This window comes from Nycticebus coucang, chromosome 16, assembly GCF_027406575.1.
Source record: "Nycticebus coucang isolate mNycCou1 chromosome 16, mNycCou1.pri, whole genome shotgun sequence".
Taxonomy (NCBI): Eukaryota; Metazoa; Chordata; class Mammalia; order Primates; family Lorisidae; genus Nycticebus; species Nycticebus coucang.
In genome coordinates, this window is record NC_069795.1 from 3,791,024 (window position 1) to 3,861,283 (window position 70,260).

The following is a 70,260-nucleotide window of genomic DNA, read 5'->3' on the forward strand; positions in this document are numbered from 1 at the left end:
AAGACTGTCAGCAGCCCAGTAGAACTCGAGGGTCATTACCTGCCCTGGCTTTTTCCAGGGGCAGGACTCACCCCTGGAAAGTTGGACCCAGAGACATGTTACAGACCAGCTGAGTAAGTGGCCACTGTTCAAACTCCATTTGCTGAGTTTGTAAAGTTTTATTCATCACCATGACTACTAAGTGTGGCCCTGGCATGTCCCGGAAAGAACCCAGATGGAGGACGTCCACCTGCCTCACATCCAATGACGAGGAGGGACAAGCAGTGCAGGTGCCCAGAGGCAGCACCTCCACCAATCCCAGAGGGCCCCTTATCTTCTTATCAGCACCTGACGGGGCATAGCTGGGGTCCTGCCCTAGAGGTCTTGTCCTGTGGGTGGACACAGGCAGACCTTCGAATGGGTGGCACTCCTGCTCCCTGCTGCTGTGTCAGCTGCAGACTTGGTTAGGTTTGGGCACAGAAAGATTATGTCACTAGCAAGTTAACAGGGACGAGCAAATGTGTCTCTCTCCGTCGACAGCCTTAGACGGGCCCGGCGAGGAGGCTTCGTCAGGTGTGGCCCCTCACACATTCCGTGTGGCGGGTTCCGCATGACGTGTTTTGGATGTGGTATGTGTTGTGTTTGACGTGGGCTGGTTCTAGCTGGGCTCAGGGTGGTCCTCACTTCACTTGCCTTGGCTCGGTGGCCTTGCTGGGTGGCCATGGGCTGTCCCTGAGCTCTTCCCCATCTCAGGCTACAGCCTTGAGGCAGGCACTGGCTTGGGTGTTCGCGGCTTTGTTGTCCAATCCAAAGCTGCTCCTCTGGTCCCCTCTCTGCCCCTCCCCTGCTTCTTCCTCCTAGCCCCTCATCGCCGCCCTCTTTCCAAAGTGCCCATAATGGAGTTGGGTCTAATGTGGTGGCCCCTTTGTGTTCTGCTCCACGCTTGTGGGGGCGATGGCGGGGAGACTGGAGGAGCAGTGCAGGTCTGTCCCTCTCACCTCTGTGCCTGCTCTGTAAATGGCCAGTCACAGATCAACCGCATTCCCAAACCGCAACAGTGAAACGACATCTGAATTAGGACAGGGGTGGGAAAGGGGAAAGCTGGGCTGCTTTTCACCACACTCTGGAGGGATCTTGCTGCCTGCGCCAGGCATGGCCTGCGGGAACAGGTGCGACCGTGGGGTGGGGGTGGAGACACACGGGGGGGACCCCATCCCCTGCTGGATGGCCTTCGTAAAGTCAGAGCCACCACTGCGTTTACACACTCACAGGTGGACGTCGAGTTGCTGGTGGCTCTTTTTCTGGTTTTCTCATTTGCAGAGTCCCCTTTCCATTCATCTTAATCAGAAGTGAGAAAAAGGGATGCCACAAAAGACCGTCATGGGGTGTGTGTGTAAAACCCTTATGTCTGTGCCAGCGGCCCTTCTATGCTCGGAAGGGCAGGCCAAGGAATGACGCCAACAGGCGTCCACAGCCTAATCGTGGAAGCCTGTGAATGTGGGGCCTCACATGGCAGAAAGGACTTTGGGGTGCAGTGACAATGGAGCAGAGGTCACAGAGTTTTGGAGGATGTGCCCCTGCTGTCCTGGAGGACTGGGGTGGAGGCTTTAGATGAGGGACACAGGCGATCTCTGAAAACTAAAAAAGGTTAAGGAAGGGATGTAGCTTGCCATCAGACTCTGACCTCTGGTACTGCAGGATAGCACGTGTCACTCGCCACTAAGTATGTGGCCATTTATGGCAGTAATAGGAAACTAATACACGGGGTGCTGATGCCTACGAGAAGTTCCCAGTTTTGATCTGGCATGTGGCTTTCTTGTACCATTTTCTTGACTTTTTGGCCTGTGTGGACATAGCTACAGAGTGATTCAAATAGAAAAAGGCAAAACAGCTGGGAACCCAACCAGTAGGGGCGTGCACGACAAAGGGGCCACATCCTGTCTTTAATTAGTGTCCCAGCTTGTCATCTCCCTCCAAGCCCTGGCTCCACCCTCCTGTGTCAGTGTGGACACTCCCACCTGCTGGGGGGGGGTGAGGCCCCCCCAGCCTTCTGCCTGGTGCCCCCACAGCCCAGCAAACAGGTGCACGGCTTCCCCAATATAAAAGTGCATTTCGTGCTTCTATGAGTCATATAGGTGAGACTAAGACGCTAAGACACCTCTGGCATGACGCATGTCACAGGCTCTGCATAGCGTCCTCGCCTGTCCGCTGTACAGCCGTGCCTATGGCCAGTGTCTCTCAGTCGTTCAGGATCCAGTTCCTCCAGTTAAACGCCGCGTTCGACCCATGCGTCAGGGTCTTCACGGGCGGGTTCACCAGCTCCCATTTCCCTTCCTCTTTGTTTTCTTCACAAAAGCACATACCCAGAGAAGGGATCTGGAACAGAGTGTTAACTCAGTTACTAATGTTTTATAAAAAGTCTTTGATTTCAGACCAGCACTAAAGCCTACTGACCCAACACCTCTGCAGCAGCCAGGGCAGCGCCCACTCCCTCTGCATCTAACCCGCTCACTCCTTTCCCAGCTGTGGTTTGTGTTTGTTTTTTTTTTTTTTGTAGAGACAGAGTCTCACTTTATGGCCCTCGGTAGAGTGCTGTGGCCTCACACAGCTCACAGCAACCTCCAACTCCTGGGCTTAAGCGATTCTCTTGCCTCAGCCTCCCGAGTAGCTGGGACTACAGGCACCCGCCACAACGCCCGGCTACCAGCTGTGGTTTTATTGCTACAGCGGCAAGGAATTATAATGTGAGCTGACTTTTAACAATTCTTCATCTCATTCTTTGCATTGTATGGCAGTAAATGACCAGTGATGGGGACCAATGACCAGTAATGTCCGTCAGCTCCAGCCCAGGGCCCTTTGCATGAGAGCAGGTAGGCTCCTTTCTTGGAGCGTGCAAGTGCTGACAAGAGAGTGCACTAACCCTGTGTCTTTGGGATGCGTGACTTTGTGGCCCAAAGAGATAAAAGCAGGTGCATACCTTTCTCACTAACTGGGCAAAATCCCCAGAGTCCTGGGGCGGCAGCCCAAGAAGTGGCCGAGTGCAGGAGTCCAGTGCTGAGCCGTGGCTCACGACTAGGATGACGCCGGCTATAAAAAAGAATACCTCAAGGTCAGAGCAGACACACAGTGTCTGCTATTAGACTCTGGGTCCCCAAAGTTGTTGGGGTAGAGTTACCCTATAGAGCCCTAAAGCCCGAGGGACCTGGGGGCAGGGAGGAGGCATGGCAGGCAATAGCCAAGTGCAAGCAGCTGCCTGCCAGCCTCAGGGATGGGGTAAGAAGTGGCCTGAGCCATCAGCCTTTGTGGCTGGCTGCCTAGACACCATCAACCACACGTCAGGACTATGGCTAATCAGTGTGATGGCTACCCCCAGCCCTGACCCAAATTATTAGCTGGTGTCACAACGAGCCTACTGTGACCCACCTTAGATAAGAACTTCCCAAGAACTTCCAGAGTGCACAGGTTGAGTGTGGTGACACCTCATGCCCCAGCCAGCTTGGGGGAAGTGTGGGAAGGAGGGAAGACAGCACCTCTGTGTAGCTTCATCCACACAAAGTAAGAGCCGGGAAACCTCCTAGTGAGCCGGGGATGGCCTGGGCCAGGCCTGCCCACTCTGCCCAGAAGCTGGTCGCTCTGTCCCTGTCTGTAGTTACCTTCTTTGTTTCCTAGGAAACTGACTGGAGTCACATGGACACTAGTGGTTTGGGCTGGCCCTGAAGTCCTGGGTCCACCTGCACCCAGCCCTGCAGTGGGGTCCTGGGGTCTGACTCATGGTGAAGCATGAACTTACGCACCCAAATACTATGGTCACAGGCACCATATCACATTTCGTTGCTGAAGAAGGGAGGTAGGGGTGGTGGGGGCATTAACAGGTTCACAAAATCCACAAATTTCCATCCCAGGGGTGAGACTGTTATACCTGAGAATGGTGAGGACTTACTGTCCTGTGGGCAGGTGCTGATGATCCGGCCCACGCTCACGGTGCTCCTTTCCACGTACTCGGCATAGCTCTCTGCTGGCCTGAGGCGGCACAGGGGGACTGCAGGCCTGGAGGGGACAGAGGGGGAGGATGCTGTGCTGGGCAGATGGCAGGGGTTAGAATCACATGGCTGTGGCTAGTGGGGAAGAATGTTCTTCCAAGATGGCTCTGCCTCTAGGCAGGGCCCAGCGTCAACAGGGAGGCTCCAATTTTGTGTCCCAACGTGGCAAAGGCTGTGCACTTTCTTACCGCATGTCGGGAAGACTGTATGATGCAAAGGGAGACTCAGATGAGGCAATAATGGTTCTCTCCTCAACCAAAGTCTCTTCAGTCTCTGAGCCCTCCTCTTCACCAGGCCCTGCCCCGTGGGCTGCAGTGTCCATCCTTGCAGGGTCAGTTTCAGCCAGAATCCCCTACCCTCGATATCTGAGTGGGTTCCTCATGCTCTGCCACCCCCAGGTGATGTCTGATCGCCCTGGCCTCCCTTCAGCAAGATTCCTGGTGGGTCACTTAGCAAGAACTACCCTACCCTCTTCGTAATGGACCCCAATTGCAGGGGTCCCCTTGAATAAAGTCTTCCTTACCATCTTTAACAATGTCATGAAAAATCCTTCTCTGGCAAGGCCCAGATGAGACCCGCATCAGATAGCTGGGGAAGGGAGTGAGGGTCTACCTGTAGTCAGTGTCGACGTTGAAACTCGCCTCTTTCAGCTCTTCCAGGCTCATGAATGTCGGGATGGCTTTGCTGGCCTCCCATTTTGTCCATTCAAAGATTCCAGGTTCCACTCTTATCTTCATTTTTTTCTCCAGTTTGAGTTCTGGATTCAACAGAAAACAGGTGTTTATCACCTTTAACAACTGCTTTGCAAATTGCAAATAAGTTGCAACTGCAAATAAGTCCCCTCCTATGTCTTAGCATCTTACACCTGGATCCAAATGATGTCTTTCAAATTCTGTTACTTCTTTTCTTGGCAAACACTATTTTCTGACTAAGCACAGCCATGCTGTTTCTGAGACTGAAAGTGCCAGGCAGATGGAAGATATCAGAGCAGTGAGGACCCTATGTCTGACAGGAGGGGACAGAATCCCGGGATGGGGTCAGGCCCACCTGATCTAGGTGGACAGCCCACCACGGAGGTCATGGCCAATGATAGGGAATGTCAGCCTCAGGAAGGACATTCTGGAGAAACACACCAGACTGGATGGAAGAGAACCATCTTCTGGAACATTCTGGCTCCTCATGACTTACCCTTCCTGAACATTTTATAGCTTGACTAAAAGAAGACCTATGAAGCCAGGCCATCTCATTCAGAGCAAAAAAGACCATAATGTTTCATTTGGATGAAGAAAATGTTGTTAATCTTAAAATGCTGGACATAATGTATTTTGTCCCAAAATGTATTTTGAAAAGTCCAAGAGAAGAGCTCATTTGTCAAACATGTTTAGAAAAGAGTGGGTTAGATGGCGTTCATGTGGCTCCAGTTCCCCGCCGGCCTGCCTGCCTGCCTGCCGTGGGCCCATTGCCATTGTGAACACAGCAGAGGTGCGATGAGAGCCTCCTGTGGGTGTGGACTCTCTTTCTTTCCAGGACACCCTGAGGGCTGCTGTTCTGTGGCCTGGCTGTGGGAAGCGGCCCATCGGGACATTGGCTGATGCTGGATATCTAAGGTGCAGCGTGTCAGTACCTCCAGTGTCAGCCTGAAGGCAGGTGGACCGTGCCTGGGACCTTGTGAAGGGGCCTGGGGTCCTTGTTTCCTTGCATTATCCGAGGATTTACAACTGTGTGTCCCTTAAACAGGCGTAGTGATAATGTCTGCACACAGAGTCAAGCCAGCGTGAGCCTAGGTGAAAGACGCTGCCGTTGTTGCTGTCAGAGGACACGTCTGAGAACATTCTGTTTTATACGCAAGGGGTCTAAACAATAGAAGTCAGAAAAACATCCACAACACATTGGAATCATGAAAAGTGTTTTGGAAAGCTGGTCAAAAAGAATATCCTGAACTTCACTCCTGTTTATTATTCAAATGCTGTCGCTGTGATGAGAGGGCTTGTGCAGGGAAAGGAAGATGAAGGCTGTCGCTGGGGAAGAACCTCATGATTTGGGACAATGGAAGGCCCAGTGGGATGGTGGTTGCTGGCCTGGCGCGTTGAGGGGCAGCCAGCCACAGGTGGAGAGTGCAGTGGCTCTGGGGGCCAGGGGGAAGCAGCTGCACCTTACTTGGTTTAGGAGAAAAGATGCTGCTTGTCAAGTGGTGGGCATCAAAGGCTGGGGGTGGGGAGAGGATGGAGCCCAGGCACAAGCCTGTCACATTTTATCATATACAAACCTCTGTGAGTTGACCACCCCAGGGACAGTAACAAACTGGTCAACATACAGAGGTGGTCAATGTAAGGAACTAGGCCTGCTGCCCTGATACTTACCTGTGGTGCATGTCTGGTCTGTGAGAATGAGGTCAGCGTAGGGAGGTGGTCAGCTATGGAGGTTCTGTGTCTCTGCAGGTGTTTCGTGCTTTGGCCAAATCTTACTACTACCATTGTTGGATTTATTGTAAATATGTTGATCCTGAACAATCCAGGGGTAAAGTTCTTGTGTATTTGTTTTGCTTCCATTCACGGTTAGTAAGAACCATCCTCACACTGACAGGCGTGGAGCTAGCACAGCCGAGAGCATCACCCAGGTGCTAGGGAGCCCCCCTTCACCCTCCCGGCCCTGCCGCCCCTTCCCCGAGAGGGCAGTGCCGGAGCAGACACTCCCCATGGACACTCCCTCCTGCTTGGAGGAGGGTGTGGGGCTTTGCTGAGCCGAGTGGTCTGACCCCAGTACCTGGGCTGCAGCTGTGGCCCTAAGAAAGCATAGGGTCACATCTCCAATCTCTGTCCCCCACAACTGCAGTCTGTGACTGTGCACCTGAATGGAGCCCCAGGGCACCTGTGTGAATGTGGTGTGTGTATGTACATGTGTGTGCCTGGGTGGGGATAGGACGGGGTGTCAGGAAGCCACACCTTGTCCTCAGGGCCCAGCTACATCATGCTGCCCTGAAGACCTGGATTTCGAGACAATTAACATGGGAACTCCCAACACCAGGTGAAATAAGTGGGTATTCCTGTCTGGGCACCTGAGACGCTGCCCAGAGGCTGACCCCACAATTGTGTGGAAAATGACGGAGAGTGAGGGGACGGAGCAGGGCCGGTGGACAGAAACTGTCTTGGTGCTTTCAGCAGGGGAATGTGGATCGTGGCCCCTCTGTGCTGATTGAATTGACTTTTAGGCCTCACAAAAACTGGAGAAGGGACAAAAGAGGGAAAGTTCACGAGAACACAGGAAAGGGCGGGATGTGCCGAGTACTAGGTGAGTACTAGGTGCTGGGGCAGAGCCCCCCTGCTGGGGGCCTGGGGACCTGTGGGCAGGGAGCTGAGAGCCAGGGAAAATGTGTGGGGGCTGATCAGAGAGTTCCAGCAGCCCCACCTGCCAGCGGCCCACCTGGAGGGTTCCTCAGCTTCACCCCAGGCTCTCCTGCAGGGAGGCATAGCCCACCTGCCTGCCTCAGAGGAGGGCCCTTTCCCTTCACCCTGGGGCTTCATTCCAGCACTTGCAGACTCCCTGGTGCCCAGGCCCTGACCCGGCCCCCTCTCCACCCAGTGTCCCTGGCCTCTGCTCCTTCTCTCACCTCCTTTTCTTGTTGTTCACACCCCTGCCCCTTGCTGGAAATCCATGGCATGCTCTGCCTTCTGTGCCCCAGCGCCCCCTGCCCTCTCTTGGGGTTTTTTCTCACTTCAGACTCCCTCATACCCCCACTCAGATCCGTCCCCACCTGCTCCCTGCCTGCCCCAGGAGGAAGCCCCAGGCTCAGCCCACTCATCTGCACTTAAACTCCTGCTCACAGGGGGCTCACAGCACGCCCAGTCAGCACCTGCACTTCTCAGTCTGGGCTGTGCCGCCCACAGCCACCTCACACCCTCACACTCCCCACACTCCAACCTCTGCCTCCTTGCTTACTTCCCAGGTCTCCAAGAAAACAAGGAAATCCCTCTACACCCACTTTCTGCATCTGAGCTCTGCCCTCTCTGTCACAGCTTCTGGCTGGGAAACTAGATGGTCCCTCTCCCAATACAGGGGGAACAGAGCCCAGTCCTGGGGACAGGTGGCCTTCCTCCCTCCTCCTTCTCAGGCAGGAGCTTTCTCCTTCTCAGAGGTGGGAGCTGCAGAGGGTCTACCCGCAGTTTCCCGGCACCTGTCAGCCTGGATGGCATTGGACAGCCCCCGCAGCAGGTCCCACTGCCTGCAGAGGGTCATGCATTTGGATTTAGAAGAGCCCACAGCAGTCCCAGCTCTCTAGGCTTCTGAAGGGACCTTTCCAGATGTTTCTTTAAATGCTCAGTCAGAAAGGGGAGTTCCAAAGGGGAGCTGTGTGAGGACAGGCCTCTACTGGCGTCCCAGTCCCAGCATTCCAGAAACATTGTCAGGCTCTAGGTGCCTATGGCCGTCCTGCAGGATGGGCTTGTGCCTGCCTCAGGACAACGATGTGGCCACTCATTGCCAGTCACCCAGTTCCACCCGTTCCCTTCCTGTCCCCCCTGGGAGAATGGCCACAAAGTCAGGGCAGCGTGGGGTGCTCTTGACATTCTCACCGACCTTCCAGGAGGAGTTTGGCCGTCTGCACACAGCGGAGGGCTGGGGAGGTGAACACGGAGATGACACGGACGCCACTGTCCAGGAGTGCGGCCCCTGGAAAACAGCAAGTGGAAAATGGGCCTTTCTAGTTCCAGCCCTCCCTAGTGGACACATCCCGCATAAGCCCCGTTAGTAAACTGCGACCATGTTACATTATTATGGCAGGAGAGGGAAGGTCCCAGGTGGGCCTAAACAAGTCAGGTGGACCCATTGAAAGCAGAGATCTTCTCTAGACAGCCACAGAAAAGAAGTCAGAGAAATTTGAAGTGAGGGAGACTCAGCACACAAGACGTTTCCATTACTGGATTTGTAGATGGGGACCATGTCCTGAGGAATGAGGGAATACTCCAGGAGCTGAGAGTGGCCCCAGTGGACAGCAGGCTAGGAACGGACCTCAGTCCTCTAGCTGCAAGGATCTGAATTCTGTCAACAGTGTAAATGGGACTGAAGGGAGCCTGAGCTCCAGATGGAAGCTGAGCTAAGTGGAGACCTGGATTTCAGGCTTCGAGACCCCAAGCAGAGAGCCAGCCACCCCATGCTGGGTTTCTGATCTACGGAGCTGTAAGCCAACAAGTGGGCACTTCATTAAGTTTGTGGTAATTTGTTCTGTAGCAACAGAAAACTCCAGATCTGTGAGGCTCCCAGAAGGACAAGCCTACAAACCACATTTCCTCTTGTGACAGCAGAAGCCCTGCCCTGTGGGACAGAAGCCATGTCCACAGCATAAAAACTAGCCAGCAGCCAAGCCAGCGAGGCTCTGTGGAGGCCGTCATGGGAAGACTTATGTCCCTCTTCAAAAAATGATGCATTGGAGTTCTAACCCCTGTGATCTCAGAACATGGTTTCCTTTGGAAATAAGACTTTTCAGTCCTCAAGGTTAAGCTCAGGGTGGGGAGAGTCATGCTTTGAAGAAGAGCCAACATGACTGATGTCCTTATAAAAAGGGGATTTTGGATACAGAGACACACGGAAAGATGACAATGTGAAGACAAAGGGGAAGATGTCCATCCGTAGGCTGGGGAGAGAGGCCTGAGATGCCCAGAGGGACCTGCCACGGCCCTGACCACACCTCAATCCGGGACTTCCAGCCTCCAGAATTGGAGGTGAGAAGTGACTGTGTTTGAGCCACCCTGGGCTGTGGTGCTTTGTCACAGCAGCCCAGCAAACACACAGAGACCAGCAACTACCCACACAGACGCCATTCATGGTGCTGCCAGTGCACACACCGAGAGGGTGCAGGTGTCTACGTGAGGATTTGGGCATGAGGCACGGAGCTGCAGAGGTGTGTTACGGATGGTGCACAGGTACGTGTGCATGTATGCACACGTGCACACCCACACATACATTGCACACACATGCTCACACCACGCATGCACACACTGCACAAGCACACATGCACACTGGGCGTGCACACAGACTGCACACGCACGCACACGCCACACATTCACACTGGGCATGCACACAGACCGAACATGCACGCACATGCCACACATGCACACGGGGCGTGCGCACAGACCGCACATGCACGCACATGCCACACATGCAGACTGGGCGTGCACACAGACCGCACACGCCACACATGTACACGGGCTGTGCACACAGACCGCACACGCACACACACACACCCTGTACACATGCACATGCAGACTGCATATTCCCACACCACACATGTACACATACTGTGAGCACACACACACCGTGGTACACACACATACCAGGCATGCACGCACACTGTGCACACACCATGCGCTGAGCACAGTGCCAACAGCAGGAGGAGCCTGCTGCTGTGTGGGGTTGGCTCACACTGACTCCTGGGCGAACGGCTGTCATCTCCTCCTGACTGTGTCCAGTGACCCCACATTGGGAGCATGGAATCAGTGGTCATGTGAGTTCAGTATTTTCACCTCTATATCAGGGCTCCCCTGCCCTGCCCAGAGAGCCAGTGAGTAAATACCTCTGGTGGGCTTTAGGGTTGGGGTTCAAGTTCCTTCAGCAAACCAGCTGTGGGACTTCTTGAGATTTAATTTCTGGATTATAAAATGAAGAAGGACTCATGGTCTCTTCCATTCCAAAATATCTAGCCGTGTGGAACTAGAACTCCCAGACCTAAAATAAAAGCTCAAAGCAGAGGATTTTGATACAAAATTAACGAGGAGATGTGTTCTGTAATTTTTAAAATGCCCCCCTGTTGCACACAGAGGCTGTGAGATTTTCCTCCCTCTCCCTTTATTACCATGCCTTGTCTTTCATTCCTCCCGACTTCCCCAACCACCCATCCCCAGATCAGACCTCTTGGCGCATGGCCTTGGGAAGGTCACTTAACCTTTTTGAGCCGTCCACACCGCAGGGTCACGCTGATGCTGACCTCAGGGCAGGTAGCGAGGGCTCGACACAGACTGGCCACAGCCATCATTATGCTCACCGTCCCTTCCTGCCCAATGGCACACACGCACCTGCTGTCCTGGACTGGAAAACTCCACACGAGGATAACGGCGGGTCATTTTCAAAGTGTTTGATGCCGTTGCTTCGTCGGGGCAGACTGCAAGGAAAGTTTAGGTCTGGCCTGTAGTAGTTTCCTGAATTATAAATAACCATTAGACATTTAGTTTCATCAAGTTAGTGCAGATTTGTTCCATAACCCTCCCACCCCAAGACCAAGACCCACTCTACAAGCAAGGTTATCATTTAAATGACTGTCAACTGTGTTGCTTCCTGAATGTGCTTGGAGACATGGCTTCAATTGGAGGAGAAATTGCTGCTTGGACGGCTGTGCACGTAACATTTCCTCAATGCGGAAAACCCAGGTTTCAGCCCCAGGAAGGGTCCAGCCCTTTGTCCTCCCAGAAGCCCTCATGAAGACTCACTTATGAAATTTTCCTGATAAAGAACCAAGTGTCTCCATGACTGATTTTGCCTAAGGATGAATCTCAAGTTGGCACAATTAATCAGGTGAAATTTGACCCACCCCCACAGCTCTAAATGCATCACATTGCTCAGGGGTCACAACCCATGAGGCCGTGCACTTTGTGTACATCGTGTGGTTGGCAGCTTGAAGTCCAGGCCAGAAACCAGGTGGGCTCCCCGGGACTCTCCCGCACCCTGGCCCTGAGGCTGCACAGTGCCATGGCTCACTCCGAGTTTGACTTGTATTCTAAGATCCAACGGTCTGAGGGCAAATCCCAGCACACCAGTCACTCTGTGTGACCACAAACAAGTGGCTTGATCTCTCTCATCAGTAAAAAGGAAAATGACAGAGATGTTCTGACCAGTCAGCGCCATGATGCCCAGAGCCCAGCACCTGGTGCAGAGAGCGTGGTCACACGTGGCAGCTGGTCTCATCATCCAAGTGACAGATTGTCCGTGCAGGGGGCACCACACCCGCCCTCCACTGTACTCTGGTTTTCCTTCACAATTCCAACTGCTACCAGTAGGTCCTGACAGCCACCCTGACTTTCCTGAGATCCACTCTACAGCCCGAGGCACCCCCGCCCCAAGCCTTCCGCAGATGCAGGCGAAGGTGGCACTGGCTTTCCTGCCCCGATTTGGAGGTTCCATGCAGGACTCTTCTGAAAACTCCATGCCTGCAATTTCTGTTGGTGGAAACTCTTGTTTGAACTACAGGCTTTAAAGGCCTTTGTTAAATGCCAGCGTTTGCTGTGTTCATTGGAAAAGGTAGTTTTTAAATCTTTCTTTTTTTCTTCAGAGAAAGAGTCCCCTCAATTTTATTGCATTTTCTGGTTCAAAAAATGTTAACACACCCCACTCAGGACTTTTGCTGTCCCTGACGCTTTGTCTGTGGTCTTTCTGGGTAGCACTCCACTGCAACTATTAAACCATAAAATATACAAGATTCAGACCAATTAGATGCCATTATTCAGCTTATTGGGGGCTTCTCCTTAGAAATATTGTAAAATATTTCCAGACGTTTCTTTCAGCTGGAAAATTCTAATACCTTTAAAATATTTTCCCTCAGAGGTGACTTGATGGTTTGTCTAGATGATCAAATCTGTTTTCTTTTTATATGAAGTGCAATCACTATTTTTGGTGTTGATTGTTTTTGTCGGTCCTCCACGCCCAGCACCACACCTACAAGGACGTGATGTGTCACTTCAATGCACAGTTTTGATCTACAGTTGATTGCATGAAAGTCTCTTGTATGTTTTAATGTTGATCCATCCTCTTGTCCTCCCGCTCCATCCTCAGGTCCTCCTGCTCCATCCTTGGGTCCTCCTGCTCCATCCTCGGGTCCTCCACTTGTCTCATTGCTTCTTTCTTAGGCCTTCGTGTCTCCACTCCATCTTGTTTTGCAGAGACGACCGCATCATCAGCCCTGCATGTACTAGAGGCATGTTTGGCCATGTTATCTGCTCAGAGTGTTTCTGACGTGTGCTTATCACCCACCAGGGGTTTCCTCCCTTCTCTGCCCCTTTCTGGGGCTTGCTGGGCTCCTGGAGGGATCCCAGGAGGGTTCGGCAGATTCACATGGGTTTTGTCTGTGTGGTCAGTACCTAATTTATACAATGAGCCGTGGTCTAGAATTGTGACACCACAGGCCTTCTGTCACGAGATGTGCGTGGATGTTAACATGGACGTGAGTCGTTAGCACAGACTGGCTTGAGTGTCAGTCACTCATAAGCACTGCTCTAAGTTTTGGGCTTTTAATCAGGCAAAGTGGGGCGTGCAGAGACATGACCTCTGATGCACCCACCTGTCCAGCAGTGCAGCCAAGACCTGCGGCAGTCAGGGCTGGTCTGGAGAGATCCCGGGATGAGTCAGAGACACAGCACATGCCAGCGGCTCAGGGCGCCCTGCTCTAAGTCAGTGTGGCATCATTGCAGGGGTGCACTGGCAGGGTGACTTGTGATCCACAGCCATCCCCTTGCCTTCTGTGAAGTAGTTGCTTACAGACCCCCATGCTCTGGGGAGATGTAGCCAGTGCACATCCCACATATGCAAGCACTGCACAGACAACATACTGAGCAGTGCCCCGGGGCATCTGGAAATCGGGAGGGGGTCTCTTGTATCATTTGTGGGGCCTACGATGCTTCTGTCCCCAGACTGCTGGGGCTCCACCTACCGTCTGCAGTGGAGCACTGCTGTAGCCACAACCTCCCGAAGACTTGGTCCACTCTTTCTCCATGGCGCACCACCAGCACGCTCTTTCTCGCAACTGTGGCCTGAGGAAACAAGACGCGTGTGGTTAACATCCACGCACTAGACTCTCACCAGCAGCAGCCCTCCTTGTCCCCAACATCTAGCCTAGACAGGGAGCCGCCTCTGCGTTCCTTGTCCCCAACAACTAGCCTAGACAGGGAGCCGCCTCTGCAGGCACCACAGCTATGGCCTATTCTGTCAAAGTCAGTAAATGACAGAGGACGAGGAATTGGAAACTGGGACTTGGCTGTCAGCCTGGAGGGCACTGTTGGGCCCTGTGCTTACATCCCCAGCCCCTGAGAGGTGTGCCCAGCACCAGGCCCATGGTGCCTGGGGCTCTATGCTAGAGCAGGGGTACCCCCTCCAATCAACACAGTCCAGCGGTGCTGCCCACTGGCTCTGAGGGCCCGTGTCATCAGCACCCCGTGACATGGTGTTGTGCAAGGGTGCATGTCATTCGCTCAGTCTCAAAGCTGCTGTCCCCAGGGTCCCTCCTTCAGAGAGCTGCAGCTCTTCCTGGGCCGAGAGGCAAACATAGAAAGTCAAGTCACAGGCAGAGAGGGTGGGGGCGGAGGGATGGCGCCTGATGCAGTGGGCTGGGTGCATCTGGTGTCAGGTAGGACTTGGTCACATCCGTAGCCAAGGTGACCTGGATGGGACAGAGAGGACTGCTGGGCAGGAGGCAGTGCAGGGCCTTCCCTCTGCCGCACCCATCCTGACTGCACAGCTCTCTGGGTTGACACAGAAGCATGACTATGAGGCCACCCTGAAGTCCCAGCTCTGCGTCTTCCTGCCCCAGGTGGCCCCAGGCACTTGGGCCTGTGGCTGCATCACGGTGGTCTCTGCTTCTGCAGTCACACCACCTCCTCCTTTTCTCCCCTCTGGGTTTCTCCTGTGAGGACATTCATGATTGGGTTGAGGATCCACCTGGACGGCCCAGGTAAATCACCCTGTGTCAAGATCCTTAAGTCAATGCCATCTGCAAACTCTTTTTCTGTATAAGATCATATGCAAAGGTTCCAAGGCTTACGACCTCATGTCTCCAGGACTGTCATCCAGCCTCCCACAGGTGCGTTACACCAGACCTGTTGCCAGTTTCTTTTCTTACTGATGGGTGGGACAAAGTCAGACATAGTGTGGGGCCAGTGCACAGGGACACAGTCTTCTGTTTTCATCCACCCAGAGGGACAGCAAGTTTAGCCCCAGGCTTCTACTCCAGCATCCTCTGCGGCCTGGGCAGAGCCCTCCCGAGTCTGCTCTCTCTGGCTCCCACTCCAGCATCCTGGAAGGGAGCACGGCCTGGGCCTGCTTTCTCTGGAGCCTGGGTGCAAGGAGCTCTGTCTTTGTCTGTCCATGGTTGGTGGGTCTATGGCCCACCCCCTAGGCAAGAGCCCCATGACCCTGGGCCTCCCTCTCTGCAGGTGGTGAGGAGGGTCCTGCCAGCATCCAGAGCCCCATGCTCAGCTGCTATTTGGGCTGAGCTCATCCTAGCCAGCAGGCAGCCTCAGGGGGCAGAAGGGCACTCAGGCAGGGAGGAAGGGCATGGCCGTCAGCAGGGCTGTCTGAGGACTGCAGACAGACCCAGACTTTCTCCTAGCCCTGGGGTCAGGAAGTCTGAGGTCAGGGGCAGTGGACTGGGTCTCCTGGGAATTTATATAGCGCCTCCCCCCGTGTCTCCCAGGTAGTCCCTCTGTGTGTCTCGGTCCCCGTCTCTTCTTCTTACAAGGACACTGGTCAGACTGGATCAGGGACACGCTCGTGACCTTGTTTGAACCTAATCAACCCCTAATGACGTGGTGTGTAAGCAGAGTCACAGTCTGAGGCACTGGGGTGAGGATTGCAATAGAGGAATTTTGCTGGAGTGCAATTCACTCCGCAGCGGGGGGTGAGCTTTGGCCTCTGGGTGCTCGGTAACAAGTCCCCAAAGGCCCTTTTGTCCTGCTGCTATTTGTGAAGGGAGCTTCCCAGACCAGGCCCCAAGCCCTCCTCTGTAGACTCTGGAATGAGCCAGACCATGGCTCCCCACCCTACTCCTGGGCAGCAGCAGCCTCTGGGCACCAGGACCTGGCCTGTGGTAGACACAGGACATCCCATGTCACCTCAACAATCTGATGTGCCCGTAGGAGCCTGTGTGCTCCCCACTGAGATCCCAGCCCCACCTTTCAGATCCCTAAAGCAGGGAGGGCCTGGGAGGAGAGATGTTCACATAACACATATGTCTGTGGCAGGGCAGGAAGAGCCAGTTTGGAAACCACACGGGTCAGTGAGGCCTTTCCACTGCCCAGGGTCGGCTGCAGGTGCCTCTCCCTCCTGAGGAAAACCTCAGAGAACCAACCTTCCCACCACACAGATGGTGGCCAGGGGACATGGTATTGCTGTTTGCCTCCAGGGAGGGGCAGCCTGCACTCCTGATGTGCTCCTCAGGGGTGGCAGGGTTTGAGGTCACCCCATGCCCGCCCCTGGCCCCCAGGCTGCAGTGCATTTGGGTTATGGAGTACAGGCTGCTTCTCCTCACTTCGCCTGGTCCTGTGTCAAAGATGAGTAGCCAAGGCGCTGGGGAAGATGACGTCCTTGGGGTTGCTTGGCTCATTAATAAGGAAATTGGGCGGAACTTGGGATTTTGGGCCCCTGCCTCTTCCCTGCCCAGTGTTTAGTGTCATGATTGACACTGCCTTCAGGAGCACAGACAGGGCACTCAGCTGGGGGGGAGACTCCCCCTGACCAGGACAGATGGACCAGGGCGAGGCCCTCCCAGTCCCAGTTCTGGTGGGACCCATGTCTGGTCTGTGCTGCAAGGCAGCAGAGAGGATGTGTCTATGAAACAGAAGCTGCACCCAGGAGGCTTGTCCACCAGGACTTAAAGCAAAATGTGGCTTTGCTCAGTTTATTTATAAAAAAAAAGAATTCTATTACCTGCAAAGCCTGTATGCTGCTGAAACTCCTTGACGTCTGTGGAGGATGGAACTCCAAGTCGGGTCTGCTGCCGCCCTCACTGTCCTTTCTGGAGCTCAGGTCCATGGCCAGACTGAAGGTGTATGTCCTTTGGAGGAAGAAAATCAAAGCCGTGAGCAGAGAAGCCAACGAGAGGTTGTTGCCATAGGAACACAATATCTGGTCGTGTCCGTGTTTGAGAAAGTCCAGGGCAGACGAACCGTCAGAGAAGGTGACTGAGGAGGAAATGAAGCTGCGTGTGCAAAGTGCTCAGGACACAATAGATGTGCTGTGTGTGGTGTGTCCTTACTGCTCTCACTGTCCGTGTTGGTTGATACTTTGGGTGTCGAATTGGCTCAGCCACGGTGCGATTTGAGAGTTTCACTGTGAAGTTCACTGTTAGATAAACTTATGCTAGATAAGCAGATGATGCATTTGCCCAAAGGGCGGATGTTTGAAAACTGGAGAAATGTGGAGAAAACAACAGATTTAAAAATTTAAATTGGTAGACTTTGAGAAGACTAGTTGACCCTGAATGAGGGAGAGGTCTTGTCCCATCAGTGAAAGGTCCTTAAACACTGAGGCCCCCAGGGAGAGGAATTCTGCTTCCAACCACCTTTGCACTTGACGTATAATATCCATTTTTCCTGGCGTCTCCAACCTGCCGGCCTGCCCTGCAGATGGTCGACTTGCCAGGTCCACAACCTTGAGCCAATTCCTTCAAATAAATCTCTCTCTGTCTCTCTGTCTTTCTGTGTCTGTCCCTCTGTCTTTGGGGAGACCTCCTCTTAGAACAGGAAAGGGGTGAAGGTCCCCACAGTGAGTCGTCTGTAGGAAACAGATGGTGGCTCGTGGAAGACAGCGTGTGAAAAAGAGCATCAAAGGTCACACAACCCTCCTTGGAACAGCAAATGACTCCTTTGCCCAAGGGGCAGACGTTTGAAAACTGGAGAAATGTGGAGAAAACAACAGATTTAAAAAGAAGACAAATAAATACACAATTCCCAGCTCAGTCAACCACGGAATCTTCCCCTCTTTCCCTCATCCATCCACATGTGGAACTGTTTCCTTATGATCTTTTTGAATTTGAGCCACTTTTTCAGGAAAAGCAAATTGCATAGTTGCACAGAAGGTGAAAATACAAGTGGGGGTGACCAGGTGAGGGCAGCGGGGACAGATGGAGACCCTCAGGCGATGCAGGTGCCATTTGAAAAAGCCCAAGGGAGGCGGGTGACAGGGTGTGGTGTGCAGGGCAGCTGCCAGGCAGAGGAAACAGCAGGCCCAGCTCTCCTGGGGTGGGGGGATTAGGGAGCAGCAAAGAGGCCAGTGGGGCTGGAACAGAGCAGGTGTGTGAGGACAGGGGGCTCGTGCTCATGACTAGACAGGGGTCCTGGGCAGAGCAGGAGGCCCATGGCCACAACCCAGGTGACCAGGTGGGAGCCATGGGGAGTATGAAGAACGGTCAGATTTGGGTATGATTTGAACATGGAGCCAACTGTGTTTTCTAATGGATCAGATGAAGAGCCCAAGAAGTGGAGGGTCCTGGGAGCTCCCAGCTTTTGGCCCAAACAACTAGAAAGAGCCAATTGTCCTTGAATAAGATAAGGAGACCATGAGTGGAGCAGGATTTGGGACAAAGAGCTGGAATTCAACTCTGGACATGGTAAGTCTGTCCATCTGGAGCCTGAGTGGCCTGGGCTGCAGTAGGCTGGGGGAGGAAATTGGACACGGGGGAGGTGGAGCACTCAGAAGGGACGAGAGCTGCATGCTGGGGACAGAGCTCACAGCCGCGTCTAGGGGCCGAAGCAGGCTCTAACAGAAGGAGGTCAGAGAAGAGGGGAGGAGGCACCAGCCAGGAGAAGAGGCTGCAGGTGCTTGGGAGGCCAGGTAGGGGAGGAGGCCAGGCACCGGCCAGGAGGAGAGGCTGCAGGTGCTTGGGAGGCCCGGTATAAGGACGGGGTGGTCCCGTGCCTGACACTGCTGCCGAGGGTCAGGTAAGAGGGGACAGAGCCTGGGCACCAGACACACAGTGTGGAGGTGACTGGCCACCTGGACAAGGGAGTTTCAGTGAGGTGGTGGCAGAGGAAGCCTGACTGGGCAGGATTTTAGGAGAGAAGGAGAGGAGAGCCCTGAAGATACAGGGATTTCACTACAAATGAGAACTAAGAAATGAGCAGTAACTGGAGAGGGAAATGGATAAAGGAGGTTTTGTTTGATTTTGTTGTTTTTAAGATAATAGTGTGTTTGTCTGGTGGTGAGAGGGATCAGAGAGAAGACAGGGGACAGTAGATGATGCTGGTGTGATGTCCTTAGAGGGTGTGAGATGCCCAGGAGGGACGGGCTGAGAAGCACCGGCGAGCAGGGTGACCTTGCTAGGAGTGTGTAGGAGCCCTCGCTGGCTAAAGAGGAGAGAGCACATGGGCCCGGAGGCCTGGGTAGTGGCCTGGCAGACAGCATCGTGCACGCTCTCCTGGAGGCTTCACCTATCACAGCAGGGAAGGGAGGAAGTGGGAGAGGGCATGGATGAGGTAGAGGGGGATGCTGCGGGGAGGAGGAGGCCGCGTGGAGGTGGAGAGGGCGTGGATGGGGCAGAGGGGGACGCTGCGGGGAGGAGGAGGCCGCGTGGAGGTGGAGAGGGCGTGGATGGGGCAGAGGGGGATGCTGCGGGGAGGAGGAGGCCGCATGGAGGTGAAGAGGGCGTGGTTGAGGCAGAGGGGGATGTTGGGGGCAGGGCCTGCAGGTGAGACCCAGCAGTATGGGGCATTTCCCTGAAGCACTTTCTGCTGGATTAGGGCTTGGCCAGGTGAATCTGGGCAGCAGAATGGACAAGGAAGTTAGGGACATTCAAGGGAGTGAGCACAAGGGTTGGATGTGAAAGTTAAGTTGGCTGAGGAGGGAGGTAGAGCAGAGACCTATCTATGGAGGGGAGCAGGATGAGGGCGAGGGGCATGCATTTATTCTACATGGGTGTAAACCACAGTGTACACATGGTTACACACGCCAATGCCACTGGAACTAGTTGAAAACATTTTAATGACTGCATAATATTTAACATACATATGTGTTATAATTTGTATGACTATTTCTCTAATTGTCAGAGATGTAGGTTTTCAATATTTCAACTAGCAAATAATTCCTTTGTATACAAATCCCAATTTCTTCTTCCTTAGGGTGGGATCCAGAGGGGCTCCACTGGGCCGGACTGCTCCTAAGGTTCTCAGTTGTCGATTTGCTTTCTAGAAAGTTTTTACTTTCACTTGCTTTGAAGAAGTACACTCAAGTCATGTGCTCACTGGTGTTCATAGTGTTTTTATATCAAAAGCAGAAAACCTTTTCTAACCCAAGAGAGGGCAATGAGGCCCACTTCTGTGCGTTCCTTTATTACAGGTGAGCAGGGTCTGTCTGTTACATCCATTTCTCTCCTGTGTTCTTTGGCCACTTTTTCTCTCAGACCCTTTGCGTCTGCTTAGCAATTTTTGGCTGATGTCTCTGTGCATGAAGAGTATGGATGGCCTCTTGTCAGTGCAGGGTGGAAGTCGCACTCAGTCAGCTGGGGCCAGAGTGCCAGCCCCATGGTCAGCAATGGTGTCTAGGGACACATTGGGGGTGGGCAGGTAACGGGTTCCAGTTGGTGACTTTTAATGGGCCGTTGCTCTGATCTTGCTCTGTGGGTTGGGATGTTCTTTATGAATTTTAACAAACAGACATCCTAAATTTTAAGTACTTAATAATTGCTATTAAAGACAGATCTATGAAGTCTTGCTTTGAGGCAACTTCTATTTCTTCTGAGCTTCCAAAGCTCTCCCCAGGCCATAAATTAGAAATGCATCTCTTTAAACAGACATCTTATTTATTTATTTGTTTATTTATTTATTCATTTATTTACTTAGAGACCAAGTCTCACTCTGTCACCCTGGGTAGAGTGCCGTGGCATCATAGCTCATAGCAACCTCAAACTCTTGAGGGCAAGTAATCCTCTTATCTCAACCTCCAGAGTAGCTGGGACTACAGGTGCTCACAACAACGCCCAGCTAGTTTTTCTGTTTTTAGTAGAGACTGGTGTCTCACTCTGGCTCAGGCTGGTCTTAAACTCCTGAGTCAGGCAATTCACCCAGCTCAGCCTCCCGGTGCTAGGATTCCAAGTGTATCTGGCCTAGATATCTCTTAAAAACGATTTTCTTTTTCCATTTAATCCTTGAGTCTGCCATGAATCATTTTCAGAGCACAAGGTGAGGGGATGAAAAATACCATTTATTTTATACCCGTTTCTTCCCAGTGTCTGTGTGGCCTTCCAAGACGCAGGCCTGCCCTCTGATGTCTGTTTTGTCGCCCGATCTGCTTTCCCATTTCCCTCAAGCCAGGAGTGTAGTATTACAGAGTTAGAGCGTATTTTATCTGGTGAGCAGGGTAAGCATCTCCTTTCATTATTTTTATTTTTCAAAGTTTTCTTGGCTCTTCTCTCCTGTTGATTCTTCCAGACTCTTCCATGCATTTGGTGAAGTTCTCAGTAATGCTCTCATTGGGATTTTGCCTCAAATTTCATTAAACCTGGAAATGATCCTCAGAGAAAGGCTATATTCTCATGACTCATTTTTCTCAGCCGTGAAACGTGGCATTTTCTATGTATTCAGCCATGCGTCGATGTTTGCGTTTCTTTCCAGGCCCCCAGTCCTCATACAGCCACCAGTTGGTCCCTGCACCTGTCCCAAGGCCTGTCTCACGCCAGGAAGGGCAGCGTTTCTCCTGTCTCTTAGCTGCCTGCCCCGTCCTCCAGCCACACGCCAGGGCCACTCCTTGCCCACACGGTGTCTGAGTTGATTTAGTTCCTGTGTTCACAAGTTGTCCCTTCTCTTTTCATGCCACCGTGACCTGTCCCATGATCTGAAGACCCCTACTGTGTGGTCCAGGCCAAATAGCTGTACTTTGTCAGATCCTCCCAATAGGGTCAGATGTCAACAGGTAAGAAATGCAAACCTGAGCTGACCATTTGTGGGCTGAGAATATCAATGTTCGTATTTGAGCCACCTAGAGTTCTCTGTCCAAATTGCCCCGCTCAGAGCGGCAGGGGCCCAGGCTGCTGTCTGGAGTTAACACAGGAAACGTCGGTTGGTTTCCTCTTCCTGAGGCAAGGCGGGGCTGCCCACCCCGCTGCGGCTCCCCACGCAGACGGCACCACCCTGCTGTCAGTAAGTGACATCTGTGGGTTTACACAGAAAAAACCGATTTTTTTTTTTTTTGCTAGTTTTTCAGGTGAAATGCAGCCAAGATTACGATGGAAACACGGCGTTGGGAGAAGAGAAGGAGCTCAGCCTTTCCACATTTCTGCTTTTCTCTTTGACTTTAGGGAACTACTGACGGCTAACTCACACCACAGAAACAGACGTGTTCAGATTCTCCCTGGTTCTGAAAAGGACACAGCTGGCATCTGTACTTGCACGCACAGCAGGGTAGCCAGAGCGAAGTCTGTGCATTTGGCAGCTTAAACCACTGGACACGGATTCTCTCCCAGCCCCGGAGGAGAGAGGTCTGAGGCTAAGGGGCAGGGGGCTGGCTCCTCCGGGGCCTCTTCCCTTGCCTTGTAGACAGCGTCTGGGCTCTGGGTCTGCCCGGGGTCAGCCCTCATGTGTGCCTGTGTCCTCAGCGCCTCTTCTCACCAGTCATCCTGGGTCAGGACCCACCCTGATGACCTCATTTGAACTTAATTACCTCTTCAAAGGTCTCTGCAAATACGGTCCAACCTGAGGTTCTGGGGTTAGGACGCTGTACTGTGTTCCACAGTCAGGCTCCACCTGCTGTTCTGTGCGGGGGTGGGGTGTTGGAAACCTCTGTGGTTTAGGAATACACCCCCCCGCCCCCCAAATCTTCTCTCATCTCTAAAGTCACAGACAAACCTTGAGGTGTGAACCATCCAGAGCCGTCTGCAGAGAGGCTGGAGCAGATTCACTGCTGAAGGTGACTGGTGTATTAATTGCCAAGTAACAAGCATCCAGGCTGCAAACTCACACCAGAAATAAGCCTCTGTGGCAGGCAGGGGGTTCCTCAATGGTGTGTCTGTGGGCCTGTTCCTGGGCCATGCCTGGGCCCTGTGACACCGGCAGGCCTAGCTGCATGGGTTGCACCTGCTAAGTCTGGGTCCTGTGGCTGCAATGGCGGGAGGTATTTACCCACCATCTGAATGATCATTATCTGTCCATGGGGTGAGCCAGCCTTTGAGCAGTGCCATCTCACTACACTTCCCACTACTTAGCGCATTAGTGATGTGCCCGGATGTTCAAGGAGCACTTTCTGCTTTAAAAAACTTTAAATGTTTAATGAGGACTTTTAGCAGCTGTAAAAGATTGAGCCTGCACAACTGAGTCTGACAGTGCTCACCACCTGCTGCTCGGCCCGAGTCATGTTCACACTCTGTGAGGGGTGCTTCCATCAGAATAGCCAAAGCCATCCTGGGCACAAACAACAAGGCTGGAGGAATCAGGTTACGACTTCAAATTCCACTGCAGTTAGAGCACCCACAACAGCATGGCACTGGCATGAAAACAGACACACAGACTGTGGAACAGAGCAGAGAACCCAGAAATAAATCCACACGTTTATCATGAACTTAACTTTGATAAAGTTGCCAAGAACATTCAGTGGGGAAAACGTAGTTTCTTTAATAACTGGTGCTGGGAAAATTGGCTATCCATAGGCAGAAGAATGAAACTAGACCCTTATCACTCACCATGTACAAAAATCAAATTAAAATGGATTCAAGACTTAAATTTAAGACCCTGAAACTATGAAACCACTAAAAGAAAACATTGGAGAAACACTTTAGGACATTGGTCTGGGCAAGAAACTTCTTGAGTAATATCCACAAAGCATAGGCAACCAAAGCAAAATTGGACAAATAGGGTCACAGCAAGCTAAAAAGCTTCTGCACCGCAAAGGAAATAATCACAGTGGAGAGACGGCCCATAGATAGGAGAGAATATAGCGCAGTGGACCCTCCGCAAGGCGACTGCCCGAGGGCTGGAACAGATGGGCCAACGCAGAGACTAGGCCTCCATGTGGTGCAAGTCCTGTAAGTTGAAAATTAGGTCAACTTAAGGAGGTGGTTAATAGAAGGAGGGGGTTAACTATGGAGGCTCTCCTGTGTTTGCAAACAACCCATCTGACAAGGGATTAATAACTCAAATGAGTAAGGGGCTCTAACAACTTAATAGGAAAAAAATCAAACAATTCAAATAAAAATGAGCAGAGGATCCAAATAGACATTTTTCAAAAGAAGTCATAGAAATAGCCAGCAGTACATTAAAAAATGCTCAACAGCATGAGACATCAGAGAAACACAGATCGAAATTACAATGAGACACTGTTTCATCCCAGTTAAAGTGGTTTTTAGGAAAAGGCAGGCGATAATAAATACTGACAAGAATGTGGAAATAGGGGAAACTCGTCCACTGTTGGTAGGAGCATAAATCAGAGCAACCACTAGGAGAACAGTATGGGGGTTCCTCAAAACCCTAAAACTGGAGGTCCCATGTGACCCAGCAATCCCACCTGGGTGTATGTCTGAAGGAAGGGAATTCAGTACATCAAAAAGATGTCTGCACACCCATGTTTATTGCATTCCGTTCACAGCAGCCAAGATTTGGTATCAACACGAGTGCCTGACGATAGATTAATGGATAAAGAAAATGTGAACCGTGTACACAGTGGAATATCATATGGCCACAGAGAAGAATGAACACCTGCCCTCTGTAACAACATGGGTGGGACTGGAGAGCATAAGTGAAATGAGCCAAGCGCAGAAAGACAGGCGCAGCACATTCGCAGTCAGATGTGGGAGCTGGACATCAAAGCCATTGACCTCTGGAGACAGAGAGCAGGTGGCAGCTACCAGAGGCTGCAGAGGTCAGGGGTGGGGGATAAAGTGGGGTGGTCAATGGGCCCAAAAATATAGTTAGATAGTCAGACGGAATGAACGGTATTTGAGAGAACAGCAAAGTGACTGTCAATACATCAGGGTGTACGTTAAATAAAAAGAGGGGATTGGAATGTTCCTAACAAAGAAATGATCAAGTCCCGCGGTGATGAATGAATACTCCAATTACCTGATGTAATTAATTAACACTGTAGGGCTGTATCATAATAATCAACCATAAAAAAATTTAAAAGCATGTCACCTGTTTTTTTCTCGTTACTTACAGTGAAAATGGGAGAGTAGATGGATAAATTGAAGGAAGAACCATTAAACAAAAAGCAACCAGCACTTGATGACTCTGAAAATCCTTTGCCTTATCAGGTGACACTAAAGTCTCCAGCTGAGCATGAAGAAACACACCACCAGAAGTCCTGTCTTCAAGGAGATAAATGCTGCGGGACACAGCCATGTGAGCTCAGGGCAGCGCCCCGAGCCTCCGCCAGACTCCAGCCCAGGCCAGCACCGGAGAACCCCGTAGAGGGCCCTGTTAAACCATACTCTTTCTCCTGACCCATGAAAAAGATGAAGTAAAAAAATGAATGTATTTTTGTTTTAGCTGTTGTTTTGTGGCAATTTGTTACACAGCAATAGAAAATGAATAATTCACTTGGGGCTGTGCCTTTCATACACTGAGCAGAAGAATGAAGAAGTCCTTGGGACCTCTGAATACAGTGTAGCATGTTCACAGTAAGGATCGCTATCTCAGAAAAGTGGTACAGAATAATGCATGGTTTCTGAATATTACCAGCAGAAAAACCACAAGTCAACCAAGATATTTACTTTGCACCTGCAGGGTAATTTTGCCACCGTGGGGAATGCAATTTTAGCAATGATGAAGTGGCCTAGGGGCATGGAGACACTGTGACGGCACCAAGGCAGGGAGCCACGACAGGCTACAGCTGGCCGGAGCTCACCTGTGCTTCACCCAGGTGTCAGCCTCGCCGGCTCGGTCTGTGTAGTTTTCTGGCAGGAAGCCTCGGAGGCCGGTCCGCTGGGAGACCCCAATCACCCAGCCCTCACTGGCTTCTTCCTGCTGAGTGGGGTCCACAAAGACGTAGTCACCCGGACTTAGCATCAGCTCATCCACATTCTGGGGTTTGTACTGGAATATGGCCCTCAGGGTCTGGAAAAGAGGCAGGTGCTTTGTGTAAGGATTTGTGTCGGGAAGCAGCAGCCAGAGGCCTGTGACAGGCTGCCTCCTTCTTTCTGGCTCCCTTGATGTGTTCAGCGAGCCTGCGAGCCTTACCTAACACAATTCAGCACAGAGGTCTTTGGCTAGATTTAGAAATAGTATGGCCTGGCATCTGTCTAGTCCCTATCTGGCTATTTACTTATTTTGTATATGAAAGATCTTAAAGCATAACCAGGCATTCACCTTCACCTGCCTTGGTGTGAGGCTCTTTACAGCCTCTCTGAGGCCACAGGAAGTGCTGGATTCCTTCACACTTACTCCCTGGGTGTGCGAGGAGCGTCATGTACTGCCCTCTAACCTGGTGATTTTCAAATGTCTATTTGGATCCTTTTTTATCTCACAGCACCCTTGAAGTTTACAGTAAAACTTTTCCAGCACACTTAAATTATATTGATAAAAAAAAAAAAGGGTTAAAAAATGATCTTTGAAATTTTGGAAGCACACCTGTTGAAAATCACTGCTCTAAACCCGTCAATTCATGGGGAGAGAAGTCCTCAGATGAGGCTTCACTCAAATCATTGTGTGAAACGAATTAATAAGCAAAATGTATATTCACATATCTTCAGAATAGTCCTTTTCTAATATCAGAAATGCTTCTATTTTGTCTCAAAGTATATGTGCATCTTCACTCATATAAAATAATGCTAGTTCCAAATTATACCAGAAAGCAAACAGTTTTCTACTAAACACCTGCGCTGGAGGCCTCCTGGGGTAAGTGCTGTCTGCTGGGGGGCCATTCATGGGCTCAATTCTACAGAGAGGGTCCAGTCTGGCCCCCACAGTGTGTCCTCGGCTGAGGCCAGCTGGGTTTCTCACCTGGTAGTGTACAAAGCGCATGTCCCGGGAGTAGAGCGTGGCCGTCCACTGGCAGCTGTGGCCGGGGCGGATGGCTCTGGCCAGCTGCTCCAGTGTCCTCTGATGGTGGGGGTAGAACTTGTGGGCCAGGGTCAGATGGAGCTGCTTGGTGCAGGGCTTCACCGTGCAGTCTGCAGGGATAGGAAGACACAGGGACATGGTGGCACTTATACCTAAATGGCGCTACATGCCTGGCTGGGCAGCAGGGACACCCACACCCATGGTGCCCCCTTTCCCCTCTGCTCTGTGGCACCTCAGAGTTCACATTATGAGGTGGCTGGACACCCGCGCATTTCTGGAAGTAGGAAAGAGGTGGGCTTGGAGACAGGGCAGACTTTGGAGACTTTCATTTTGCAAGCTGGCTGCCCAAACAAGCGATTAAAATGTATGGAGTAAAGCCCTTCCCTGTTCCCTGGCGTGTGCACAGTTCTCAGCTGCCTGGACTCCCAGGCCCGAGCTCCAGGTCAATGGGTTTTTGTTCAATTATAGAGTCCATGAAAGCGGCAAACACACAGCACCTCTAAGGCCTGCCTTGCTTGGGTCAAGCAGGAATCCCTGGGAGTGGCTGAGCCCCAGGTCTTTTGGGGTGGTCTCTGCCCCTATGGCCCCTGCCCTCTCCTGCTCCCCCTTGCAGGAATCTCAGGTCAGGACGAGAGTGACAGTCGTCATGACAGCAGCCAGGGTCTGATTTCAGCTGGCCACACAGTGTTTTGTGTTCTGGGAAGATGGTCAGTGTCATGATGGAAACAGCACAGATAGACCTGGCTTTGGACCCCATTCTGCCCCTTCGCAGAGTGACATTGGCCGCGCATCTTGGCCTGACCTGGCTTTTATTTTGGCAGCATTGCCTGAGAACAGTGACAACTGCCTGCTGGGCTGTGATGGGAACTTAGTCCCCTGTGGCAGCTTCCTGCTGGAGACATCCTCCCCTGGTGCACATTGGTTCCCTGCCCCTCTTCATGGCAAGGCCATTCTCAGATAAGGAGGGTCTGTCCTCCCCTAAGACATACCAGGGACCATTCAGGCTCTTCTTGGGGAACTCGGGGCTGCCCCCCAGATGTTGCACCCCACCCTCTTGCCCTGGGGTGACACTTCAGTAGCAAAGCTCTATGGTCTCAAAGCCAGCCTGAGCTGAGCACCCAGTGTGGGAGTGTGTGGGTGGTGGGAAATTCCTTTTCTGAATTTTTTGGCAGTGGGGGAGGATAGTCTTGCCACATGAGTGAGCAAGACCTGGAAGAGACCCACTTCATGTCGTCATCTGAGTGGCATTGGAGTGAGTCACACCCTCTCAATGGGCCCTTGTCTTTGCTTGTCTCTGTGGCTCATGCCCTGGGGGCGTTTCATTGAAGAGGGCAGGTGAGGGCAGGACACCTTACATACTTGCCCTAAAAAGGACCCGGGACACTGTGACTGGTCACGCATCACTAAGGGGGACCCTCCTACTCCCCCAGAGTCAAGCCAAGGGCACAAGCCACAGAAGGGCAGAGCGGAACCTGGCCAGGGTCACGATGTTGATGTGAGGTTGAAGCTGCCCCATCAGGACAGGGGCATCTCTACCCACATGAAACCCTGCAGTGTGGAGCAAGAAGAAGCCGGATCTACTACAGTGGGTGGCGGACTGTGTGGGTTTTCTGGGACTGCGGAACAACCTCTACCCCCCCACCCCCCCACCCCCCGCCACGCTGATGGCTTAAAACAGCAGAAATGTATTTGCTGGAGTTCTAGAGCCAGAATTCCATTTAGGTATAAGTAGCGCCATTTAGATATAAGTGCCACCTAAAGTGTCTACAGGGCTCGCTCTCCCCAAAGGCTCCAGGGGAGGCCCTTTCCTGCCTCTCAGCTTATAGGGGCCCAGGAGCCCCTTGGCTCGAGCTGGCATCACTGTAGTCTCTGCCTCTGTGGCATGTGGCCTTCTCCTGTGTGTCTCTCGTCTTATGAAGACACCAGTCTGGCACTTAGGGCCTACTGTAATCCGGCGTGACCTCACTTACACAAATTACATCTGCAAAGACATTATTTCCAAATGAGGTCTCCCTCTGAGGCTCCTGGCGGACACTGCTCAGCCCAGCAGAGTGTAGTCCCTCACCCACTGTAGTAGACCTGGTTTCTTCTTGGCAGGCATCTTATACCCTTGGCTGCCTCAATCTCCTCATTTTTAAGGTGGGACCCACCTAAGAGTGACAGGAAGAGTGACACCCCTAGTCTGCCCTGAAGCAAGTGATTGGACAATCACATCAGGACACGAACCATTATTGATAAAGGAGACTGGTCCACAAGGACCTGGGTTACTTTACAATTATCTAGCAAATATTATTCCCAGCCTCCCAAGGCAGTGTCCAATGGAAACCCAGGAGTTACAGAGTTATTTAGGGGCCAGGACCTGCCCTCCAACACATGTGAGGATGGGGGCAGAGAACACTCCCTCCGGGAGAGGCAGGAGCAGTCCCCTCCCACCAAAGCTCTGTGGCCCCTTCAAGTCCAGGGTCAGCAAGTCACTGCAATATTGAGCTTCTTCTGTGCCCCAGGGGTTCTGTGGGAGGTTCCGCAGAAACGGGCAACTCAGGTGTGTGAAGTGTGAGAGCCCTGGCTGCCCTAGAGAGGAAGGAAAAAGGCACAGGGCTGAAGTGACTTGATTAGGTCACAGCACTGACCAGGGAGGCAGGAAAAATGTACATTTGATGTCAATTCTTTCCACTCTGCCTCCACAGAAGGCTTGGTCTCCAGACCTGGGCTGGTTTGGGAAAAAGAGAAATTATACTGATTCTCAAAGTGAGTCTAGAGACTCTTTCCCCTGAGAGGCCAAGGACAGAAGACTGAGGTCATACAGGAAAAGTGAAATGAGTCACGTAGGGCTCGCATTTCTCTAAGGCGAGGGGGAAGGAGGGGCAGGCCCTGACCCTGGGTGCTCGTTGTCACATGGCTATGCCCCCCTACCCTGCCTGGTGCTTGGGGCACCCTCTGAGCAGTGCCTAGGCCGCTGGCATAGAGTGAAGCATCCATGCAAACAAGGCCATTCCCCCTTAAAGAGAAGACCACTGTGGGCCCGAAGCTTTCCATGTGCCTACAGGACTCGGTGGCTCGGTAAGGTGGCCCTGGTTAAATGGTTCAGCCTCTGGTTAAGGCCACGTCACTGTGCCTGGCTGAAAATCAAGAAGTGGGGGATGGAGTGGCCTGAGCGAGGGCAGGTGCAGCCCCTGAGCCCAGGAGGACGTCCCACCAGATGTCTGAGTGTTACATCTGGACTCTAGGCCAGCCGTGAAGCCCGTGAGGCCTGGGGCTCAGGTGCTGTCAGTCTGGCCCTGTGTTTGCAGCTGGCGGGGGCTGCCTACCTGCCAAGACAGAAGCTTCTGTGGCAAATGTGACGGCAAATTCCCGGATGACGTCCGCGGGGCTGCCATTGAGGAAGAAGCCGAGGTAGCTGACGGACGAGTGGAGGACCAGGGGGATCACAGGGGGGAAGGAGTCCAGGGTCCTGTCTCCAGCCCTCTTCAGGGCCTCGTACAAGCTCTCCACCTTCTGGTCTTCACACTGAGGGGGAGAGGCAGAGAATGGGTTTCCTGGTCTCTGGTTGGGTTTTAATTAGAACAAACCACACAGCAATCCAAGTGTTATGACAATGTATCTGGTCTCTATATTTGAGGATATGGATTTGTTTACGCTGGACCTTGATGTTTTCAATATTACAAGTGGAATGTTTTTTGGAATGGAATCTTCTTTAAGTGCCTGGGTTGGAAATCCCCCTGTCCCCTTGGCTGCGTCCTCTGCCTCATGTCCTGTTGGCATAGCCTCACCTCGGCCCCTGAGCCCATACTTTTCTGCGTCCTGCTGCCCACAGATTTGCTCAGGGCTGCATGATTCGGCTTCTAGAGGTTTCCTGCAGGCTCTGAGTCAGCCACACAGGATAGCTGGGCACATGGGGACAGGAGCAGTCGCTGCTCCACCTGGGACTCCAGGAAGGTGGTCTTCTGCAAGTGCAGCACTGTGGGCGAGCCCTTGCCCCCTGCCCGCCTGCCCGCCCCCAGCTGGTTCCTTTCTTTCCCTCTTTTATCCCTCACAGGCCTCTTCCCAGTAAATCTCTTGCTCTTATCTTTGGGGTCTGCTCCTTGGAGGGCCTGACCTGACTCAGACTGAACCCTCTTCCCTGTCACCACTCCCAAAGTGTCAGTCACCACCTGTCACCTGGAGGGAGGGGACTCACTGCCCAGACTGACTCCCAGGTGTGACAGGCACAGACACCCCTCGTGCACCTCATCCCATTAAAATAAGTCAGTTTTGTCCTGTCATTGCCCAGTTGTGGTAGAGAAATGACGTCTGCCGTGATGCTTGGCATTAAAGGCGCCCTGGGGCCGACTCACCGTGAAGAAGTCACAGAGCGTCACGTGGGGGAAGACCTCGTGAGCTCTGTTCTTTGCACACTGACGCTTGCTCTCTCTCCAGAACTCCTCAAGTTTCTCCAGCAGGGGCCCCGTGGGGCAGAGGAAAAGAGCATACTCCTGGGGGATGGGGTCATCTAGGGAAGGGTCATTTCGATGACCATGCAGCCTGCAAGAAAGAAGAGGCCACTTCACCTGGTGTCACAACAGAAAGATATTTCTCCTGTTGATGACAGACGATAGCCATGACAGCAATGCAAAATCACATATGCGCCCTCATTATGTACAGTGGCCCTCCAGCTGGCCACAGCTCAGACGTGCCGGTAGCAGGGCTGTGTGTGCCCCGGACCTGGTCCGTGGCCACCCTGCTCTCAGACCCATGTTAGTCTGATTCCAAGCCAAAGATGGAGAAAATGAAAGAAAATTTACACGAAGACTCAAAACCTAGTCCTCAAATGATTTTGTGGTCCAAGCATCTCCTTGGTGTTGAAAAATTTTGCAGAAAAAACTCAAATGTTTGTGTTACCTCAAGTTTCAAATTGAATATAAAATATTGAAATTACCAAAAACTAGAAAAAAATTTAGACAGCTACTCTATTTTCTTTTGATTCAGTAAGTTATTTTAAATTGAACAAAAAATGATGCAGGACCCAACATGGGAGCTCATTCTCACTAATAATAAAACAAATGGAGGCCACCGGGATGTCATTTTTCTCAACTGTCAAATGAATGAAGATTTGTTTTAAGGATAAAAGTGATACTCAACTGTGTCAAAGGTGCAGCTGCAATTTCAGGATCAATTTATTGATACGTATTAAAAGCTTTAGAATATCCACAGCCTTTCAACTAATAATGCTACTTCTAGAAATTTTCGCCAAGGAAAGAGCAAAAATATTACATAACTAAAACTTCACATATGAAATATTTATTGTAGGATTATCTATAAAATGAAAGAAGAAAAACGAGATAGATGATAGTAAATCTATCACATAGTTGATAGAAATTATGGTTTTGAAAAATTCCTAGTGATTTGGGGAAGTGCTCGTGATGATAGGATTTTGTATTTGGAAGGCGGTATGTGGTCACCTGGGAAAACACTCATTATTATGAACACCTCCTTAATTCAACTTTAGTACAATAAAATAAAAATAGAGGAAGTACTCCCCTTAACGGCTCATTTTCCTTCTCCTCTCTTTCTGAAGAGTTAACCCCAACTATGGGTTTGCTTTGCTTTTTCCCAGAAATTGAAGTGACCAGTCTATAGAGAGTACTTGTTTTATATAAATCATAAGCTGTTGTTCAAATTATTGGGCAGTTTATGTTTTCACCCCCACGGTGTTTCTGTCACTTATCCCCAATAAAGTGGAGGCATCTATCTGTCAGTGTGAATCTTTGAAAGGCCACCTAATAGTCATAATATTGTACTTGTTTACTCCTACAATGATGGACATTTTAGTTTTCTTTTTTAAACATTTCATAACCCTGTAATCAAGATCTTTGTTCATGTCTTTTTTGGCCTTTTGTGTTTCTCCAATGTGCTTTGAGGCAGAAGCACAGGGTGGTCAGTCGTGCCCACTATCAAGGGTGGACAGACACCCCAGACTGCCTTCCTTGGGGGGGCCCTGAGTCTCCCCTCCGCTCCCCAACAACACTGGAGGCTAACTTTTCTGTTTCAGTGGTGTCCTGATTAGCACTTTGCCAATTACTAGTGAGAGTCTGCCTGCTCTTGGCTGAGTTTAGGGCACCCTGTTGTCTCTCCGTTTCCTGGAGGGTCTCCCAGTCCTACTGTTTGAGTTGTAACTGACTGCACCCTCACAGCTTGGTTTTTAATCCAAATTGGCAACAGGGCCAGGTATAGTGGGTCACGCTTGCAATCCCAGCACTTTGGGAGGCTGAGGCAGGAGGATCACTTGAGCCCAGGAGTTTGAGACTAACCTGGGCAACATAGTGAGACCTCATCTCTACAAAAATAAAGAAGAAAAATTAGCCAGGCATGCTGGCCAGGAGTTGGAGGCTGCAGTGAACTATGTTTTACGCCACTGCCCTCCAGCCTGGGTGACAGCAAAATACTATGTCTAAAAAACCCAAAAAACTTGGCAACTGGCTTTAAAGTGTTTCCCTTTGTACATGTGAAGGGGTACATAATTTGCTCTCAGCCTAGAGTTTCTGGAGGAGGAAGGGAGTTCCCCAAGGATACATTGGAGAAAACTCTGCTCAGTATTTGCTGCCCTGCTTTGGCGGGGGTGAGCCAGCCTGTGGGACCCATGTCTGTCTGATTTTCACTGGGGACAGAATGGTGGCATCATGGCACACCCAGGCCAGACAGGGCTTTAGAGAACAGGGGTTGCCCCTCAATCTCCAGAGTAGAAAACTGCTGCCCGTGGCAGCGGGTGGCTTGTGGCTGAGACCCTGCCCCAACCTCCTGCACCCTGGGGGGAGTCACGACCACTGGCGATTCTCCCCATCAGCCAGAGCTGAGAGCAGAGAGCAGCCTCTGCTTTATAGCAGCAGAAATAGAACCTCCATGTGTATTCAACAAACCACATACATTTTTTTTTTTCTTTGACAGTCAAATTTGGATTGGAATTTTTGAGTGAGAAAAGCTTTGTTCCAAGTTCTTTTTTTTTTTTCAACTTTGCATGAAGGCTAAGTAGGGTGGAGGTTATTTTGTTTCACTCTCACAGAGGTCCCCACCCTACCCGCAGGGTCCTGGGTACTTCCTAGCATCTGCCCTGGAGAGAAGGAGTCTCGGGCACGGGGCAGCTCCATGCAAAGTCCTCCAGGCCTGCAGAGCCAGCTGCACTCACCAGTCCCAGGCCTCCTCTGCCGTCTTCCTGCCAGTGGCCGCCAACGCCTTCAGCCTGGAGAGAAGCAGACAGAGGCACTCAGAACAGGCTCTGCATGCTTTGGAGAAAGGGCCAGAGAAGAAGCGTACAGTCTCATATATACTAGACCTTTGGGGTGAGCCCCCAACGGGGACCTGGCCATAGGACGTCCTGACTGGAGGTCTCACGCCCAGGTCCCCTGCTCTATGGAGCCGTCCCTGTGGCTTTGGACAATGCTGACCTGTCGGTCTCCAGGCTCACTTTCTTTTCCTGACTCTCCCTGACCTCTGTCCACTCCTGCACTAGAGTAAACCAGACCTTCCCATGGCTCTTGGAGGTGGCTGTAAAGGATCGTGTCCCTGGCTTGGACATATGCTTCCCTGGCAAATGCAGCCCAGCTCCAACATCCCTTGGCTAAATGGCACCGATTCTTTAGACTCAGCCCAACATGCCCCCTCCTCTGGGACACACCCCTCCCTAGACAGCCCAGGCAGGCGGGTCTGCTGCCCTCTCTGCTGTGCAGCGCCCACCACAGTGCACCTGTACCACGTGTCTCCCCGCTAGACCTCGAGGTCCCTGATCGCTGGCTGGGGTTTCATTCATCAGGGGCAACCCAGGGTGTGTGCTCATCAAAAGGAATTTAGCTGAACTGGACTAAATGGGAAGAGGACAGACATAGCTGTGATGGTTTATCAGGAGTGCAGGCTGCAAATAGCGAGTGCCCAGGAAGGGCCCACAGGTGCTACCGGTGCTGCTATTTTGATGGGTACTGGTGGGGTGGTGGCTTTTGACTGGGTGGCTTTGGCGTGGAGCCTTACTTGGAGATGCTTCAGAATAAGTGAGAAATTTAAAACACCCCAAACATGTGTTTAATGTTTAAACTGGAGGGAATTTTGGGCATGAGTCCACTCTATAGCTTGAGCCGTAAAGTACAGTGGGGCTCCTTTAGAGACCCCCGGGGCCATGTGCCAGCTCCCTCCGGCCCAGTGTCCTGCCTGCAGCTGGGAGGTGAGTAATTCACAGGGGTGCAGGTGTGAGTGACCTCACTCAGCTCCATTTCACAGCCCTGATTTGGGAGGAGAGGAAAGGGGCCTGGCTGCAAAGTACTATCATCCAATTTGGTTGAGGATTTGTTCTGGCGCTGAAAGAGAGTTCCACTTTCTCCCAAATTTGAGGTTACTCACAGCGTGTTTCTGATACATTTTTCCATGTGAACAAACACCCCCAAAGGACCCCGCCTAAGAAACTCGGCGTCTGTGTGGTGGGTGGGATGGCACTGCCACCGTCTCAGAGCTTCTTAACCACTTTGCTCCATTGTGGAGCATTCAAGAGATTCTGCCTAAGGACGGACAGGTTTAGAGACACAGCCCGGCTGCCCATTCTCCCAACAGGCCTCAGTGTCGGAGACTCTTTGACAGGTTGCAGGTCTCTCCCATCAGGGCTGGAAGCACGTTGCTGTGTCACCTTCAGAGTCCCCGAGGTACACACTGAGAGGTTATAACCAGACCCCCACCTCCTTCAAACTCCAGGAAAGGGGCGACTTAATGGCACATGGCTTCTAATTTCTACACATTTCAAGGGCCCCATCAGCCAGCAGCATTCATCTTCCAAAGGTCAAGGTCATCTCTTTTACAAAAAGCAGAGGAGGCCTCTGTTGAGACTGCCTATCACCGCAAGGCACTCCTGAACAGGAAGCAGCCCCCGTAGCTTGTGGCAGGGGCCGCGGGAGGGCTGGGCTGGGGGTCTCGGGCGGTACTCACGCGGTATGCGCCGGGAAGCCCATGGCCAGGAGGGGGTCCAGGAGCGAGGGGGTGCTGCGGCCCTTGAGCTTGTTGGAGACCTTGGCGTAGAGATGCGTCTGCCCTGCTGCCATCTCTTCCTGCCGAGGCTCGAGGGGTAGGAAGAGGCGCCTCTGCACGCCGCAGGGAGCAGGTGAGGCGAGGGCAGAGTGGCAAGGCTGAGGCTGTGAGGAGAAACCTCAAGGCCTTTTTGATCTTTCTGACAAAGCTAATATCCTGTTTGCATGAGATGTTGGTTTTCGGAACTCTCTTTGCCGGGTGCTGGGTACGTTGCCCCCCAACCTGTTTCCTTGACAGGGTCCAACCGAGCCCCTGAGTGGGAGCAGCGTCTACACAGAGATAGAGCGCCTGACAGTGTAGGGGAGAAAGTGGGCGCAGAAGTCAGGGCTCCCTACAGGGTCCGCTGGGCAGCTGCGCAGAGCAAACCTGAATGTTAGTTTCTTCGCTCCCAGTGAGATGTGGAGCCACCTGTCTACTGTCCCCCTGTGCTTGAAAACTTTCTGGCTCTTTTAGTTGATTATTTTTTAATCTTAAAAACTTTTAAAGTTTAGTATGTGTACAGAAAAGTTGAATCCTAAGTGTACAGCTCAAAAAATTTCCATAAAGCCTCAGTGATCAGGGCACTGGCCACATGCACTGGAGCTGGTGGGTTCAAACCCGGCCCAGGCCTGCTAAACAACAATGACAACAATAACAACAACAAAAAATAGCCAGGCGTTGTGGCAGGAGCCTGTAATCCCAGCTACCTGGGAGGCCAAGGCAAAAGAATCGCTTAAGCCTAAGCGATTGAGGTTGCTGTGAGCTGTGACAGCACAGAACTCTAACGAGGGCCTCATAGTGAGACTCTGTCTCAAAAAAAAAAAAAAAAAAGTTCCATAAAGGGAGCACACAGCCTGAACTTCCCCCCGCCAGCAATGAAACAATGGTCTGCAGCCAGGGGATTTGGCACCTCCTCCACCCAGGGGACCGTTGACCGTGTCTGGAGACACTTTTGGTTCTCACAACTGTGATGGAGGTGGGGGCATTGTGCTCCTGGCACCGAGTGGACAGAGGCCAGGAAAGCCACAGTGCCCCAGCCAGCATCCACAAGACGCAGCCATGTGGCCCCGAGTGCACAAAGTCTGCTCTAGAACATTCTGAGAACCTCAGAGGCACTTGGCCCCACGCCCCTCCCTGCCACGCTCGCTGCTGGGTGCCTGTTTTTGAGCCTCATATAAACAGGACTGTACAACACGCGCTCTATCACGTCTGGTTTCTTTTGCCCCAAATTATGTCTGTGACATTTCTCCATGTCATCGCTTGTGCTCTGTCAGTTCACTGTCATGACTGTGCAGTGTTCTCCTGGGCATCACACGGGTGCAGTCTTTCATCCACCCGTTTCTCCCTTGGCGTGCACGTGGGAGGTTTTCGACTGCTTTCGTGGGAGGAGGGGCTGCTGGGGTGCAGGGCACGTGCAGGCTAGAAACTGCCAAGCAGTTTTACAAAGCAGATGTGCCAACCTGCCTCCTCGCCAGCTGCGGAAGGGAGTTCTGGTTGCCCTATGTACTGCCTGAACTTAATATTACCAGTGTCTTTAATTTTAGCCATTCTGGTGGGTGTGCAGTGGTACCTTACTGTGGTTCTAATTTGCGTTTCCCTGAAGGGCAGTGATACCGAGCACCATTTCTCAGGCTTATTTGCCACTTGAGTTTCTTCTTTGGGGAAGTTCCTGTTCCCCAAAGGGAAAAAAAAAAGCCGATATTCAGCTGGGCAAATAAGCACATAGGCGAAGGAACAAGTTTTCGTAGCAAGTGGGTTAGGAAATATTGTTGAACGCTTTCCATCTGTTCTTTTTTTCACTGGGTTGTTTGCTTTCCTTATCTATTTGTGAGAACTGTGGTTTGAGTTTTCTGCATCCTGTTCAAGAGATTGTTGTTAATCCAACACTGGTTAAGATAGTCACCTGTGTTTTGCTCTAGAAGTTTTTTTTAACCTTTACAGTTCATATTTAGTTCTGTGATACACTTGAATTAATTTTATGTATGGTATGAGATAGGAGTAAGATTCCATTTACTTTCTTATTGAAAGGAATATCGTTTTTGGCAGAACATTTATTTATTTATTTATTTGAGACAGAGTCTCACTATGTTGCCCTCTGTAGAGTGCTGTAACGTCACAGCTCACAGCAACCTCCAACTCTTGGGCTTAAGCGATTCTCTTGCCTCAGCCTCCCAAGTGGCTGGGACTACAGGTGCCTGCCACAACGCCCGGCTATTTTTTTTTTTTTTTTTTTTGGTTGCGGTTGTCATTGTTGTTTGGCAAGCCCAGGCTGCATTCAAATCCGCCAGCTTTGGTGTATGTGGCTGGTGCCCTAGCTGCTGCGGTACAGGCACCAAGACTCAGTAGAACATTTATTGTAGGTTAGGTGACTGTCCATGTATTAATCTTTCCCTGACTCTGTTATCTTCTCTATTTTGATTTGTAGTGCCCAGCCTACACTGGTTCAAGTCCTCTAATTTTGTCTTCCTCAAGATTACCCTGGCTCTTCTAAACACCTTGCTTTTTCATATAAATTTAAAGATCAGAGGAGTGAGGGTAGAGGAGGGGACAGGCAAACGGGTACAAGGAACACTATTTGGGTGATGGGCACACTTCCAGCCCTGACTTAAGCATTACAAATGTGATTCATGTAATGAAAAACATTTGTACCTCAGTAATATTTTGAAGTAAAAAAAATCAGGTTGCCATAATGTGCCATGGGAGAGTACAGAAAGATCCACAGGGATGGTCAATTGAGTTTCAACAAAATTGCCAACGTGAGTCAATGGAGGGAAGGATAATGCTTCAATAAATGGTGCTGAGGAAACTGCATATTGGTATGGGAGAAAAAGTGAGCCACAATCCTCGCCTCACATTATGCATAACAATTAACTCAAAATGTAAAAGCTAAAACTATCAAATTTCTTTAAAAACCTAGGAGAAAAATCTTTGCTATCTTAGAGCTTGCAAAAGTTTCATAGGACATAAAATGCATACCTCATAAAAGAAAAAAATCGATCAATTGGACCTTTCAAAATTGAAAACTTTTGTTCTTTGAAAGATACCATAAGGAAAAAAAAAAAGGCCAGACACAGACTGGGATATAGTATCACCAGTCTTAAACCTGACACACTGCCTGTGTGTAGAATGCACAGAATATTTTTATTTTACAGATTCTTATAATCAATAATAAGGAGACCCACACCTAGGTTAAGGATGGGCACAATGTCTAAATGGATACTGGACTGGGCCTGCGAAGGTGCTCAGCCTTAGTCATGCAGGAATGCAAGTTAAGACCACGGTGTGACACACAGTGCATGGGGCGCTCGGAGGGCTGAAACCCCAGAGACTGACAGTGCCAAGCCGACACGGCTGCGGGGACTGGCCCGGCTAAACAGAATCAGTAGGACCCATCTGTGTCTTTATTCATCTATATCCACACATACACACACACAGGTAGTTATTTACTATGAATTCATTTATAAACGTTGAACGGATGTGGTAATAGGGCACTTTCTCAGGGTAGTCTCCATCTCAAAGGAAAAGGTATCAATTATTTCTCTAATAAATGTTAGCTGATGGTTTTTTTTTTTATAAAATCCTTTTTTCTTTTTATTGTGTATATTTAAGGAGACATTCTGATATACATAGTGAAATGGTTACTACAGTCAAGCAAATGAACACATCCATCCTCTCACACAATTAGCTTTTTAAAAATCGTAACTGCGGCACCTACTGTCTGCTCTCAGCAGATTTTGGGTATTCGACACAATATTATAACCACAGTTCTTGTCGTATCTTGGATCTCTAGACGTACCCGTCCTCTGTTCTCTGACCAACTTCTCCCCTGACTCTTCCTCCTGCCCCGGCCCCATCCTTGAACTCGTTTCATTGTCTACGTATTCAACCATTCTTTCAATTTCAAATGTAAGTGAGACCGTGCAGCGTCTGTCCTGTCTGTCTGACGTATCTCACTGAGCATAATGTTATTCAGTTTTATTATCCTTTTTCTTTGAGGAATGCAAAAAATGAAATAATTTCATCATCAAATGCTTTTACTTGAATTTGAAAATCTGGAAATAGACAAAACTTGTTACCCAGAGGGAAACAAGTAGACCTGAGTGTCGAATACGTATAGCCTCTGCTCGTGGGTGTTTTCTTCCTCTAAATAACAAACTCCTTTCTGAGCAACTGTGAGTGTTTATAACATATGAAAATATAAAGTGTTTCCACTCATGTCCCCTAAAGAAAACACAATCTTATCTGTGTAAGCTAAGAAAATGCCCCATCTAGCTTAACCCTTTCTTCATAACTTGAAGTGTTCTCGTCCATGCCGGGCAGTGAAAGGACCAGATCTTCTGGCCGACAGTGTCTTGCTCACTAACCGGCGAGAACGTGCTGGGCCTGAAACTCGAGATGTGTACAAATTGCCACCAAAATTCACCCCACTCCTCGGACACCATCAGACTAGGGTGCCGCTCTGTCCTCTATGCCACATCCTCAGAGGGCTCAGTTCACGTCACACACAGGCCCCCAGGATACACTGTGTCCACCCAACTCTGCCCTCCCACATGCCCAGCCCCCTACACAAATTAGACCCTTTCCCACACCCACTTCGGGTTTTAGAGTTGACAGTCCCCTTTTGTTTCACAGGACTCACTATACCCAAGCCCAGGGTCCCAGGTGAAATGTCACTTCTCCCTAGAGGCTGCCCCTCACCACTCTGCCTCTCTCAACCCTCCTGGCCTAATCTCCTCCTAGCTCACCATCACTTGAGGCCATACGTGGGGCTTTGCCCCCTGCCGTTGCTGTTTTAACGCCTGGCTTAGATGCTTGCTAAGTATCTGCAGAACAAACCTGTGACTGTGTGATTTCCCACCCAGCCCCGCCCCACTGTCACCTGGCCACTCAAAGATGCTTAGTACCCTCCCCACAGCAGTAAGGAGCCACCCGCTCCTGGTAAAACACGGAGAAAAGGGACTGGGTGCAGAGGCCTCCTGGGTCGCAGATGCCCCTGTGGGATGGAACACCTGTCCCAGGGTCTCGTGATGAACTCCTTCAGGTTCTCTGTCTTTTGTCTGTAGGGAAGCAGGGGGCTCAGTCCTGGGAAGGGCAGAAAACCCCACCAGGGACTCTGCCTGGCCTCTTGCTGGTGGCTTGCTCCCCGCTGGGAAGGGCCCACTTTCCTGCTCTTTTAACAGAAAGGAACCCCTATGCTCCAAGGACCCTCAGATACAAGGTTTCTGAAAAGGCTTACTTACTTTACTTACTAATTAAAGGGAAGCCACGTTTTTCCCCTAGCTGGTCTCTGGAGTCATACCACCTGGCTACCTGATAGTCACATGCAGATTGGGTTACGCAGCCCCGGTAATGCCATTGCAGCGATGATTGAGTCGACAAGGCTGAGCGACTTGGGGAAAATATTTTCCGATTGGACTAACCCGTTGGCGGCCTGCTCACCATCACACTTGTTTTTATGATGAAAAAGGAAATTATTTCTGCTTTTAATGATGGCAGCTCCAGACATGGTGAGTAAAGTGGGTGTGGGGAGTGGAGACACATCTGAGAGGTGCCTCTCAACGCCGCTGTGAGGCCTGCCAGCCGAGCCTGTGTGGCAGGGACGTCCTCAGCCAGACCCCATCTTTCAGAAAGTGTTTTTCTGTTTATTCTTGTTCTTTTTATAGAGATAATCTGCATAATTTGCCACATGCTGGTGGTAAACGCAAGTATTAGCAAGAAACCCAGCTTGAAAGGGCACAGTGTGGTCCTGCTGGCTCCCTAAGATGCTCTTCGAAACTATTCTTCTTGTTCAAATGAAATCAGCATTTTTAGGACAAAACCCTTGCTTAGATTTTACTACGACTTTGTGTGAAACAAAGTTTATTTTATGCAGCTTGGTTGTTTCCTTGGGAATTCCAAACATTACAACAGGTAGCTGTAAAGGAAATAGAAGTGGGTGATCTAAGTTACCTGTGTGTGCTGGTCAGAGCCTCGGGAGATCTCAGCACCGGGGAGAGCAGGAGAGAACCCAGGCCTGATGCCTGGGACTTACTAGGGAACATTCTGCCATTTCCTTGCTCCCTTTGTCCCCTCAGAATTACAAGTAGTAACTTCGAAAGGCCTCTGGCCTGTTTGGCAATGGACAGGTGGAATGCCCTCGTAAGAAACAGCCCAGTGTCGCTCTGCTACAGCCCGAGGTCCCTGGCCACTCCTTACGTCTCTGTGTCAGGGGAGGACTGGGCACCTGGACCTCCCAGATACTTTCATCCTTAATTAGGTCACACTCAAGTGAGCCAGGAAAGGGCTGTGTTTACGGGAAGCCACTCATACCGTGTCTGATTGTCCCTTTCCTGGTGCTGGCCACATTCTTGGGACTCGGACCTTATGTGAGTATTGATACTAGTTATGCTTATGGTAGCTGTACCCTGGGTGTAGACAAAGAATTGAGTTTATGTGGGACAGTTAGAAACAACTGCAAAAAGGAGGTGGAAATTGTTTTGAAAGTCACTTTATCTTCTGAAGAATAATGGCACAGTAACTTCTAAGTGGTAAAAGAGCGTCCGTTCGGTTGGGTTGATTGAACGAAGGGAAAGTCATTGTCTGGGTGGGATTAGTTGATGATTTTTCGCTAACTCTAGAAGCTTTTCTGTTATCTGCCCTGGTTCAGACAAAAATGCATTCTTGCCAGACGTGAGTTTTTGGTTAATCGGCACTGAATGCACGATGGGTGAATTGTCGATTGGCAAAGATTTAAAATATGACAATGATGCATCTGAGGCTGCAACTATAAAAGCAAAACAAATGCCTCCTGCTCTTCCTGGGCCAGGATCTGGAGGTGGAGCCGAATGTCAGAGGTCCTGAGATCGTCACCATGGGGGAGAACGACCCTCCTGCCGCCGAAGCCCCCTTCTCCTTCCGATCGCTTTTTGGCCTTGATGATTTGAAAATAAGCTCGGTTACACCAGGTAGGTGGAGCCAGGAGGGACCCCATGACCTCTGCCCCACCCCCATCTAGATGAGGACTGTGGCTCAGTGTCTCTGCTGGGGAACTATGGCTCCAATGCCCGTATCCCACAGGCCAGGCACCCACTTCCTTAGATATGCAGACTCAGGGGGAGAAGGCGTGGGGGTGAAGGGATTGCTCTGTTCAGCCCCTTGCTTGCCTCCCTGAAGACAGTTGTTTTATTTTCTGGTTGGAGATTTTCAGAGCGTGGGGCTCCACAACTTCCCTGGTGAGTCCCAGAGGAGGTCAGATCCTGGTCAGGAATTCTCTGAGTCTTTCAGGAAGTCCTGGGACGCAGTGGCCACCAGCCCTCTCAGGAAATTAAAAATAAACTGGCTATCACCAAAGGTATCTGATGCCTAGATTAAAATCCAATGGCCGATGACAGAGTTGTTCCCAGCAACTAACAGAGGGAAAGTTGGTTTTGTAAACAAGCCACAGGGCCTGGTAAAAGCAGTAAACTCCACAGCAACCAGTACATGCGGGTCTTTCTGGCTGGATCTACCAGGACTGGTCAGAGTGAGCTGTGGGCTTGCAGAAACCAGGGGCTTGGATGCAGTGGGGCACTGACCCCCTGGCCGGGGAAGGAGCACGGTGGCAGCTGCGCCCTACTGAGGTGGGGCCACCTTAACGATTCCTTTTAAACCACCTGGCAAATGACATGGAGGAGGTTTGGAAAGGCTGGGAAGTGGGAAAGAGGTTTCAAGTAAGTAAAAAGATACACAGTTTTAAAATATGACTCAAAACTAGCATACATTTCAATGAAAGAACAAACAATCCAGCAATCACCTGACTCTCCGAACTTACCTGGTTGTGTGTCCTTGTTTGTTCCTTCCCATCTCTCCCTAGCTGAGCGTAGTTTCCTGCACGGTGCAGCAATAGACCAGCCTTGTCCTGTGTGCTGTTTGCTTTTTATGAATATCTTTTTCTTTGGTGTCACAAACATTCCATCAAGTGAATGTGTCATTTGATCATCATTTGGCCTATAATTGTTTCTATTATTTTATGATATAAATAACATGAATATAAATAGTGCTGTGATACACCTTTCTCTTAATTTCTTTTATTGTTTCTATAAATTTAATTCCTGGTAGTGGGAAGGACCAAGACTTTAAAAAACTATTTTTTTTTTTTTTTATAAATAAAGCAATGTGGTGTTCCTTAGAAAAATCTAGAAAATGCGGTTAATTAAAGGATTTTTAATTACCCACAATGGCACCCTTCCTCAGACATAGCCTTCCCAGCACTTTATTCTTTGATTTCTTGCCTTTTTCTGTGTATCTGTATTTTCCTTTGGAAGCAGCATATGCAAATTTGCACTATTTTGAAGCTTTTTAAAAGATCTAACAATATGGTTCTCAATTTTCCATGGCCTTAAATAATTGGATGTTTTTTACACGTTGATGCACTGTGGCCCATGGGTCAAGTCTGGCTCACTGCTGCTGTTGCAAATCAGTTTTATTGGAGCACAGACACCTATCTGTTCACACGCTGTCCACACCTGCTTTCAGGCCGTTAACAGCGGAGCTGGGTAGTTGGGACAGACATATGGGCCCAGATTTAAAGTTTAAGTTGAGCACTCCTAATCTAAAGATCTGAAATTTGAAATACTCCAACATCTGAAACTTTCTGAGCGCTGGCCTGACTCTAAGGAAACGCTCGCTGGGGCATTGCAGATTTCGGATGGCCCCAAGCGTCTCCAATAAAGGGTACTTGGCCTGTGTCCACTCTCCCCTCTACAGAAGGGGGTTGCATGGGCCCCGTACGCATCTGCCGTTGGTTCCTCACTCCTCTTTTTCTGGTCACTTTTATAAATGTTATAAATGCCACCATTTCAAGTGTCCTCACAGGTAGGAATTTGTGCACGTCTGTGTTGACATTTTAGGATAGATTCCTAGAAATGGATTTGGCAGGTCAAAAATTTCATTGGTTTCTGAGCTTTCTGGTACATATTTCCAAGTTTACACAATTTATAGCCCTGTGGACTGTGGGTGGAACGGCTGTTTCCTTTCACTTTGGACGAGCCGCTGTGAAGCTGGTATATAGTGTTTCTAATGCACGTGTTTCTCGTTTCCAGAGAGGTAGCGTTCTCCAGCTGTGCTGGTTTGTCACTTGCCTTCCTTCTTGGAGAGACGCCGTGCATTTCACCTCCTATGCCAGGCGAGCCCCCAGGACAGGGCAGAGGAGGGGTGGGCCCTGCTGCACCCCAGGGAAACCAGGCAGAGGAGCAGGGCACAGAAGGAAACTGATAACAGAATTTCCAATGAAGCGCCCATCTTTGATTCTATAACCTGGGGTCATTTCCTAAATCTAACTTAGATACAGAGCAGCTGAGAAAAGGTCATTTTTAGGGATCCTTTTGAGTTTTAGGAGTGAAATGGAGGTGGCCGTGTCCTTGGAAAAGAATGTGGGGTTGACACAGGTCCTGCCAGGGTAGGCTGTGGCATGCAGGTGGGGAAGGGATGCCTCTCTCCTGGCTCCAGACCACGGATGGGCTGTCCTGAGAGGACTCAGCCTCTGACCCTGAGTTGAAACAACCTTCTTTATCACGGTGTCATTCATTCATATAACACATTTTTGTCAGGGGTACTGTGTGCCCTGTGCTGTCCCGGGCACTGAGAAACACAGCCTGGACAGACCACGTGAGCCATGAGTCCTAAGACAGAGACGTGGCCCCCCTTCTCGCTCTGTACCCTCCGGCCTCTGCATCCCGGTGGGCACCTCCGCATCTCCCTTCCCTTCCTCCACCTCCCCCGGCCTTCCCTTGCTGTCTTTCTCCTCCCGTGCCACTTCTTACTGCTTTTGTCCTCAGATTCTCTTTTCTTTCGGCAGCCTCACGTGACACTGATCATTTCACAGTTGCATTCTTTATTGCCAGAGAGGGAAGTGGTAGGGTCCAAAGATAGCTGTGGGAAGATCATCCTCCGGCCAGCACAGCTTGCCCCGGGCTGGGAGGAGAGGGAAAGTGCAAGCCCCCAGGCTGGGCCACTTGTCTCCCCTTTCTGGATCCCACCCATCCTAATTTTTAATGAAGACAATCTAGGTATAGATGTATTTTAGGATTGATTAGATAATTTATGTGAAGTGGTCTGTTATTCCTGAGAGGAAAGATACCAGTGCAAGTCCCCTGGCTGCCCCGAGAGGCTTATTCTTCTGGTCATCTTAATATTCCTTACGTATTGTTTTCTACCCAAATCTGCCTGGTTGTGAAGGCAAGAACTGGGAAGGGTCTGAGATGCTACCCTACTTGCAAGCATAAAGTTGGTCTGTCACGGTTTCATGGAGACTAGGAGAAGATGCGAGACTCCTGGGTCAGAGACACGGTACAGCAGGTGATGTCAGTGTCCCGTCTGTGCCCGTTGTCCTTGTGTCCCACCCTCCAGAGGCCTGTGGGGCAGCCCGCGTGTGCGTTGTGCACGCAGGCGGTTGGTATCACAGCGGAGTAACACAGGATGGAGGGAACCTTCACCTTTACAGTGGGGCCGCAGGCAGACTTTGTGGACTCTGCTGTGGAGGAAGACCTTCCATTTGTTAAACTGGACAGTAAATAAACCTGCCTCTTGCTTCGGAGAGAGAAACTATTTGTCTTCGAAGGCCGTTTGCTGTACACACATTCTTGGCACGATGATCTAGTTTCTCTGTGCACAGATCTGTAGAGAATGGTCTGCCAACTTGCTGTCCCTGTGACCTCTCTGGGAGACCCCAGCACCCCTCTGCCGGCACCCTCTTCTTGGAAAGGTCCTTTCTTGGTAGCTGGAGTCCCCTCTTCACCTCTCTTTATTGATGGCCTAGGGCTGCTGAAACAAAGTCCCCAAAACTGGGTGACTTAAAACAGCAGAAGTTTATTCTCATTGGGTTCTGGAGGCCAGGTGTATGGAATCCAAGGTGCCAACAGGGCCACAGTCCCCCAACACCCAAGGGGTCCTTCCTTCCACTCCTGGCTCTGGCGTTTTGCTAATTATCTTGGGCGTGTGGGCGCATCGCCCGGATCCCTGCCGCCGTCCTCACACAGCTGTCTTCTCCCTGCATATCTCCCCGTTACCTTCCCTCTCTGCATATGTGTCTCCCTGCACAAAGTTCCATTTTTTATAAGTGACCCAGTCCCGTGGGATTGGAGACCACCCTAACAGCCTCATCATAACTTGCTTACCGTGTAAGGACCCTCAACCCAGCTCCACGGATGATGGCAGAGTGAGGTACTAGGAGTTAGGAGATCAATATATCTTTCAGGGGGACACCCTTCAGCCCATAGCACCACCCCTAACCCAGGATGGGCAGAACTGGGTCAGAGGTGCAGAAAGTGACCAGAGTTTCCAGAGCATGTGCCTTTTGGTGGAGGCGACTTCTTTCTGGCTGGGCCTGTCTGCCCAGAGGGGCGAGAAGGTGCACAGTGGGGAGTAAGGGTCATGCTACTCAAGTTGAGTGGCTTTCTGGTCTCCCCCTCTTTGGTGTTCAGATGCAGATGAAGTCGCTGCCCAGATCCTGTCGCTGCTGCCACTGAAGTTCTTCCCCATCATTGTCATGGGGATCATCGCGCTGATATTAGCACTGGCCATTGGTCTGGGCAGTGAGTACAATTCATTATTTAGTAGGGTCTCAAATACCGATTGAAGTGATTAAACTTTCACGAGCGTGCCCTCAGCCCAGCATTTCGCTATGGCCCAGCCTTAATTACTGGAGGCAAACATCCTTTGGTTTGCTGACTTTGAGTTTTATTTGCCAGTGTGAATGCACAGCCAGCCTGGGACAAACAGAGGCTGTTGGCTGTGTTTGGAGCTTAGTCACCGAGGAGCCTGCCTGGTTAGAAGTATCCAAAGGCAGCTGATGAAATAGGATCTGAGGGTGGGAAGTAGGGTACCGGCCTGGGGAGGAGACAAAGAGGCCCATTCATGTGGCGCCAGGCACCCCGGCTATTGTTACGATAAGGTGTGTGTGGCTTTAGAGAAAGTGGGTCATTTGATGGAGGGTCTCTCATAGAGAACAATTTCTCTTTCAAATAACTGGACCACAGATCAACTTCATTTGCCAGCTGCGTGGGCCACAATTCACTCACTTCCTGCCCAGGCTGAGAGAAAACAGGTGGCCCAGCCATGCCCGGTCAGGACTCCCTGCCATGAAGTTTCTCCCTCGACCTTAAGCCCTCCAGAGTCTAAACTCACCTTGAATTGTGGCTCCCCAGCCAGGCCACTTACTAAGATGAACTGGGGCACAGCGGCCCCACCCCTTGGAATTCAGAACAGAAACTTGGCTGGAGGAAATAGGCAGCTGGCAGGTTGCGATTTTAATACAGGCTTCATTATTGATGGCCGTACTCACTGCATGCAGCAGGTGGACAGTTGCTCGTGTTGTGCACTGAGACGTTCCCCAACATCCCCGCCTTCCTCCCTTTTCTCAGTCCACTTTGATTGCTCTGGGAAGTACAGGTGCCGCTCGTCCTTTAAGTGTATTGAACTGACAGCTCGATGTGATGGAGTCTCGGACTGCAAAGATGGAGAGGATGAATACCGCTGTGGTAAGGTCCTCGGTGTGGGGGCCGGGAGGAGGCAGCAGGGCCCAGACCTGGCCCTCCCGCCTGTGGAATGGGTCCTAGTTGCCGTCACCATATCCTCTCCTCCCCTGGGATTCAGTGACCACTCACCCCAAGAGATGTTGGGCTGGGCGTTCAGAGAGGGCCCTGACATGGAGCTCAGTTCACGTGGGGGGATGACGTGGGCAATAAGCTGAGAGCACCGCAAAGTCCAGCAGGGGTGCAGGCAGTAAGAGCTCTCCTGCCTGGGGCCTGGCCGCTGTGAGGGGAGTGGATCGGCTCCGCAGAGGAGGGTTAGAGCTGGCCTGTGGCTCAGGGCTCCTCTGGCCACTCATGGGACTTTCTCCCTGGGCACTGGGCAGTCCGGGTGAGCGGTCAGCGCGCCGTGCTGCAGGTGTTCACAGCTGCTTCGTGGAGGACCATGTGCTCTGATGACTGGAAGGGTCACTACGCAAAAGTCGCCTGCGCCCAGCTGGGTTTTCCAAGGTAAGCTGAAGGACATTTCCATCCCAGGGTGAAATGCCAGAGGGACGGTGAGAAAGGATAGCTGCCACTTAGCAGGTACTGCTGGGGGCCTCGACACATCTCCACATCCCATCCTTGTGGCCACCCTGTGGCGCTCAACATCCTCCTCATGTCACAGATGAGCAAACCAAGGCCCAGACAGGCTAAGGGACACGCTCAAGCCCACGGGAGAGATGGCATGGGTGGGGGTCCTCACGGCAGGCAGGACCCTGGGTGTGGACACGCAATAAAGCACTTCAAAGTTGCTTCTCACTGCAGCTTACCAAGCAGCTTCCCGGACACCGTCCGCACGGTCCTGGTGGTCACTTCAATGACCCTGCAACCTCCCCAGGAGCCCCACAGGCCAGTTGTTAGAAGTCAGAAATGTAGTGAAAACACAGTCATTCAAAACAGCTGCTCAGCAGCATGTGGGAGATAGAACCATTGTGTGGGCATCGCACTTTCCAGTATTTGGTGTGGCTTGTGTGAGTTTTTGCACTGAAGTGGCACATTTTTGCCCAGATCCAGTGCTTTTCCTTTCCTGGCTCCTTGCTCTGACCTTCTCACGACACAGTCCTGCTGCCCTTTGCTTGTGATCTGGGAGCTCAGGACACTGGCTCTGCACCCTGCTCTGTGCCCACGGAAATGGGGTCATGAAAGCCGCACTGCTCTGACTCCTATGGGGTCTCAGCACTCGAACGTAATGCGTCACATTCTCAGCTGTCTTCCCCCAAAGCTGGTGAAATCACCCCCACACCCCAAAATCCCCGAGACCTGCGTCCCTCTCACTCCATGCCAACCTGGGCTCAGACATCAGCTGTGTTCAAGTTCAACGAGGACAGCAAACCACTCACACCAGCACCTTCAAGACTTATGTAGGCTTGACTCCTCAGAGCAAAGAGAGGTTTACTCACATCCACACAGATGCACACACGACTCACACAGATGCACACATGTCTCACACAGATACATACATGTCTCACACAGATGCACACACGTCTCACATAGATGCACACACGACTCACACAGATGCACACACGACTCACACAGATACACACACAACTCACACAGATACACACACGTCTCACACAGATGCACACACACAACTCACAGATACACACACGTCTACACAGATGTACACACGACTCACACAGATACACACACACGACTCACACAGATACACACACGTCTCACACAGATGCACACACGACTCACACAGATGCACACACGTCTCACACAGATACACACAAATCTCACACAGATGCACACACGTCTCACACAGATACACACACGACTCACACACATGCACACACGACTCACACAGATACACACATGACTCACACAGATACACGTCTCACACAGATACACACACGACTCACACAGATGCACACACATCTCACACAGATACACACAAATCTCACACAGATGTACACACGACACACAGATACACACACAACTCACACAGATACACACACGTCTCACACAGATGCACACACAAATCTCACACAGATGCACACACGACTCACACAGATACACACAAATCTCACACAGATACACACAAATCTCCCACAGATGCACACAAGACTCACACAGATACAAACGTCTCACACAGATGCACACACAACTCACACAGATACACACACATCTCACACAGATGCACACACACGACTCACACAGATATACACACGTCTCACACAGATGCACACGCGACTCACACAGATACACACACGTCTCACACAGATGCACACACGACTCACACAGATACACACCAACAGGCACACACAGGCACTCAGACACACCCAGTTGCATATAGCCAAGAGCTTTCTCGTTGGGCACCTCTGTTCCCTGCCCAGCTTGTCACTGGGGCCTGTGGGGAGGGCCCTTGTCCCTCCTCCTTCCCAGCTGTGCCCGGGAGCACGGCCCACCCCCAGGCAGCACAGGCCCCGAGGACACTCCGCTGTGCTGTCAGAGCAGCTCAGCCAGCCTCTCTGCCCCAACCCCAGCAGGCCAACTCAGGATTGGGGGTCCACCTAGTGGTGGGGGCCACTCCCAGATGCTCCTGCACCAAGCCCAGACCCCAGGGTGCTCCTTCCAGAGAGCCCAGAGAGCCGTCCGCCAGCCCCCACCCCTGCCTGCTTTCTCATGGGGGCCGATTCACTCCCTCCTACCTGAGGCCTCAGTCTCTAAGACTAACTTCTCTCTAGTTTGCTTATTCTCCCTTAAATTCTTCTTTAATCTCCTCTGCTCTAGTACATCCTATGTCAGACATCAGTGCCTTAGAAACACAAGGACCAAAGCACTGCCATGCCCGGGACCTAGGTTTAAACCCTGGTGTAGGCTCCACCACGTTAGGCACTGTGCTCCTGTTTGCTCCCTCAAGAAGAGGGTGACGTGGGGCAGCTTCAGAGGCTCCTGAGGTCAACTGACCCTGTGCGCGGGGACGAGCCGGCGCCTGGGAGCACACTGTGTGGTGTGGCTGTGGTTGTGGTTATAGTGACCCACAATGAGACCTGGACAGCTTCTGGGCTCCAGCTGTCGCACTTGACCTGCCACCCTCACCAGGGCCAGCTGCCCAGAGGTGGGCATGGGTGGCTCTTTCTCTCAGTCACCTGCATGTCAGTGAGTCGAGCAGTCCCCTGCCAGTCATGCTGCGGCCTCTATCATGGTCCCCTCAACAATCCAAGGTGGTTGAACGTTTATTCCTCACACTCCCTGTCCCCTGTGCGCAGTGTGTCCTGGTGAAATCCTGCTAATAGGCTGCATGTCGGCTGGTGGAACAGCAGCTGTGGTACGCTGTGTTCATTCCACAAAGAAAGGGGAAAATGCTGCTGACTCACCACCTTCCATCTCTCGACTCCCCCAAAATTATTTGATGTTTTAAAAATGTCACAGCTCCTTCCCTCCTGCCCTCCAGAAGACCCACTTCCTAACGCGTCACACACCTGCAGGGCACTGGCGCTCCCTGAAGTGCTTCCTGGTGGGTTCATCACCCCCGTGGGGGAGCTCGAGCAGCCCTGCAGACCAGGAGAGCCCTTGTCCCCCAACCCGTACTGGGGGTGTGCACATCCCTGCTTTGTGCCCGGCTGACAGCACCACACCTAGTTCTTTGGCCAGCTCTCCTGGGACTTGCTTCAGGCCCCTCGAAGGCTGTTTGAGCCAATGTGTTAGGGCAGGAGCCCATCCCATGGTCTCAGGAAGTGGTCCCCCTGCTGTGTGGCTGTGACATGGGGGGAGGGGGCCAGGCTGAGCCATGGTGCGGGGGCCAGAAGGTGGAACATTCCAGACAGCACCAGGTGGGGGTGCCCAGCTGAGGCGAGGGAACTTCATTCTATTGGCAAAAGGGAGACTTTGATAGTTTGGCAGGAACAGTGTGACATCCCCCAAGTGTGACCCCCATGCTTCAAAGAGCAGATTTAACACGTCAGGTCTGCGCTTCTAATGTGCTCACAGCTACGTCAGTTCCGATAGCCTCAGAGTGAGGTCCCTGGAGGAGCAATTCCAGGAGGACTTTGTCTCCATCAACCACCTTTTGCCAGATGACAAGGTGACTGCCTTACATCACTCCGTGTATGTGAGGTAAGTCCTCGGGTGATGCTGTGACTGGTATTGGTCACCTGCTGGACTTGGGAGGCTGGAGGGACACAACCTGGCCACAAGAGGCCCTGGAGAGCCTGCCACACTGTCCCTTGGGCACTCGGTGTCCCCAGGGACCAGGATGTGAAGAATCTTGGGGTGAATCCACATACAAATGACACCATGTGTGTTTCTATTACAGGTCTCTTTCATCTTTTATTGTTAGCTACATGAAGTTTAGGAATACTAAACAGCCCATCACACACACCACTTCTCTCTGACTTGCGTGTTTTGCAATGATTGCGTGACCTCACTTTCATGATTTGCTTTTTTTTTTCAAAAAATACAGACCAAAACTCTAATCAATATTCAAGAGTGAGAAGAATAGAGTTTATTTATTTATTTTTTTACTCCAAGATTAAGTAAAAAAGGAACGTTGTTCCATAGGCCTCAGATTTTGTTCAGACAGCCTACTTTTTTCCCTCTTTAGGGAGGAGTGCGCCTCCGGTCACGTGGTTACCTTGAAGTGCACAGGTGAGAGTTTGAGAGACAGAAATCAAATCAAATGGAAGCGAGGGCGTGCCCAGATGTCTGCCCCCCACCTGCAGCTCCTGCCAAGGACTGCTCTGAGTCCCTTCCTCCCAGGCTCTGGGTGGGAACGCGGTGCACCCATCTGACTGGGAGGGGGGAGTGTCAGCCTCACCTAACGGGCAAGGGAGACAGCGGCCAGGGCCAAGGTCCCAACACCCTATGTCTCCTTCACTTTCTCCTTAAGCGCGCCCAGGCCGGGGCCTCTGGATACTGCCCCTGTTCCCAGTGGAGGGAGGGCAGAGTTCACGAGGAGGGGCTCAGGTCTGCAGAAGTCAGGGAGGCGCCGTCAGCACCTGTGGTGATGTGGAGCTGGCTGACACTCTGGGTGTTGTCATCATCAGGGGCGGGCATGGGTGCTGTCAGCACCAGGCACTGTGGCCCGCTCAGCCTGCTCTTTGCTCTGATGGCCTCTTCCCACCATACCCTCTGCCATGCCCTGAGTTCCCCCTTGGGTCTGTGCCACCGCTGCCCCAGAGTGCCCCATTGCAGTGCTCACCTTAGGCTGCCAAGAGCTCTGGGCAGGTGGCAGTGACACGGGGGAGAGAGAAGCCTGTGGGGGCCACCTGCGAGCCCTTGTTCTTCTTCTGCAGTCTGTGGTCTGAGAAGAGGCTACAGCTCACGCATCATCGGTGGGAATGAGTCCCTGCTGTCACAGTGGCCCTGGCAGGTCAGTCTTCAGTTCCAGGGGTACCACCTGTGCGGAGGCTCCGTCATTACCCCACTGTGGATTGTCACCGCTGCACACTGTGTCTATGAGTGAGTGCCCCTGAACTCGACCTCGCAGGCACAGCTCCTGCACTGTGGGTGGGCACGGCAGGTCTGTCACCACCAAGTGACATCTGGGGGAAGAGGCTGCCCCTCTCCCTCAGGCCTGTCATATCAGCTTGTAGTGACTGGTGACCCTGAACTCTTTTTAAGGATTTTAGATGCATAGCTCATACAGAAAAGTGTGAACTAAGAGAAAAACTGAGCTTTTAAAGAATTAAAGTTGGTTTTATTCAGAATCTTACTGAAAACTACAGCCTGGGCAGGGCCTGCAGAGCAATGAGGTCAGACTGGCTGGCTCCGTGTGCCATCCCAGCTCACACGTGGGCTGCGTAGGCCCCAATGTGCAGGTCATGTCTGTAAATGTGCCTGGTTATAAGGCAGATGAGGTACATCCGTGGTCAACCCCAGGTGCACAGTCACCAGCCCCATCAGACATTACCTCACATATAGGAAAAGGTGAGGCTGGGCCACCTTCAAAGCCTGCAGGGATTCCAGCAGGAGATGGGGGGCCGTGCCGTGTCCCATTTTGTCTCCAGAGCATTTTCCCAGATTGCTGCACCTGCTCAGGGTCAGGGCTTTTGTGAGATTATGTAGGCCGGCAGAGTGAGCAGACGTGGATCTTAGACTCACAGGAGGTAGGAGAGGAGGAAGGAGGCTCTCAGGCAGGGGTCCATCAGATAAGAGGACCCGTCCTTCCTGCAGTTAGTTACAGCAGGCTGGGCCGTGGCTGAGACAGGGTGAGGTGGTGCAGGGTGGGCTGGCAGGGGCCTCTTCTTATGCCCTCGGGAGCTTAGAGTGTAGGAAAACACAGCGAGGACCTCCACTCACGACAGCTCACCCTGTTACTTTTACCTCTTTCTGTGTTGGTTGCTGTTTGATGGGGATGAGCCCCCACAAGCCCCCCCTGCAGTTCTCAAATGTCGAGAAGACCTCGGAGGGGGGAGAGTGATATCCGTCCAAGAGACACATGGGTGTGGGTCTGTGTTTCTGAGGGCACGGGAGCCAGGGTCTGATATCCAGCATGGACAGGCAAGGTGATGGGGCCATCTTCCCACACTCCCAGGATGCCTGGGGTCAGTGGCTGATGGCTGAGTTCCCAGCACTTGCCCCTTGCCTATCTCATTTCAGCCTATACCTCCCCAAGTCATGGACCATCCAGGTGGGCCTCGTGTCCTTGCTGGACAGCCCAGCCCCTTCCCACTTGGTGGAGAAAATCATCTACCACAGCAAGTACAAGCCAAAGAGGCTGGGCAATGACATTGCCCTCATGAAGCTGGCCGGGCCACTCATGTTCAATGGTATGCCTGGGTTTCCACATGGTTCTGCTGCTTTTCATTTGTTTTAAGAGAGTTGGTGATTACTTGTTGAAGCATTTTTATAATGGCTGCTTTATAATCCTTGCCAGACAATTCTAACATCTGGCCCTTGTTGGTCTTGGCATCCATTCAATATCTTTTCTCACTGAAGTTGTCATTTTCCTGGTCTTATATGATAAGTAATTTTCAACTGTATCCTGGAAAATGTGGGTGTTATGTTAGCAGATACTGAGTCCTATATAAAAGTTCAGTGTCAGCAGATGTTTTAAGTAATTAATTAATTTATTTATTTTTGGACAGAGTCTCATTTTGTCACCCTGGATAGAGTGCCGTGACATCATAGCTCACAGCAACCTAAACTCTTGGGCTTGAGCAATCCTCTTGCCTCAGCCTCCTGAGTAGCAGGGCTAAAGGCATGCACCACTATGCCTGCCTAGTTTTTCTGTTTTTAGTAGAGACATGGTCTCCCTCTTGCTCAGTCTGGTTTGAACTTCTGAGCTCAAGCAATCTACCTGCCTTGTGGCCTCCTAAAGTGCTGGGATTACAGGTGTGAGCCACCACATTAGCCTACCTTGCTTAGAGTCAGTTCATAGATCCTGGCTTAGTTTTATTGGCCGTGCTTCCAATGAGAATTTAATTTTAGCCTTCAGCGTTCTGTTTTGGTCCTGTGCCACCTTCTTCCTGCTGTTGCCCCCTGGGGGCTTCCTCAGGCCAGACTTCCTGGTGCCTCCAGGTTCTGGAAGAGAGTCACTGGCCTTGAGGGGGAAGAGTGTCCCTGCCCAGTGCATGCTGTTGTGGGGTTCCTCTGCCAACGCCACCCACCTGCCTGGTGTCTCCATGTGGCAGGGTGGGCAGAGTCTCGGTCATGGCTGGGAAACAGCGGCCAGGCTAGCAGCTGGCAGCGGCTGTAAATTGCCAGCAGCCCTGGCTCCCTGGAGGTTCTAGGAAAGTTCTCTCCCTACCAGCCTCTGTGTTCAGCAGGCTCAAAATGGCCTTATTTCTAGAAACAGCCAAGTCCTGTTCTCTAGATGTTACAAAACCACCAGAAAAGCCACACCTCATAGCACCTTCAAACATTTTGTAGATGCAGACAAAGCACTCTGAGCCTCCTCTTAAATAAATTAGGAAGACAGGCAGCTTGGAGAACAAGAGGGCACAATAAATGTGGAGAATTCTCGTCTTATTGGAGCAGAATCCTGGCACGAGACTGGCCACAGGCTCAGTCTGGCAGAGTCATCAGAGGTTTATCACATGGCACACGTAACATTTCCAGAGGAACAGAGCACTCGCCGCGGCAGGCGAGTTTGCGAGCTGTTATTAATGATGTTTGGTTATAGGAAAGGAGGTGCCAGCTCTTGCACTTTGACGAAAACTAAAATGAGTCCTTTTATTCCTTCTCCACCTCTCAATCACTGTCCTACCAGAATAGCTTAGCACTGCAGGAAGGGCCTTTGGCACTTGCATGATGCTCTGCCTTTGGGGGAGGCGCAAGGGACCCAGCCCCCTGCACAGGCAAACCTGCCACCCGTAGGTGTGGCCAGCAGCGACAGGAACACTCACGGAGCCACGTTCTGTAAAGCAACACAAAGACCCGCGGTCTAGACCACACTGGCCGAGTCTGACCCGTGGCCCGTCCGGGCAAACACAGTTTTGCTGGGATTTGTGCACCTGTCACCTGGGCTGCTTCCTACTCTGATGGCAGAGCTGAGTGGCAGCTGCAGAAGCCACGAGGCCTGCGAGGCCCTTTCCAAGACACTCGCGTCCATCTAGACTCCCTCTCCTTGAGGGCCGAGGGCTGCTCTGCAGTTTCCAGGGTTCGGAAGGCAGGGCGAGGGCCCTGCTATGCACTCACTGCCTTCAAACCAGGGCTGGCCTTTCCTTGGGAGGTAGTTTGTAGTCCTCAGAGACACAAACACTGATAATCACCTCGGGCTCCTACTTCAGTTGAATTGAGAGTTATTTCCCCTTTAAACAGAGGTGATCCAGCCCATCTGCCTGCCCAACTCGGAGGAGAGCTTCCCTGATGGGAAAGTGTGCTGGACGTCAGGATGGGGGGCCACCGAGGATGGAGGTCAGTGTCCTGAGCCTGGGAGCCCAGACCCCAAAGGAAGGGCCTCCTATGTCCCAATGTGAGGTGCCCTTGGGAAGCCCAGGCTTCCCAGCCAGGGTGCGTGTCAACTGTTCACGCACTGCCCTGTGTTTGTGGGTCATGCACTGTGGCTCCATTGTCCCAGGACAGTGTGAAATTGCAGTTAGGCCATCACCAACATGCCTGGGGCTTCTCTGTCCGCCCTGCCCTGCTGGCTGCCTGCCCAAGCTCTCTTCAGAAGGCAAGGTTCGTGACTATGAAAGATTTTTTCCTTTCGGGACTTTGGAAGATGTGTCCCATGAAAATCAAGTAGGAAACGCAACCAACGGGATGCTGCTGCTGTGACCATAACAGAAGTTGTGATGTTAACAAAAGCAGGTGCACACGGGGCCTGCACTGTCCCTTCATCAGTGTGGGCACAGATGCCAGGATGCTGGGGTTTTTGTGTCAGTGGGAGAGTGTTAGTCCCTGTGGCTCCTTTAACAAGTTATCGTGCCTCAAAACCATGGAGATTTATTCTCTCATGTTCCAGAGGCCAAAAGTCTGAGGCCAAGGTTTCTGCAGGGGTGGCTCCTTCCAGATGCTCTCGGGGAGAATCCACTGTGCTCCAGGTCCAGTCCTGGTGGCTCCAGTGGTCTTTGGCAGGCAGATGTGTCATTCCAGTCTCGATCTCCATCTTCATGTGGCTTTCTCCCTTCTCTCTGTGTCTTATAAAGACAGTAGTCATTGGATTTAGGGCCCACCCTCAGGGCAGGGTGATGTTATCTTGAGGTCCCTACCTTAACTGCACAGCAGGGCCGATTATACTCGACAGTGGTGCATAGGCCCATCTGGGAGACCCACAGTTCAACCCAGTGTAGGAAGTGCAGTAATTTTCTCCTGAGACACATTAATTGAGCCTTCTCCCTCCTGAACACCCTTGGGGGCTCAGCCAGATGCTCGGGGCTGTGGGGGCCAGCTTGCCCCACTCTCGCCAACACCCACGCGGTGCCCACCCTGGCTCGGGGGACACATAGCTTTCTATAGTTTGAAGCTCACACACTCAGCCAAGGCCAGTTCTGTGCCACTGCGCTGGCCCAGGGTTTGTGGTGGGAAGGAGAGAGTGACCTGCTTTCCCTATCCCCTCATGATGAGTTCGCACAGGTTCTTGTCAGAGACCACCCCGCCCACCAGTCATCCTAACTACCCTGGACTTGGGTTGGGGTTTGGTCCTTTCTCCTGGGAGGTTTGGATCCCTCTGCAGGTCTCTCCTCTTCTCTCTGGTGTCTGCTCTACCCACCACGGAGGGTCCCACAGCCCCTCTGCCACTGTGGAGTCTGTCCTCATGACTGCACTCCTTCCAGCAGCTCAGGGCAGAGTCTGCGCCTGCCTTTCCAGCTCCTGGGCCGCGGCCCTCTGACCTGTCGGCCAGCAGCACAGTGTCCTCCCATCTCCTCCGACTCTGGTCTCTGCTCTGTTATCTCATCTCCATCTTTGGCTCTTCAGGGAGCCCTGTGGTCTCCTGGGGTCCACTCACACAGCTGTGTCCTCCATCACTCCTGCAAGTGTGAGGAAACATTGCCACAGGTCCCGGGACTGGGATGGGGATGTCTTTGTCAGGACACTTTTCTTCTGGCCACCCCCAGGCTCTCTGAGATGCTGAGTATGTGGCCTTCATGAGCCTCAGTTTCCCTTCTGTCACCAGGGTTGTTTTGACAGCTGAATGCACTGGTGTAGGTCAGGCCTCTAGCCTCACGATCCTCTCCACTGGCACCTTAGGAAAGCCAGTGGCAGAGTGGCCCACACAGCTGCTACGAGGGACAGAGTGCCAGGGTTTGCCATGCTGTGGACAGCCCTGGCCTGCATGTCCTGGGCAGGGCCTGGCCAATCCCACCCTTGTGTCATGTAGGGTGGCACTCTGCTGATCCCCTCGCCCCTGGTCCTCAGAGCTGGGCACCCTCCTCACTGCACATTCCCACCCTTGCTTCCAAGCAGGTGACGCCTCCCCTGTCCTGAACCACGCGGCTGTGCCTCTGATTTCCAACAAGATCTGCAACCACAGGGACGTGTATGGTGGCATCATCTCCCCATCCATGCTCTGTGCAGGCTACCTGAAGGGTGGTGTGGACAGCTGCCAGGTAAGGGGCCCCCGGGGACCTCTGGGACTTGTGGGGTGGGTGAGGCTGTGGCATGTTGACTGGCCCTTAGGACAGGCCATTGCCAGTATGTCCCTGTGACTGGACGAAAAGTAAATTTACAGGGTGTGGGGAAGAAATTTGCTCAAGATATCACTCCCTTTCCTGCCCAGCTGAGGCCAGAGTTTACCCAGCATCCCTCCTCTGGGGTGCAGCACAGGGGCGGGGTCCTGCATGCTCCGCTCCTGGCCTGATGCTCAGAGTTTTCAGGGGGGTCTGCCAGGGTGCAGAGGGGAGCCGTGCATCTGGGCCTCTGGGAGCCACAGTGGGAAGGGCTCCATCACCACCCAACACTAGAGCTTCTTGCATCCCCAGGCAGCCAGCCCCCCTCGACCCCCAGGGGCTCAGCGTTTAGAATCTGGTAGGAGACACAGCTGGAGGGACAAGCCCAGAGGGGCCGGGGGAACCCCACGTCTGGAAATGCCAGCATCTGGAAGGCTGGTGGACATAAAAACAAAGCCATCCTTGAGCCCCAATTTCCCTCCCGTAACCTGGGTCGTTCACTGTGACATTGTTGAGGGAGGTCCTGCTGCACCAACTAGCAGCCCTATGTGGCATTGGCTATCCCCTGACCTCTGCTCCCCTCCTGCCCCCAGGGTGACAGTGGGGGGCCCCTGGTGTGTCAAGAGAGGAGGGTGTGGAAGTTGGTGGGAGCCACGAGCTTTGGCATCGGCTGCGCCGAGGTAAACAAGCCTGGTGTCTATACCCGCATCACCTCCTTCCTGGACTGGATCCATGAGCAGATGGAGGTGGGTGTGTGCCCTCCCCAGCTCCTGCTGTCCCTGGCACTCGACAGCCAGCAACCTCTACGTGTGCCCCTGGTCGCACAGGGAGTGATGGCATTGTGGGGTCAGTAGGCAGCAATTTGGTGATTCCTGGTGTCAGACATTTGGGCCAGAAAACAGATGGAGTGCAGCTAATGCATGCTATGGCCCTGGCTGTGCGGCCTGGCCACCCAGAGGAGGCTGGATGGGAGGGATGGACCAGCCTCTCCAAGGAGGGAGAGGAGGAGGCAGCCAGAGAGGGGGCTCCCGTGGGGACAGGATGCGCTGGGTGTGGCTATGTGTGTGAGGACAGGGTTAGTGGGGGCCGAGACAGTGGATGGGGGAGACCAGTGGGTAAGGACCCTGCACACCTGCTGAGGAACTGCAGGGATGGAGGTGGAGCATCTCCAGTTGGGAGGCCTGGGAGACTGTGCTGCAGGGGGCTACCTGGAGGGGTCTTGCTGGGCCCTAGTCAGTAAGGCTGGCCTGGCAGGACCTGAGCAGGCAGGGAAGTCCTGGGGTAGCAGGAGATCCCTGGGCACTAGGGGAAAGGAGTGAGTGCTGCAGCCCAGCAGAGTCCTGAGCGAGAGCAGGTGGGTGGAGAAGGGCAGGTGATAATACTCAGCTCGGGAGCAGCATGAAACCTCGGGAGGGGCGGCCTGGCCATTGAGGCAGCCTCCAGGGTACCTTGTACCTTCCTCTTGGGCACTCGGCAAACATTTACTGCGTTGATCTCCAGCTGAGTCTCACATCAGTCCTTGGACCAATTTCAAATGCAGCCAGTTCTTTGCTTAACATCACTGATGGGTTCTTGGAAGCCTTGACTTTATGAGCAAATCGATGTGCAGCAAGTCCTCAGATACTGTCCTTTCTTCCAACATAATTTTGTTAAAACACTGATGAGAAAAAAATTGGTTTCATTATATGTCATTTCTCTCAGTGTCAAAGTTTCCAAGAAGCTATCAAGAACATAGGGTGAGTTCCCAGGTGGAAGTAAGATGGCTTGCCCCAGGCTGAGGGGACGGGGCGTGAGTCTGACCGACCCCCAGCTGAGCCCTGCAGGACTCTGCTGCAGAGCAGCATCGGTGGGTCCCAAACTTGGCTCTTTCTTAAAATGGAAGATTCCAGGATTCTTCCCTGCAGAGTCTGACTGGGAAGGCTGGGGGAGGACCCTGGTGGTAGAGGTGCTGGGGAACTTCAGGGTGCACCTTCAGAAACACTGGCCTGTGCCATGTGGCTCCCAGGGGAGTTTCGGAAATAGTTTCCAGGGTCCTGGTGAAGCTGTGGCTGGGAAGTGTCCATGATGTGGCCCCTTTGGTGCTTGGGAGCCCACACTCCCCACAGAGCCACCAGTGGCCCCACGCCCAGGGTCCGCACTCTTGGGCAGCAGAGTGAGGCCTTCCTGGGGCTTTGTGCCTCGTGGGGCCTTGTCCTGCATCAGTGCTACTCTGCAGCACCTTCACTCCATGCAGCTGTTGTCCCCATCTCTACTTGGGGCATAAAACGAAATTGTTTCAAGTCAGACCAGAACTAGGGACACGATGCTGAGACCTGGAGGATTCACACGGGGGCTTTGGAACCATCCCAGGGCAGTGATGGATGGTGCAGAGGCGTTGCCAGTTGGGGGCTTTCCACACTTGTCTGGGACCTGACAGAGCTGGTAGCCTCCCAATCAGATGCCACCTGTCCCCAGGTGGAGAACAGCCTGACACTCAGGGCAAACTCAGGGGCCCACTCAGTGGCCGTGTTGGAGAGACGGTGGGGGTGCTAGGAACAATGACACCTCTCTCATTTTAGAGGGACCTGAAAACTTGAACAGTGAGCAACAAGGCACCACCTTGGGTTCCTGCAGCGACAGAGACAGCTTGGTCCTCCCGGGACCCCTCGTGGGAACGTGGCCTTGAGCAGACAGCTTTTGGGCTCCACTTTCTGGCAGGAGCAGCAGCAGAGCCGGAGGAGAAGCCTCCCTCGCCCTGCACACCTGGCCCAGCCTGCTTCTGTCACCGCTGACCCCGACCGGCTGCTGGGCCCTGGGCTAAATGACCTTGGTGCTTCTTTCTCACCTTCACTAAGAACAGAAGCAGGAGCCTCCCGGGTGCCACCTTTCCCACCTGTGCATTTGGCTTTTTCCCCAGGGGGCCATGCAAATCCCAGGGAGATGTCAGGCCATCCCACAGCAAACACCCGGCAACCACCTGGGGAAAGAGGCCCCGCCCTGAACGCAGGAGTGGGAGGGGTAGTAGGTGTAGCCCTTCCACGTCTCCACCCCTAGGGGCCAGACCCAATCCCCCATCTTCTGCCTCCAAAATATTTTTACGTGTGGGGAATGACTCTGTGAATGATTAGTTCCCAGGTGTCTTGTCATTATTTCTTTGTAGCATTTTGTGCTGGACATATTATCGTCTCTTGCTTCCAAAGAATGCACAGTCTCTTGACTCCCCCGTGTTGGAAGGCGCGCCGCCTGCTCCTGCAAGTTCAATTCCCAGTCTGAGTTCCAGAAGCGCCGTTGCTTTGAGCTCTCTTATACACATGGTGGATCTGGCATTTTTCTGTCGGAACAGGTTTCTCAGTAGATTAGAATTAACTCATATTTTACCCCAAGACTCAAATGCTGAGTAAGAAAAGACAAAGCCCTGGGCTAAGACAGGACCACCCCCCCCACCCGGTGGGCACAGCAGGCAGGTAGGGTAGAGGTCATGGGTCAGCACAGACCAAAGGCTTCCAGGTCTCTGCACACCTGCAGAACTGGAGGCCCTGTCACACAGGTCACAGAGGAGGGCGACTTTGTGACAGGTCATTGGCCATTGTGCTGTCACAAATCAATTCATCAGAATATGATCAGTTGTTTTGCCTTGTGGCAAGAAGGGATAAGATTAGTGTGTTTGAAATAGAAAGCAGACCTGGGTGTAGGGGTGTGGGGGGGCGGGGGAGTGGCTCCCAGGAGCTGCTCTGGGATGAGGAGAGCTGAGGATACAGACAGGTAGGAGGGCACAGAACAAACTGGCCATGTGGCCGCTGGATTTGGAGCCACCCTTCATGTTGGAGTCACGCCACAGACTTCTGTGCACGTCAGGAAAGGGCAAGACCATTCCGAAGGGCTTTTGCCCAGCCCTCCTTGGAAGCAGGCACAGCTCACACGCTGTGGATCCAAACCTTGAGAAGATGTGAGGTTTCCCGTGCAGTTGTCCCAGTGACAAAGCAGGACAGTGCGGTCAGCAGAAATGTATTCCTAGCATGCTGTGGTTTTACCGTTCTCTAAGAAATGTTGACATCCTACAATCTTCTCTCACAAGGTCTTGGATAATGCTAATGGCTGGGGACTAACCACATGTCCCGCATGCCCGGCACTGTGCCGTGCACATTTCAGATGCTCACCTGTTTCATTTTCACAACATACCATGAAACAGGACAATGGTCATTCCCATGCTGTGGATGAGGAAACCAGTGTGAAAAGCTAAGTGCTATCTGTTGAGGGGCCTAGGGCAGCCACACACAAACCCTTTCCCCTCCTCCGTTTCTCTCCTAAGACAGAGATAAAGGAGCTGGCTACCCCACCACCACCCCTCGCCCCCAGCAGTGGTCCAAAGACACAAGCCTGACAAGGGGAATGTGCCCATCCCCCACTGCCCATATAAAAGTGGTCTCTAATTACCCCCCCATATGCAGGCACCATCTTCGCACTGTCTGGGTGGGTCACCCTCCCTTTCGATAAACTCAGCCTGAACATCTTGGCAGCCTCATCTCTGGGCGCCACCATTTACACCTTTCACTTTCCCCATATCACTGAGTGGGCCCTGACGTGGCCAGGATTTGGCAGTGGATGTTGTCGGTAGGAACAGAGGCGATGTGGGAGCTACACGCTGGCGTCTGAGCTTAACAGGACCTTGCACCACCGGTTTGAACATGTCTGAGGCACATTAGTAATTCAAAGTCCTTACTAATGTTTCTGTTCTTTAAGGAAATGTTTAGTCTCCATGGAGGCATTTGCAGGCTCAGCAGCAGGTTGACGGGCTGAGCTTCTGCCATTTTTCTTTCTTTTTCTGGGTGCAGACAGTGTGGTGCCTGCCTCACTCTTGGCAGCCAGACTGGAATGACAGCCAGGAGAGAAAACTGTGGCCAGAGCACCCCTAACCTGCAGTCCCTCCCAGATGATGGGCAGAATCCCCACCTGCACCTAGCTGTCCAGGACACCACAGTCTCTCTTTTTCCTCCCACTTCCAGGATTTGAATGAATTTATTTGAATAATGAAAAAATATGACGATAGTATACAAAGTTTTAGGGAAAAAAGTGTTAAAAATTGGTCAACAACTTCAGTACTATAGTTGGCAAGAAAGTTTCGAATATTTGCCTCTCCTAATAAAAGTGCTTCTAACCCTAATCTGAGGGCCTCTGCCAAAGTGTGCAGCCTCCACTTCTCGGTGCCTGGGCGGTGTAGGAACAAACTTGGGAGGTCTGAGGTGGGAGTCCCCACACTGTCACCCATCACTGAGACCAGGGCAGGAGCCCAGTGGCAGGTGAAGTTCATGGCATGGGTGCAATTGTGTTGGCCTCAGGATCAGAGATCATAGATGCAGCTATTGTAAAAGCTCCCACTGCAGACTGAGATTTGTACAAGTGAGAATTCCCAACCTACCTGTCCTGGTGCTGTGGACATGGTAAGAACCACAGCTCCTTTCAAATGGGCAGATGTAAATGGCTGGTGATGCCTCCAGCAACGGGGAGGCAGAAGGGACCCAACTCCTGATGGAGAAACAGCAGTGGCCACAAAGAATAAAGTTACTGTCACCTAAATCTTCAACAGCATGGACCTCAAAGCTCTCACATGGACGGATCTCCCCAGGGGACCATGCCTTCCCTGCCTGAGCTTGCTGCTGTCTCAGGCACCGTGGGCTGGCGTCCTAAGGGGCCAGGCAGTCTCAGTGTGTCGAGCCATGGCCCGGCTGCACTCCGCTCCAGGCGGCTTCTTGAGATGTGCTGCTTTTCCGGTTCACTTGCCCCTTCTGCGTTGCCTAAGTGGTCTGAGTTTTCCCTGAAAGTCATGGAGGTGTGAAGAGAAGTCATCCTTTTCTTTAGGCCCCATACTAAGTGTGTGTGCCCTGGTGTGTGTGTGCCTCTCATGTGTGCACGCGTGTGCTCGTGTGTGCACCCTTGTGTGTATGCGTGCACGCGCGTCCCCTTGAGTGCATGTGCCCGTGTGTGCGCATGTGACTGCGTGTGTGCACATGTGCCCCTGTGTGTGTGTGTGAGACCGCGTGTGTGCACCCTCGTGTGTGCGTGTGCACGTACGCACGCAGGGCACCCAGAAGACAGTGTACTTGTTTGTTTCGGAGCCTGTGTCATTTCAAGATGAGCTCACTGGGAATGGGGCTGTGCTCCGTTCACCTGTGTGTCCCTAGCACCTGGCCCAGAATCCAGCACCCAAAGGCACAGTGGGAGGAATGAATGATGGTTGTAAAGTAAATATGCCGCCCGCATGGTCTTGACCCAAATGCTGCTGTCTCAGGTGAAAATCAACATAAAGAGAAGTTCATACCATGATTTATTTTAAAAAGTCTCCATAATTCTCTACTTAAAGGACAAGACCAGTTGCTCAATGTGTGAAAGCTGAATCCTGTTATGCCACCTTTTCTGTGCTATCCCTGGTTGGCCTGAGACTGATCAAATCAGGTGAAAACACAGTGACGTAAAGTCTCGTTTACAGAACAATGGTCAAAGTAACATCGCTAAGGGGTGAGCAGTTACAAAATGGAGGAATTCTTTTAAGAATGTGAAGAAGAACACAGTGCTGGGCTTTGACATCTGCCCGTGGGGAACAGAGATTGCATTTTCGGCCTTGGAGCTGGACTCCTCACCTAGAGGAGTCACGACTAGAAGCTTCTTGGTGAGGAGCGAGCAGCAGTGAGGACCAACCCGAGAGCTGCACCTTGATGTGTGGCGCCCCCTCATTGGAGTCGCTGGCAAGGCTGCGCCCCCCCGGCACCCTCCCCTCCCTCGTGGGCACCCCAGGCAGCACATACTGCAGGGGACTGCAGGCTGGCTCACTGCGTGTCCCTGTGTGGCAGGGGTGCTGAGGGGGAACGGGAGGTGGGATGGTCCCCAGGACCAGAGCTCTGCTGACTTGTCCACCCCCCTCAGAAGAAACCCAGAAACTTCCCAGGCTTGGCTACCAGATGGGGGTCTGGGAGGGCAGCCACTCCCTTCCACTCTTCTGGGCCTCTGGATAGTTCCAGACTTGGAGCTAGTCCCCATCAGGGCAGCAGGCCCCCAGTGTGGCCGGGCTGCCTTGTCTCAGCTCCCTCATGCCTGTGAGTGTAAAGGTGGCCTGGAGAACTGGGGTCTGCTTCCTGCCAGGCCAGAGCCACTCTGGGTGATGGACGGGGAGTGACAGAATGGTGTTCCCTGAGAAGGACCTCGAAGCTGGCACAGAAAACAGGCCAGATGGTGGCCAGGCCTCGGGACCCGGGGACGAGGGTCTAGAGTCTGCAGCCCACTTGGTCCCAAGCAGGCAGGTGTTTGTCTCTCTGAGAGTCAGTCCTTCGGTAGGCAGTTGTTAGAACAGTTCTGCAGCCCCAGGGCTTCTGCAAGGCAAGTCCTTGGAGATGAGGTCTCCCCAGGGATGCAGTTAACCACTTCCTGGAGTGGGGGGCATCCCCACCCCCACCCAAGAGAGGAGCCCATTGCAGCCACAGATGCAATAGATGGGAAGATGAAATTTTAGTTATTTTTGGTTTACAAAGTCTTGAGAACTATGATTTCAGAAATGTTCCTATTGGACTAATATGTTTTATTTTATGGAGATAATTGTAGAGTTAACATAGTCATATGAAATATCACAGAGGGATCCTTAAAATCTTGCCCAATTTTCCCTAATGATAATATTTTGCAAAACTATGGTATAGTGTCATGACCAGGACACAGGCATTGACACAGTCTGCTGGTCTCATTAACACGTCTCCAGTTTTACTCGGATCATCAGTGAGTTTGTATTGAGTTCTGTACAATCCTGTCACCTGTATAGGTTCAAGTTCCCCAACCACAATAAAGCTACTGAATAATACCACCATCAAAAGGAGCCTTCTGGGCGGCGTCTGTGGCTCAAGGAGTAGGGCGCCGGTCCCATATGCTGGAGGTGGCGGGTTCAAACCCAGCCCGGCCAAAAACCAAAAAAAAATAAATAAATAAACAAAAGGAGCCTTCCACTGTCCTTTGTAAAATGGCCCTGCCTCCTCACCAATGCTCAGCCCCATCTCTGGCCATCACTCATCTGTTCTCCATTTTTGAAATAGGGTCATTTCAAAAATGTTATATAACTGGAATCAGAATGTAAACTTTGAAATTGGCTTTTGTAAATTGAGGGTAATTTCTGGAGCGTTACCTGCATTATAGTGAGTATCACTAGTTTGCTTTTCTTTATTACTGAGCAGTGTTCCATGGTGTGGACCTACTACCATGTGGCTGACCACCAGCCTGTTCCAGCTTGGGCTACTACACATAAAGCTGTTACAAATATTTACATCAAAGTTTTTGTATGAACATAAGTTTTTATTTCTGTCAAATAAAAACCAGGGAGTGCAATTGCTAGGTGGTATGAGAATCGCATGATTAGATTTTTAAGAAACTGCCACGCTCTTCTCCAGAGTACCTCTGCCATCTCCATTCCCAGCAGCAATGCGCGGGCGACCAGTTTTCAGACTCCTCACCAGCATCCGGTTGTCACCATTCCCGCCATCACAGCTCTAATTTGGATTTCCCTAGTGGCTGGCCATGTCGGCATCTTTCATGGCCTATTTGCCATCTGTGTGTCTTTGTTGGTGAAATGCCTCTTCTTGTCGCTCGTCCATTTTCTAATTTGTTTTCTACCATTGGGTTGTGAGGGTTCTTTGCATATTCTAGCCACACATTCTCTGGCAGATACACGTAGTTTACAAATATTTTCTCCCAGTCTGGGGCTTGTGTTTTCATCCTCTTCCCACAGGTTTTCATAGAGCAAAAGCTTTCCATTTTGGTGAGGTCTAATTTATCAATTTTTCCTTTTATATACAGTGATCAGTTGAAGAGCTCAGCATGGTTCTGGGTCCCAAAGACATTTTCTTCTTCAAGTTTTATGGTTTTTACATTTTACATTTAATTCTATGGCCCATGTTGAGTTTTGTGTGAGGTATGAGGTTGAGGTTGAGGTCGAGGTTCATTTTCCTGAATATGGAGTCCAATTGCTCCAGCACCATTTGTTGAGAGGCTATCTACCAAATTACTTTGAGAGGTCTTCTACCAAATTACTTTTCCCTCTTTGCAAGATCCCCTGGGTGTATCTGTGTGCGTGTGTTTCTGAGTAGAGCAGCCCCCACACTGTCTCCATCACTGTGCCTGCACAGCGAACCTTAGGACCAGGCACAGCGATTACTCCACTCCTTTCATCTTCAAGATAACTTTAGATATTCCAGGGCCTCTGTCTGTCCAGGACATGAAATAAGCTTATTTATGTCTGAAAAATCCTTGCTGGGACTTTGGTGGGGATTGCACCAAACCTATGAATCAATTAGGGAGAGGTGATACCTTTGCTACCCTGAGTTCTAATCCATAAATGTGGTATGTCTCTGTTTATCAGGACATCTTGATTTCTTTCATTACAACTTTGTCATTTCCTACATACAGATCCTGCGTGTTTTTTTAAAGTACATGCCTAAGTATTCCATTTTTTGAGTGAATATAAATGATATTTGTGGGTTTTCTTTTTTTTTTTGAGAAGAGTCTCTGTTTCCTTAGGTAGCATTCTCACAGCAACCTCACACTCCAGGGCTCAAGGGATCCTCCTGCCTCAGCCTCCACAGTAGCTGGGAATACAGGCACCTGCCATAACACCTGATTAGTTTTTTTTCTATTTTTTGTAGAGACAGAGTCTTGCTCTTGCTCAAGCTGTTCTCAAGCTCTTGACTTCAAGTGAGCCTCCGGCCTTGGCTTCCCAGAGTGCTAGGATTACAGGTATGAGCCACCACAAATAGCCAGCATTTGTATTTTTAATGTTAGTTTCTGCGTATCCATTGACCATATATGCGAATGCAGTTGGGTTTTGTGTGATGATCTTTCATGCTGTGACCTTGCTGAACTCTCTTACTTCTAGAGCTTTTTAAAAGTAGATTCTTTGACATTTTATATATAAGTGATCATGCCATATGTGGTTTTATTTCTTCTCTTTCCATCTGTATGCATTTTGATTTCTTTTACTTGACTTATCTTAGTGACTATAACGTTTTGGACAAAGTTAAATAAGAAGGAACATCCTTGCCTTATTCCCAATCTTAGGGGCAAAACATTCACTCTTTCTCCATTAGGTATGACATTGGCTGTAGGTGTTTTGTGGACACTCCTATTCAAATTGAGGGAACTCCCACCCATTACTAACTTGCTCAGAGTTTTTTTTGTCAGGAATGGGTGTTAGATTCTGTCAGACACTTTTTCCACATCAGGTGATGTGATAATATGATTTTTCTTCTTTTATTTATTGATATAATGGATTATATTATTGTCTAAAGTTGAGCCAACCTTGCATAGCTAAAATAATCCCTCCTGGGTCATGTGTATAATTCTTTTTACAAATTGTTTTCTAGTGATTTGATGAGGAATTTTTCATCAATGTTCATGAGAAATATTGATCTGTTGTTTGTCTGTTTTTGTTATTATGGTCATACTGGCCTTATAAAACAAATGAGAGATGTTCACTCCTATTCCGTATTCTGGAAGACATTGTCTAAATTGGTGTTAGTTCTTCTTTAAAAAACCTGGCCTACAACTTTCTCCCTTTGTGGGAGATTTTCAAGTATGAATTCAGTTTTTTGATAGCTATTTATCAATCTAATTATTTAGATTGTTTATTCCATCTAAATTGAGTTTTAGTTGTTTGGGTTTTGAATTAGTTCATTTCTTCTCATTGTCAAGTTCACCAGTATAAAGTTCTTCCTAATTTTCCCTTTTGATTCTTTAGATGTCTGCAGGGTCTGTAGTGATGTTCTCCATTTCATTTCTGATCTTAATTCTTCGAATCCCTTTTCATTTTTGTCAGTTTTGCTGTAGGTTTGTTAATTATGTTGACTTTTCCCAAAGAACCCAGTCTCATTGATTTTTTTCCTATTGTTTTTCTATCTTCAATTTTATTGGTTTCTAATCTGATCTTTATTATATCCATCGTTCTCTTTGCTTTGGGTTTGTTCTG

General features: G+C 51.4%; 2 protein-coding genes across 3 annotated transcripts; one reads left to right on the top strand and one right to left on the bottom strand.

Moving 5' to 3' along the window:
- Positions 1-234: 234 nt before the first annotated feature.
- On the bottom strand, positions 235-36,005 carry UBASH3A (ubiquitin associated and SH3 domain containing A). Of its 2 annotated transcripts, XM_053565696.1 has the most exons (14): positions 35,687-36,002; positions 33,909-33,962; positions 31,084-31,270; positions 30,058-30,256; positions 26,690-26,859; positions 25,596-25,804; positions 16,698-16,824; positions 13,708-13,807; positions 11,084-11,206; positions 8,592-8,684; positions 4,632-4,776; positions 3,920-4,026; positions 2,957-3,066; positions 240-2,355 (listed from the first exon to the last, which is right to left on the bottom strand). In XM_053565696.1, exons 1-14 carry the CDS (start codon positions 35,797-35,799, stop codon positions 2,218-2,220), a joined length of 1,875 nt encoding a protein of 624 aa, XP_053421671.1. In that variant the 5' UTR covers positions 35,800-36,002; the 3' UTR covers positions 240-2,217. The 2 variants fall into 2 exon arrangements, with proteins under 2 accessions (XP_053421672.1, XP_053421671.1); XM_053565697.1 differs by lacking the exons at positions 2,957-3,066; positions 3,920-4,026 and having other exon boundaries at positions 235-2,355; positions 35,687-36,005.
- A 6,594-nt stretch (positions 36,006-42,599) lies between these two features.
- TMPRSS3 (transmembrane serine protease 3) lies at positions 42,600-64,183 on the top strand. The gene is made up of 12 exons (XM_053565793.1): positions 42,600-42,708; positions 47,203-47,313; positions 48,142-48,258; positions 48,636-48,759; positions 52,228-52,353; positions 52,841-52,884; positions 53,532-53,697; positions 54,838-55,007; positions 57,001-57,096; positions 59,089-59,231; positions 59,885-60,037; positions 64,103-64,183. Exons 1-12 carry the CDS (start codon positions 42,615-42,617, stop codon positions 64,181-64,183), a joined length of 1,425 nt encoding a protein of 474 aa, XP_053421768.1. The 5' UTR covers positions 42,600-42,614.
- Positions 64,184-70,260: the final 6,077 nt, after the last annotated feature.

Coding starts and splice junctions, on each gene's coding strand:
- TMPRSS3 (XM_053565793.1), top strand. CDS start 42,615: ATGGGGGAGAACGACCCTCCTGCCGCCGAAGCCCCCTTCTCCTTCCGA. Junction 52,354..52,840: donor CATCACTCCGTGTATGTGAG/GTAAGTCCTCGG, acceptor TTCCCTCTTTAG/GGAGGAGTGCGCCTCCGGTC. Junction 59,232..59,884: donor GTGGTGTGGACAGCTGCCAG/GTAAGGGGCCCC, acceptor TCCTGCCCCCAG/GGTGACAGTGGGGGGCCCCT.
- UBASH3A (XM_053565696.1), bottom strand. CDS start 35,799: ATGGCAGCAGGGCAGACGCATCTCTACGCCAAGGTCTCCAACAAGCTC. Junction 11,207..13,707: donor GCAGTGCTCCACTGCAGACG/GTAGGTGGAGCC, acceptor TTTATAATTCAG/GAAACTACTACAGGCCAGAC. Junction 8,685..11,083: donor TTTCCAGTCCAGGACAGCAG/GTGCGTGTGTGC, acceptor GCTGTTTTCCAG/GGGCCGCACTCCTGGACAGT.